Source organism: Schistocerca piceifrons, chromosome 1, assembly GCF_021461385.2.
Source record: "Schistocerca piceifrons isolate TAMUIC-IGC-003096 chromosome 1, iqSchPice1.1, whole genome shotgun sequence".
Taxonomy (NCBI): Eukaryota; Metazoa; Arthropoda; class Insecta; order Orthoptera; family Acrididae; genus Schistocerca; species Schistocerca piceifrons.
Window position 1 is genome coordinate 949,965,094 of NC_060138.1, and position 72,089 is coordinate 950,037,182.

Genomic DNA, 72,089 nt, shown 5'->3' on the forward strand with positions numbered 1-72,089 from the left:
GGTTGAAGTTAGATATAGTGGGAATTAGTGAAGTTCGGTGGCAGGAGGAACAAGACTTCTGGTCAGGTGACTACAGGGTTATAAACACAAAATCAAATAGGGGTAATGCAGGAGTAGGTTTAATAATGAATAGGAAAATAGGAATGCGGGTAAGCTACTACAAACAGCATAGTGAACGCATTATTGTGGCCAAGATAGATACGAAGCCCACACCTACTACAGTAGTACAAGTTTATATGCCAACTAGCTCTGCAGATGACGAAGAAATTGAAGAAATGTATGATGAAATAAAAGAAATTATTCAGATTGTGAAGGGAGACGAAAATTTAATAGTCATGGGTGACTGGAATTCGAGTGTAGGAAAAGGGAGAGAAGGAAACATAGTAGGTGAATATGGATTGGGGGACAGAAATGAAAGAGGAAGCCGCCTGGTAGAATTTTGCACAGAGCACAACATAATCATAACTAACACTTGGTTTAAGGATCATGAAAGAAGGTTGTATACATGGAAGAACCCTGGAGATACTAAAAGGTATCAGATAGATTATATAATGGTAAGACAGAGATTTAGGAACCAGGTTTTAAATTGTAAGACATTTCCAGGGGCAGATGTGGACTCTGACCACAATCTATTGGTTATGACCTGTAGATTAAAACTGAAGAAACTGCAAAAAGGTGGGAATTTAAGGAGATGGGACCTGGATAAACTAAAAGAACCAGAGGTTGTACAGAGATTCAGGGAGAGCATAAGGGAGCAATTGACAGGAATGGGGGAAATAAATACAGTAGAAGAAGAATGGGTAGCTTTGAGGGATGAAGTAGTGAAGGCAGCAGAGGATCAGGTAGGTAAAAAGACGAGGGCTAGTAGAAATCCTTGGGTAACAGAAGAAATATTGAATTTAATTGATGAAAGGAGAAAATATAAAAATGCAGTAAGTGAAACAGGCAAAAAGGAATACAAACGTCTCAAAAATGAGATCGACAGGAAGTGCAAAATGGCTAAGCAGGGATGGCTAGAGGACAGATGTAAGGATGTAGAGGCCTATCTCACTAGGGGTAAGATAGATACCGCCTACAGGAAAATTAAAGAGACCTTTGGAGATAAGAGAACGACTTGTATGAATATCAAGAGCTCAGATGGAAACCCAGTTCTAAGCAAAGAAGGGAAAGCAGAAAGGTGGAAGGAGTATATAGAGGGTCTATACAAGGGCGATGTACTTGAGGACAATATTATGGAAATGGAAGAGGATGTAGATGAAGATGAAATGGGAGATATGATACTGCGTGAAGAGTTTGACAGAGCACTGAAAGACCTGAGTCGAAACAAGGCCCCCGGAGTAGACAATATTCCATTGGAACTACTGACGGCCTTGGGAGAGCCAGTTCTGACAAAACTCTACCATCTGGTGAGCAAGGTGTATGAAACAGGTGAAATACCCTCCGACTTCAAGAAGAATATAATAATTCCAATCCCAAAGAAAGCAGGTGTTGACAGATGTGAAAATTACCGAACTATCAGCTTAATAAGTCACAGCTGCAAAATACTAACACGAATTCTTTACAGACGAATGGAAAAACTAGTAGAAGCCAACCTCGGGGAAGATCAGTTTGGATTCCGTAGAAACACTGGAACACGTGAGGCAATACTGACCTTACGACTTATCTTAGAAGAAAGATTAAGGAAAGGCAAATCTACGTTTCTAGCATTTGTAGACTTAGAGAAAGCTTTTGACAATGTTGACTGGAATACTCTCTTTCAAATTCTAAAGGTGGCCGGGGTAAAATACAGGGAGCGAAAGGCTATTTACAATTTGTACAGAAACCAGATGGCAGTTATAAGAGTCGAGGGACATGAAAGGGAAGCAGTGGTTGGGAAGGGAGTAAGACAGGGTTGTAGCCTGTCCCCGATGTTGTTCAATCTGTATATTGAGCAAGCAGTAAAGGAAACAAAAGAAAAATTCGGAGTAGGTATTAAAATTCATGGAGAAGAAATAAAAGCTTTGAGGTTTGCCGATGACATTGTAATTCTGTCAGAGACAGGAAAGGACTTGGAAGAGCAGTTGAATGGAATGGACAGTGTCTTGAAAGGAGGATATAAGATGAACATCAACAAAAGCAAAACAAGGATAATGGAATGTAGTCTAATTAAGTCGGGTGATGCTGAGGGAATTAGATTAGGAAATGAGGCACTTAAAGTAGTAAAGGAGTTTTGCTATTTGGGGAGCAAAATAACTGATGATGGTCGAAGTAGAGAGGATATAAAATGTAGGCTGGCAATGGCAAGGAAAGCGTTTCTGAAGAAGAGAAATTTGTTAACATCCAGTATTGATTTAAGTGTCAGGAAGTCATTTCTGAAAGTATTCGTATGGAGTGTAGCCATGTATGGAAGTGAAACATGGACGATAAATAGTTTGGACAAGAAGAGAATAGAAGCTTTCGAAATGTGGTGCTACAGAAGAATGCTGAAGATTAGATGGGTAGATCACATAACTAATGAGGGAGTATTGAATAGGATTGGGGAGAAGAGAAGTTTGTGGCACAACTTGACCAGAAGAAGGGATCGGTTGGTAGGACATGTTCTGAGGCATCAAGGGATCACCAATTTAGTATTGGAGGGCAGCGTGGAGGGTAAAAATCGTAGGGGGAGACCAAGAGATGAATACACTAAGCAGATTCAGAAGGATGTAGGTTGCAGTAGGTACTGGGAGATGAAAAAGCTTGCACAGGATAGAGTAGCATGGAGAGCTGCATCAAACCAGTCTCAGGACCGAAGACCACAACAACAACAACATGGCTCCTATATAAAGCCATGGCTTGGGATAATTCTTGTTTCTGTCAATTCTGTATATGAGAAGAGCCGCTCGGCTTCAGCTAATCTAATGTGCCATCATGTGAAATAATAAGGCCCATTCCTTCTTAAGAAGGTATTTTTAGAAATATCGAAACCTAGGTTAAGTGTTAATAAACCTTTGTTTAGTACCTGATTGGCTGATTTTTTCAACCTTCTCAGATTCACACAGTTGCTGATTCGCAGCCATGTGTAAGACATTTTACATCAGTGGAGAAACAGTTCAAAGACGATAATTTTTATCAGCATAAAAGCGCACCCTGTCATAAAGCAACATACGTCAAAAACTTTTGTATGAAAAATAACATTTCTGAAGCGAACTAACCTGGCCAGAATCCCGACTAGAACTCAGTGGGACATCTTTGGCTTGATTTACAACGTCGACTTCGCTACAAGACCCCTGGTTCTAACGTCACTACCGTCTCTGCTTTCGGCTCTTTAGGAATATTGGGTTTCCATTCCTATACTGACATTCTGAAACCTTATTGAAAGTATGACTTGCGGATGTCAAGTGATCATAACGGTGAAAGGTGGACGCACGTCGTATTAATGACCGCTAATAGACGTCCGAATACTTTTGATGAGGTAATGTACACTACCACAGGAAGTGAATATGTCAATCTGATGCCAGATTAGCATAAGACTCTGACTAATCAGCAGCTGAATGCTGCGTTATTATTTAGTACTACAAAAAAATCGCACTTCCCAAGTTTTATCTAGCGTTCATATATCGTACTATGTGAGGTTTAGTTTCTCTGTTTTTTATTTCTGATCTAATTCAGAAGAACCACATTTTCCTCTTTTCTAGTTTGGATAATTTTCCTAGATTCAACTGGAATGAACAAATGTTGATGTTGTTGTAAGGTTACTTGACGTTCCAAGGAATTAAGCAGATGTAGAGGATGAGTGATAAAGATATGTTTCAGCTAGTTGTCTGTCTTAAAGTAAATGTTTTCATTTACACACGCTATTGCATAATCAAATACAGAATAAAATTAAGCATTTCATCGTACAAGTATATTTAGTCAAACAACGTTATTGGCAGCTGGAGAGGAGGGAAAGGGGATGGTTTGTACGATATTAAAAATAAGATTTTTATCGTGAAATACACCATACTTTCGTGGGTGGCCAAGTGAAGTACTTGGCATTCACAAGTTCTCACTGTGGAACAGTCTGGTAGAGTACGACAGTAAGTTAACCACAGGAAAAAAATCATGATTAACTATATAAATGGTTTTTTTATAGCTTCATTGCGAATCAGTGAAGTTACTTTGTTTCAATGGTCTGCTAGTTCATCACTTCTGACTGCAGCTGTTACATGGATAACAGCAATGATTCCACGCAGATGCTATCGCCGTCGTTCACATAGTTTTAGGTTCCCACACTGTGTGTCACAAGTTTCAATTTTCGCATGCACTGGAATAAAATTAGGTGGCACAATGATGTAAGTGCTGCACCTTTGAGAGGAATGGAGCACATTCCTGCCACTTGTCATCCCGATTTAAGTTCTCTTTCTTCGTGGCTTTCCTAAATTACTTAAAGCGTGTATTTATGTGGTACCCTTGAAGAGGACAAGCCTTATATTATCCAAGTTCGTGTTCTGTCGGTGATTACCCTGTCGTGAACGCTTCATCATTCCTGCAGTTTGCATCACTCTCTTATATCTTGGTGACAGAGGGTTACTTAAGAAATGTATTTCATTATAATTCTAGCAGTGACACAGAAAATCCTTTCCTTATCATGAAGAGATGGGCGTACGCCTGGATCCCATCACTGTGCCTCTGGCGTCCTCGTCGCTCACTTCCTTTACCAGCTGTTCCTCCTCTCTAGAACGGTGCCATCCAACGGTCGACAAATATGTACGTCGGATCACATTCCCAACAGCTTCCTCGAGCTATGTCTGATATCCCGGGACGTTCTCACCGCAGGTTGTTGCTGTCTTGATGAAGTTACATTCGTTAAATTCTCTGACGACCATTTACAACGACGATCAAACCCACACTGACATTTTCGGTGTCGTTTGTTCTTCACTGACACGATAGATGCCATCCCCAGAAAGCACCGTGCCTTGCTGTCACATTCACTACAAGTTATTACTTTTATCCACGTAGACGCGCTATCGCTATTTTGTAGGTAATCTTATTGGCAAGTGACTTCGGTGCAGTAGCTCAACAAATTCTGTTAGTAAGCTAATCAAAATAACAAGACTAATTATCTTCCCCAATTCTACAATAGTTCTTTTCTCTTGCTTATTTTAGTGTGGAACTAAGCAAGCTAAACCCTGGAGTAATTACGATGACTTCTTGATTAAGTATCATTCGTCCACTTACATAATGCCAGCACACCCGTTGACAGCAGTTGACACCAACTGAGTACTTTCATCACGGTGTTATTACGTTGTCGTTTCAAATTCGCCGTCAGTATAAAGTCCTTTCACTGAAGAGAGTGAGATCTGAAAGATGTCTGATGTCTCATGTCAGGATATTCGCCTTTAGGAGAAATTAATTATTAGTTGAAGTTGCTTGTGTCATTCTTGCTTGATGTTTTCGATTTTGAAAAAAAATGTGAGTCCCACCAGACTTTAGAAACGTTATTGTAGTGCTACTAAAATCGATCTCAGTACGAAACAAATATTCCTAACGCTTCTGGGCAGTTTCCACATGCAACGTATACCTTACCACGCTTATCACAGCTGCTAATGTTCCAGTGACAGAACGAATGTATTACCCATCTTCAGAGAAGTGCAGCTCCCCTTGACATTTGATTCTCGACACTCAGCTACCAGTCTTGTGACTAATGTTAATGTGCGTACTTAATTACTGGAACATGTTTTCCAACCGCGAACGATGCCAAAGAAGCCAGGTTTTGTCACATCTATGACGACCTGAAAGCCAGAAGCTTGAAAGCGAGAGACATATTCGTATTATTTTCATGTCCTTCTTGCTTAGCAGTTCAACGAAATAAACGGTGTTTTTCAGGTGGATTAACTCACTAACACAAATGGGTGCCTCATAACATTCATTATTGACACCTGTGTAATACTGAAAAGATAATTTATAATCTTAAGCCTTCATATCGACAGCGTAGAAGATTATGAAATGTCTTTAATCATTTATTTATTAAAATGTAGTGGGAATAGCTGTGATACTGCATGTTCCACTAGCAAAGTATTTCAACAATATGTACATATGTTAATGTGGAGACATAGATTATCTCTTGTCTTGTGTTTATTAAAGTTTTCGTAAGTCTGATGTCCAGCCTGTCCTAGGCAAGGAAACTAGTGGCGTCTTTGAAAGAAAAATCGTGAAATTACTCTTTTTTCTTTAACAATTATTTTCCCTTTATTATGTAGTTCACTTATTAAACCATTCGTTTATAGATGAGATGATGACTACTTTCATAGATATTCCTCTCTGTCTATCTTGATTAGAGTTTGCGATGGGATTCAAGATAAAGAGGAATACTTGAGATCAAACTGTTGCGTCGTTCGTGCCTTCTGCTGATAAGTACAGAACAAAAATGTTGTAAAACGCAGAACCGCTCGCTTGTCGAAATGGCTATTTCATGCAGTTCTCAGTAATTCTTCCTCAAGAAACTTTGTTGGCCACGCCCCAGGCGCAGACTGTTGATTATTTGTACCGGAAAATTTTTATGATATTTCCCCAACGACACTAGTCAAGATTTCAATTGTAATTCTTATTGCAGTAGTTTACTAACGTAAACGTGATGCGAAGTGCGAAGTGTGAAGCAGAAGCATTGAAGATTATATCTGTTTTTAAAAGAAGACCTTGTACTGACTTTTGCGACATAGTCTCAATCAACTAAGAATCAATGATACCTTATCTGTAACGTTTATTAGTTTATTAGCTAATAAAAAGCTAAGATTGGCCTTTCCACACGCTATGGTTTCCTTGCAAATGGCGAAGGAACGAAGGAAGATTACGGTTTGACGTCCCATGGAGACGGAGAACAAACTCGGATTGACGCAAGTATGGGAAAGGAAATCGACCGTACCCTTTCAAAGGAACCATCCCGGCATTTCCTCCGATCTATTTAGGAAAATCATGGAAAAGCTAAATCAGGATGTTCGGACCCAGATTTGAACCGAACGGTGAACTGCTCTGTGCCGTGGCTACAATTGACTTTTCATGCTGCAAGACTACGTTTCGTTTCAGGAAGCTAGAAACGTACTGATCCTATTTAATTGCTCTGAAGATATTTTTATTTAAATGAATGTATGCTAAATTCTTTTACTGCGGATAACTTCCCAACAGTGTCTCTTTTTCATCTAGCTTGATTTTTTGCACCGCAACGTTTTTCATACTTCTTTAAGCAAGTGAGCAGAGAATGTTAATATTATGCAGCTACGATATTGCAGTGCCTGTGTCGCTAAGAAGAGCGATGCAATAAGGAACACGCTCTACACGAGTACAGCCATTATGAAATACATGAAATGTATTCACAGTTACGAATACGAACAATCATCAGCTGTGGAAGAGAATGCGGACAATGAAAATATGTGATGGATCGAAACTCGAACCCAGATTTCCTGCTTTATGCGAGCGGTCCCCATAACCTCTTTGGCTATCCGTGCAAGACGTATGGCCAGACGCAAACTTCAGTACTTATATCGCTGTTCCTACGCGAATTAGATGTAGACTGGATGTCACGAATTGATATATATGTGACGACTTTTGAACACTATTAAGGTAAATACGTTGTTTGTTTTCTATCAAAATCTTTCATTTGCGAACTATGACTATCTGTAGTTAGTGCCTTCAGTAGTTAGAATCTTTTATTTAGGTGGAAGTATTGGCGCTCGCTGTATTGCAGTAGTTCAAGTAACGAAGATTTTTGTGAGGTAAGTGATTAATGAAAGGTATAGGTTATTGTTAGATAGGGCCATTCTTTTGTGGGGATTATTGAAAGTCATACTGCGTTGCGCTGAAAATAATGTGTGCCAGTTTAGTGATGATCAGAATAAGTAAAGAGAGAAATGTCTGAGTACGTTCAGTTTTGCTCAGCCGTTAGAAAATCTAATAACGTAAGAGGTTTTTCCAGCACTGTCATTCATTATTTTTCTAAGGGGACGTTTCAACAGGTTGTGACGCAGAAACGGTGACATATGGAAGTCGTACACGGATAGCCAACTCGGTTAAGGCGACCACTCGCGTAAAGCGGGAAATTCGTGTCTGGAAAAAATTTACATCTTCATCATTCCCTTGTACATCTGATGACTGTTCGTATTCGCAATTGTGTATACTTTTCAAATTTGCAACTACTCACGACGCGTATTTTTCCTTGTCTACGGGATTTTAAATTCTGTACATAATTCTCTCTAGGCATTCGTTGTGACATTGTGATTTTTGTATATGTCTAAAGCCTTGCCCCAAACCAGAAGCCTTCACTATACCAATGTAATTAATTCCACAGTTTCGATTTCTACGTCATGTTTCCCACAAAGTCAGCAGCTTATGGGCTAATGGTAGTGGAAGGGGAGCTACTGCTGTATGGTGGGGTCTCTGGTTCTATTCCTGGCCTGGTCGGAGATATTCTCCGCTAAATATTGGGTGCATGTTGTCATCATCATTCATCTTCATCAGATGCGCGAGACGCCGAACTGGCGTCTAGTAGAAAGCTCGCACCTCTCGGACGCACCCTGCATTGGGTGTCCCAACCAACAAAGCCACACGATCATTTCATTTTTCATCTCCTCGCGTAAGTGCCGTACACACAGTAAGGCAGGGAGTTATTAGCACTGTGTGTTACTCGGCAGCTGTTCGCCATCTGGCTATCGCTGCATTGCTTGAGGATAGCCAGAACCTCATAAGTGACGAAATTAAAATTCCGATCCGAGCTGCAATCGGACAATGAAATAAATTCAATGGCGACAAGTGAAAATATGTGCCTGGCTGGACCTCGAACCCCGATTTCCCACTGTATGTGAGTGCTTATCTTAACCACCTCGGCAATCCGAATATACTTGCCTTTCATCCCACATTCCCAATTTGTCTCACACTATAGACATAGTCTCCTCTGTCCATGACTTGTAAATGACCTTTAATTTCCGTCAAGGCACGTATATTACATGTGTGGTGTCGGTTCTTTCAGGCATGTCCAATAGAATAGACACCACAAATATCAGTACACACATATACGGAACCTGATGTGAACAGACAAGGCAGCTCTGGTGTATGGCGATCAGTCGCCGTAGTGGGGGAACGCCAACAAACAGTCGCCGGTCGGCAGGTGCCGTATTCCTATCGCTTGCCGCAGCATGTGACAGCTCCACGTCAGCGATTTTCAGCAGGCCTTAATGCTGAAACATCCTTGCAAATTAACACTTCGTGCCGGATCGGGACTCGAACCTGGAACGTTGTCGTTCGCGGACAGTGTTCTTACGGATTCAGGTGTCCAGAAGTGGACAGGTCAGTCCTTTAAGAGCACTACCCGCAAAGCACTGAAGTACTGAGAAATTAGTCCTAGCATGATCAATGAGGCTTTGGCGGTAGCGAAAAGTGTGGTGAAGATGAACTACGGACAACTGTAAATGCAAGCCGGCTGCATGCCGAGACAGCTGGCAGTGAGCTTGGGTTGTCTTTAATATAAAGAGGATTCGGAAATTCCCCCTACGACGCGTATAGGTAAATTAGTAGACGATATTCTGAATTGGAGCCTTTGTCTGGAAACGTACCATTATGTGCTACAGCCGTTTGAAAACATGTTTGGTAGATAGGTTCGCAACAAGGTGATCATAGTGTGAGGTGATTATGTCGGATTCGCTGATGTCATTTGACTTCAGTCCAACCTCTCTGACCTACTCACTTGTCTCTGAGTGTTAGAGCAGCAAGGTTGAGTACACATATGCAGAACTCCGATATGATCCTTCTGTATGGCGAAGCTCGCGGCAATTGAAGTGCTCCTCGTCGCCTTCACCAAGATCGTTATGCACAACGTATGACTCCATTGAATACCCTCTTCGCCACAATTACGCAACGGCTTCGAGGAAAGGTACCTTCATCATCAGCAGGCGTGACTGTGGTGCCTCAACGGGACGTCACACACCCTATTTGGAAGAAGCTGCACCGCATCGCGTTGACGAAAACCCGTCAGCGAGTACACGAACTATTTCTTTGATTAATAATGAGTGGAACTGTAAAACAAGTAATTTACTACGTCATACCTAACATATAACTTTAAAAAGTGGTCGTGGTGCCAACAAGTTTTCAAATGGCTGCAGTGCGGAAACGGTACGTCAAGCGTTCCTGTCCAAAATATCACGTGCTCACTTCCCTCTACAAGTCCTAGAAGTTTTAATGGGAATTTCCGAACACACTTTAAATGTTCGTCTTCTTCTTTCGTTTAAGCTAACCAGGGACCACGTTTAAGCTTCTAAATTGGCTTTACGCTTTCTCCAACACTCTTTTATCCGTTATTTTTTTTGCCTTCCTCGCTTCTACTGTCCCTTTTCTTAACCGTCTGGACGAAATTGCTTCGTTTCGAAATCTTTCCACTTCTTAATTCTGCTTCTATATTTTAATGTATCTTCAATTTCCTGCTTAATTACGCCGAATTGTTTTTCGTCTTCAAGCACTTTTCTTAGCTAGATACGTTTGCTTTTCCATTTTTCAAAATGCTGTGAAAAGCCTCTTGTCAGGCTGCTAGTACTCATTCTTTTAATTACCCTGTAGAATCTTTGTCTTCTTTTTCTAACTTCGTCTCTAATTCTCATCATATATCATTATACTGTGTATGACAAACGTGACAACGGCCTCCAGAGATATAGAACACATAATGTGGCATTCACATTTGCTGAATTTTTTATCCTTAATGATGATTCCGTCGGTTTACACAGCCGACTTGATGGATAAAATTCTAGTGGTTATCGCAGGTTCGATTCGGCAATTAATACCAACATTTAGTGATATCAGTCGCCATTGCTTTTATGGTTAACAACTAGTATTGCAAAGACACGTACAAAATAACGACAAAGTGTCTTTACGATTAACGTTTATTGCTTGAGGGGTGGAAATAAAGAAATCCACCCGTTATTACCCCAGATATCCACCGCTATGTTCTTTGTTGCGAAAGGTCTTTGTACGTCCACTGAAAGCCGTAAACTAAAGTGCACTTTGATAGCACCAAGCAGCCGTGAATTTTCCATACGACAGTGCTTGACAACAGGAAGGACGTAAACAGTGGTCACGAAAACACACTTTGACAAACATACAAACATACTCCAGTGTAGTGATACTGAAAGTGCGCTTCACAGAGCCCTGGAACTTCGCAACGCCTCTGTGAGAGCTCCACTAAAATAATGTCAACCTAAAGAACAAAGCACATAAAGTCTTCTCACACACCAAGAAAAAAGGCCGGCCGGGGTGGCCGGGCGGTTGTAGGCACTACAGTCTGGAACCGCGCGTCGCTACGGTCACAGGTTCGAATGCTGCCTCGGGCATGGATGTGTATAATGTCCTTAGGTTAGTTAGGTTTAAGTAGTTCTAAGTTCTAGGGGGCTGATGACCTCAGACGTTAGGTCCCATAGTGCTCAGAGCCATCTGAACCATTTTTTTAAACAAGGAAAAAAAATCATAAATCTCATTTCGACGTTGGTTTTATAACGTTTATTTTTCTCCCAGTGTTTAATAGCCAAAAATGAGGCAACAAGCAGTATAATAGTGTCTTATCATATTAATGTGACCACCTGTCGAAAACCTGAGTAACCACCTTTTGCAGCGCGGACTGCTGCGAGATTTTCAGGAAGGGAGTCAATGAGGGTCCGAAAGGCACCGACAAGGATGTGGGACCATGCCGACTGCAACGTCTGTATAACTGCGATTGTTCTCTGTTGAGGATCCATGGTGCGAACAGCCCGATCAAGGTAGTCCCACAGATTCTCGACTGAGTTTGAATACTAAGAGTTTGGTGGCCAGAGGGCATCGGATACACTGTTTTTCACTTTCGTCCGACACGCTTTGTATACCCTCCAGTGCAATCGCTGCCACATGTCGACTGTGAGTCGTTTTTGCACGTTGATGTCAAACATAGGCGGTGATCACGTTAATCGACAATAATGCTACGATCAAAAGCTATAAACAATAGAATTTAGCTTCTACGAATAGGTATGTGGTGACTCGATCCTTGTCGCAGGGCCGTGATGACACTTCCCCTCTCTCTTTCTTTTTCCTAGCGTGCTGTCTCATCTACACAGTCCACGAACACCCATCTATGGTCTCTCCATCTCCCTCTCATCCACGAATTCCTGCAACCACCTCGAAGTGTTTTGTCGCTTTGCTATCTGCACTACACTGCCCAACGCTGTACAAACCCGCGCCACACACCATAGACTAAGTGCCTACTCGAGTTTGCGATTGTACCGCAGTACGCTCGATTTGTGTTTGTTATTGAGTACAGCTGTAAAATTCGATATCTTGCTGCGATTTTATTCCATGTTTGTCATAATGTAAAATTTACTATTGACTCTAAAAAAACAGAATGGTGTGTTGGCTTAAAGGTGTTGGAACAAAATGTTGCATCGAAGTTCCAAGGGCAATATCCACCGAAGATGAGGCTCTAACCTCAAAAATTTCCGATTAAGACTATGGGATTTAAGAGGGTAATGTAACGATATCAGGCTCCATGGTTTCGAGCAGTAAGGTATCTAACGCGTCACTGAAAAAAGAAGGTATGATGGATCTTGCAGCAAACTTGCATTTGTTGATTCTAACGGCTCACCTCTCTGCAATTTATTTAGGAAGCTGCTTCCAAGTAGTTTCGTGGTACAGGGGGAGGAGGAGATTAGTGTTTAATGTCCCGTCGACAATGAGGTCATTAGTGACGGGGCACAAGCTCGAATTGGGGAAGGATGGAGAAGGAAAGCGGCAGTGCAGTCCTGAAGGAACCGTTCCGACATTTGCCTTAGAGAAATCACAGAAAAGTCAGGATGGCCAGACACTGATTTGAACCGGGATACTACCAAATGCGAAGCCAGTGTGCCAGCCATTACGCTACAGCGCTCGGTTCCAACGTATATGCTAAGATATTTAGAAAGTGTACAACTCAACTGCAAAGAGAAAGCTGAAGTATTTATTATGTGTGAGAAAGAACAACTAGTGAGAAACCAAAAATCTATGAAGCATGAGGCCCAAACAGTAAATGGTAAGCCACGGAGGCATTGTATGTTCTCAACTATCACACTGAAGAAGCACACGAATCGCACACGATCGCTGAGAATTTGATGGAACCATGTGTAGCAGACATAACACAATATATGCTCGATGAAATACCTGCGAAGCACCTTTCCACTACCAACCTTTCCAGCTCATAGTAGCTCTTGCAAGATATGTCTTCAATTACTCGCTGGATATATTGCAATCTCTGTCATCCGCAACAGTTTTCTTTCCCTCTACAGTTCCCTGTAGTACCATAGAGATTGTGCTCTGATGTCTTAACGTATGTTCCCATTCTTCTTATCAGTGTTTTCTATACATTCCTTTCCTCGCCGGTTCTACGGAAAACCTCATTTCTTATCGGTCCATCTATCTTTCACCGTTAATCTGTGGCGCTGCATCTCAAATGCTTCGATTCTCATTTGTTCCGGTTTGCCCACAATCCACGCTTCACTGCCATAGAATGCTGTGTTCCAAATATACATTCTCAGAAATTTTTTCCTCAAATTAAGGCCTATACTAGGAGAATTCTCTTGGCCTGGAATGTCCTTTTTTTGCAGTACTAGTCCGCTTTTTATGTCATCCTTGCTCCGTCCATCATGTGTTATTTTGCAGCCATTCTTTTAATTAAAAAGTATTTGAGCGATGTGACTTGATTGCTTAGACTACGTATCTTGGCTTGTATATTTGGGAAAAATAGTGAATTTTTCAAGAATTACAAGGAAAACGGACAGCACTTTTCAATACTAATAACCAAATACCCGCCTTAAAGGAATAGAATTTTTTTATTGCTTGTGTTAACAACAGAGAGATAGGGAGCTTTTTAAATTTGAATGTGTTCGTTGGTGAGAAAGCAACGTTAACAAAATAATGGAATGTTTGAAGAATGTCTCCACTATATGCGTGCATCATTTGAGACTATTTCCCTATAGATCAGAACACAAACTGAAAATAAACTCATGGGTTCAGAATCCTTTGGTATCAAATTTGAAGAAGCCAGGAAATATGTCAGTCAAAACCTATGAATTCTTTTTAGAAATGACATCAGATTAAAGCATGGAATCATTGTTCACAACAATGTCACTTGATAATTTTTGGTGCAGGATTCATGAAGAGTGTCCAGAACTTGCCACACAGTCTCTGACTGCTCTTCTCCCTTTCACAGCAACATGCTCGTACTTGTGTGAAACGGGTTTCTCAGCTGCAAAGACAAAATACCGCAACTGACTGGATGCTGAAGATGAAATGATTCTTCAAGTTTCTTCTATCAAGCCTGACATCAAACAGTTGCTCAATTAAAAAAAAATCATTTCAAACTTCTCAATAAATGGTTAAGTTTTATCAATTTACAGTAGAAATAATACGGTAGTTCATTATGTATTGTATGAGTGTGTGTTTTCCTGTTCAAGGGAAGTTCAAAAAGTAATGCACCACTTTTTTCCCTCGGCGAATTTCGTATGAAAGAAATGCTAATTTGTTGTGGAGCACCGTGGAATATTACCGCTTCAGCCACTATAGTTTCATGGAGTTCTGATAGATGGCGGCGCTACAGTGGCCTTCAAAATGGCGTCTGAAGGTGTGCGTCAAGCGGAGTGCTGTTATTGAGTGTCTTTTGACGGAAAACCAGAGCACTGCAGATATTCATGAGCACCTAAGTATGTTTACGGAAATCTACCAATGAATAAAAGCACGGTGAGTCGTTGGGCAAGGCGTCTGTCATCGTCGCAACATAGTCGCGCAAACCTGTCCGATCTCCCGCGTGCCGGCCGGTCGCATACAGATATGACTCCTGCAGTGTGGAACGTGCAGACACTCTCACTTGAGGTGATCGATGGATCACAATCAAACATCTCGCTGCTTAGCTGGACGTCCCCATTGGTAGTGGTCACCCACCCTACAGCCCGTATCTCGCTACTTCCGTCTTCCATCCGTCTGACCCTACAAAGGATGCACTTTGCGGGAAGTAGTACACGGATGACGGAAAGGTCACTGATGCAGCAAGACGTCGGCTTCGACGTCGACAGGCAGGCTACAGTCTTTTCCAATAATGTGGCGTAAGGCGGTCGCATTCAACGAAGATTATGTTCAAAAATAGGGTTTTGTAGCAAAAAGAATGGGGAATAATGTGTTGTATCGTAATCCTGAATAAAACCAATCTGCTTTCGGAGAAACATATGTTACATTACTTACTGAACGTCCCTTGCATATCGTTGTAGAAGTCAGTAGTGTATAAGGTACCAATATTTGTGTGATGTACATAAATGATTATATTTAAAGAATGAACATAAAACCACGTTTTGCTTATTTTAGGTCTCCGTAAGTATTTAATATTTCAGAATGGTTCCATTGCCAAAAATGTTTGAGAACCGCTGCTCTTGTGGATTGAGAAATATGTAATAAAATGCACTGACGTTTCTTTTCTTCAGTTGCATGGTAAACAAAATAAAATCTGTCATGCTGTATGTTTTGTACTGTACGTTTTACGGTACTTCGAACCATAGTGTTCTTTTAGATAAAGTTCTCTGCACAGCGGTATCGAAGCTGGGCGAGCAAAGAGAGCACGAAGACTATGATTTGGGCTTGGAGTCCGCTCTTGAAATTTTGGCGATAAAATTTAACTCCCCTCGGGGCTGCGCTACTATGCACTTACCGCTGGAGATGGCGCACCGGCTCCAGATCGCCCAGTCCATCCGGACCCGCCTCGCCAACCGCGCGGGGGAACCCGTAAACCAGACTTAGGAACGCCTGGTATTTAAGAGCTGTGTAAGAGTCGAGAGCTCGGGAAGGAAATTCCATCTGCACGGCGCGCGGCTCGCCCGCCTGTTGCCAAATTACACGCGACGGACATAATCCCAGCCCCTTCCTTCCCTCGCACCCTTCGTCCGACATCACGGGGCAATTCTCCGGGCGTAGTGAGGGCTCTATTTTTTTATGAGACTTTAAAAAACCCACGTCTGTACACAGCTGCAGAGTAGATATTTTCCATTCTTTGTAAGCGTAAAAACTCCAGCAGTAGAACGGTGAGCTATAAAATATTATTATTTGGAGAGATTCCCAGGAAAGGATTTCTGAAGGACAAAGTATTTTTTAAATGTTTCTTTTCTGCCAACGTTTAAGACTGCACCTTCCTAATCTGAGTAGTTGTGCGTCATTAACAAAGTAAACATCAGTTATAGTGATACGGAACCAGTTACGTAGATCCATGTGAGGAAAATTTTGGAAATTTTTGGTAAGATCGTATGGGACGAAACTGCTGAGGTCATCGGTCACTAAGCTTACACACTACTTAATCTAACTTAAACTAACTTAAGCTAAGGACAACACACACACTTATGCGCCAGGGAGGACTCGAACCTCCGGCGGGGGCAGCCACGCTAACTGTGGCAAGGCGCCTAAGACCGCGCGGCTACTCCGCGCGTCATATGAGGAAAGGGTATAGGATAGAGATATAAAAAGTTTATGACGGTTGCATAGACAAATTACTAGTTTTCCACTGCAGGATAATGCTTATTAAGGCTTAGGAGAACATGACTCTATAAGTCACGGAATATATTGTATTGACAGTACTTCTCAGAACAATATTTCTCAGAGGATTTCGTGGCCAAAATAATTATCTCTTTCTTACTTCTAAAATTTTGGTGAAACGATCTGAAATCATCAAACTAACAGAGATACTGAGAGGATTTTGCCGCTGATAAACTTCTTGTCATAATGAGGAGGAAGTCCATGCGAGGCACGTCCTTATTCAGACAATCGCAGAATCCTCAGCGCTGAAAATTTACTGTAGATATTACTATTCTTTTAATACCCAAAATCGTCCGCCGCTCGTGGTCTCGCGGTAGCGTTCTCGCTTCCCGAGCACGGGGTCCCGGGTTCGATTCCCGGCGGGGTCAAGGATTTTCACCTGCCTCGAGATGACTGGGTGTTTGTGTTGTCCTCATCATTTCATCATCATCCAGGAAAGTGGCGAAATTGGACTGAGCAAAGATTGGATAATTGTACGGGCGCTGATAACCACGCAGTTGAGCGCCCCACAAACCAAACATCATCATCATCATCACAATACCCAAAATTGTCTTACTAAAACTGATTCACACTGGATCCAACTGCAAGGAATAATCTTAACTAGGTGATGCAGCATCATTAAGTAATTGTAGTCGCAAAACAGAATTATTCAGATTGATGCAAAACAATTTCACAATGACTGAGACAATTGGATTACGTGGTAGTTCTTCAGTCAGAATATCTGATTATAAGTAAGAAAATCCGAAGTGGAATACACTGATTGTAGAAGGATTTATTTTGGAGAGAGTTGCAACTTCGATTATCTACGGCATCTTTTTAGTAAAAACTACAAAACAAATGTAGAAACAGCTGCCTGTATAGTAGTAGCTAATAGCTATATTACACGGTTCTCCCAGCCGTTGTTAGTTTTCCAGAACTTGGAGTCGCTAATGATCAATCAAGTAGGTCCTCATTTGCCAGTTAGACACACTTATTGCTCAACTATGTAGGTGTACCTCAAAATGTATTATTGATGATAATAAAGGTAATAATAATAATATTGCCGAAGTGTCACTGAATTCTCAGTAGCTCGTAATTTTCGGTACTGTCTACTCTTTTTAGTTTTTATAATACTGTGTTTGATTGAGCACAAAAAGGTTCATGATCATATTTTTCCATTCTGATTTTAAGTCTATTTTCTTCTTACCTCATCAGAGTAGGGGTACACAAACTCGTATCTTCGGCTTGCTCATAGATCGTCATAGCCACACAGCCACTCATAAACTTGACAGTTCTGTGCAAAAGTAGAAAAAGGAATGGTCGACAGTAATCTAACCAATGTTTGGCAGTGGACAGTCTGAAGTTCCACTGCACAGATTCCCTCTTTTGCAGTTGAATTTATTTGTGTTCCACTGTACATACTTTGCTTATTCGTAATAGGCATCTTCAATGGTCTGTAACACAAACAATATTATTTAATTGCCCTCTTACGTATTTTGATATGACACTTGTAGCGATTCTTTGGCAGCTCATTTTAAATCTCGCTGTCTCTATTTACAACTATACGGATGTATTTTTTTATTTTCATTCATTTCATGTCGTGTTCATGCATCCATTTTTTGTCCTACATCTGCTAAAAGCGCGTAGTACAGGTTGAAACATCCCCTTAGAAAAATTAGTGAATTACTGTGCTGATAAACCTCTTACGTTATTTGATTTTCAAACAGCCGAGCAGAACTGAACGTACTCAGACGTTTCTCTCTTTACTTATTCTGATCAACACTAAATTGACACAATATTTTAGCGCAACGTAATCTGACTTTCAATAATGGTTCAAATGGCTCTGAGCACTATGGGACTTAACATCTGAGGTCATCAGTCCCCTAGAACTTAGAACTACTTAAATCTAACTAACCTAAGGACATCACACACAGCCATGCCCGAGGCAGGATTCGAACCTGCGACCGTAGCAGCAGCGCGGTTCCGGACTGAAGCGCCTAGAACCGCTCGGCCACACCGGCCGGCTAACTTTCAATAATCCCTACAAAAGAATGGCCCTGACTAACAATAACCTATACCTTTCATGAATCACTTACCTCACAAAAATCTTTGTTAATCAAACTACTGCAATACAGCAAGCGCCAATACTGCCAGATAAATAAAATATTCTAACTACTGAAGGCACTAACTACTGATAGGCATAGTTAGCATATGAAAGATTTTGATAGAGAACAAACAATGTATTTACCTTAATAATATTGGAAAGTCATCACATATATATCAGTTCATGATATACAGTATTACAGATTTACTCTTTCTGATGGACACACGTCCAGATCGTCCGCTCTCAAAATTCTGCCATCTCTCTCCCCACATCCACCACTGCTGGCGGCTCACCTCCAATTCCGCAACGCTACGCATGTTCACATCCAACTGCCCAACACTACAATAGCGAATATTCCAGCAATGCCAACCAGCCACAGACTGCACACAGCACAGCCAGTGATTTTCATACAGAGCGCTACGTGACGTTACCAACATAAAAACCTAAACAGCCTAGTTACAAGGTGTCTTCCAATAAACATTTCCTTGCACATAACGTATACTGTAGCACACTGTGCACGGCACACTCCTCATCACTAAAATGGTTCAAATGGCTCTGAGCACTATGGGACTTAACATCTGTGATCATCAGCCCCTAGAACTTAGAACTACTTAAACCTAACTAACCTAAGGACATCACACACATCCATGCCCTAGGCAGGATTCGAACCTGCGACCGTAGCAGTCGCGCGGTTCCGGACTGAGCGCCTAGAAGCGCTAGACCACCGCGGCTGGCACTCCTCACCACTCACATGCTTTACAACAGACTGGGGGACCATGGGAGTTGTACAAGGGGAGAGTGGTGTTGGAGAAAGATAGGGTGTCGGCACTGTATGTGTGTGTGTGTGTGTGTGTGTGTGTGTGTGTGTGTGTGTGTTTGTGTGTGTGTGTGTCAGTGTAATTTTATTATTTTTATGATACACCGTGAATTTTTTCAATGTTGGTCTCATGTTATTGCCCTTTTGGTCACTGAGAATATTTTCTGATATTTCTTTGCACTGCAAAGCATCATATCTGAGAGGATGGAGACGGGAGACTTTTTCTCTAGATTTTTTATTAAGAAAGCTCTTGGTTTGTACTCATTTGACTATCGAAGTTTTGAAGCTGTACATTTTAACAGGCAAAAAAATTCTTCGCATTCAGCATTTGCTATGTTCTTCTTAATAAGGCTCTCTCTACGGCAGCTACTGCATGTTCTGTACAGGGCTAGACATCTAAAATAATGCAAAATAAAACGCCCTTCTTTACTAAACATGTCACAAATGTCCCCAATTTCAGTAATGAGGCTTGTTTTGTATAATTTCAGCTGTTACACTTGTTTCCAAAGGTATGTATGCTGTCACATAGTTACCTCTATAATCTATGGAAATAACGTTTTTCTGTTTCGAATGGTTGAAGAAACTTTTTCTAAAATTTAACTGTTATACAGAATGGTGTGTACTTACGAGCATTTAGTCAGCTCTGAAAACTTATCAACGGTAGCAGGAAGTTTCCAAGAAATCTGCAAACAAGTTTTTCCGCCGGCAAATAAAATGGCTTTGTGATCAGCTGAAGTGTAGTGCACGTATTTGTAGCTTCGTCCGCTCATGGTAGCACTATGGAAGAACGCACAGCAGCATAGCTATGTTTTGCATGATGATCCAGTTTACGGTATTTAAGAAAAAAAGCTGGAGCTTGCTGCTGTCACCAAGTAGTACGTCGGGCAGTTTTACGGTAACTTCTGCAGCCACAAAATGGAATCTTTAAGCGCGGTGTCTGTAGCGAGAACCGACTATTTGCGTATAGAAACGCTAAGCGAGTGTACCGCACGCCGCATGCCGAACCATAGCCGTTCGCCAAAGGTTCCCAGCCTCTTTGGCAGCCGGAAACATTCCTTACCGCATGTGCACGCGGCATTCCACAGAGTGCGTGCATCGAATTTGCAGCTGCAAGTCGGTGTAGAAACCTTTGCGAATTTGAATGACAGAGAACAGCGTTACTCTACAGTCAGATTTTGTAATACGATCGAAAGTTCTTTCTGAAGCTGTCACATACTAACATGTTTCAACGTGACTAATTTTAACGGTTTTGTTGTGTTTTTTTTTCTAACTAGTTGATCGTACAGTCATTTCATTTTAGGGCTCGCTTCGGCCACTATTTTCTCTTCCATGACGTTAACAGTCTGGACATATTACTCAATAAGTAATAGATATATCACTGTTATCGATAGATTTGGTGTAGTGATTAAATAAGAGAGGGGAGAATCTGAAACCTGTCTATTTCCTCTTAATTTAGTATTCTATGGCTTTTATCAAATCGTCAAAGTCGGATACCAGAACGGTTTCGTAATTAGTCACGACTTCGGCGGAAGATGCATGTATATTTCAGTGTGTAGACAACAGAGTAAAGTAATCGAACATCTTATAGTCGTACACTTTTAAAACCTAGAACAGAAGTGCCCTCTGACTTCAATGAGTCACAACTGGAATCAGTCAGCTCATACAAATGCAGATTGGTTATAAATAAATTTTCACTACTTGAGTCATTGTAGATGGAAAATTATTTGCCGTACAGGCAGTCAACTTAAGAGGAGTAATGTTCAGACTGCGCTGTAGGATATGCATTGTTAGTAGTGTTAGTGTCATGACTTGCCGTTAAGCGACTGTACCGTTGCGACTACGTAGGGTTGCAACAGAAGCATCAGTGTGCTTTAAAGTTACAGATAGTCAACCTGAGTGTGGACAAGGTGAGCAGGGCTTCATTCGTAATGCTGTTTTATCAAAACAACAGCAATAGTGCTGCTTCTCCTCGCGAGAATCGTCTCATTAAAGGAATACGGAGCGGGTCTCTTCCCACACCGGAGGTGAGGAACATGATTCGTAAGTTCGAATTAGCTGGCGACTGAGGAATTATTCCTGGGAGTGGCCGGCAGCCAGCAGCACCACAGATTGTTGAAGAAGCTACAGGTTGCAATGGCTGAGGACGCTGGACGCCATGTGCGGGCTTCAAGCAGCGCAAGAGCCGGGTCGCGACAGGTGAACATTCCGTGATACACTGTTCGAAAAGTGCTGAGAACAACTGTAAAATCGTAGCTCTTGTGCGGTTCCAGGCTGTCGCGGACGCAGATAGTTGTCACACCGAGCAACGTTTGTAGCATGGAACGTAAACATGGTACGCCATTAACAAATGTTACACTGTAATGTGGAAATTAAAACCTGTTTTTTCCGTGGTTTATTCTTTATTTCTCTTGCGCATGACCTAACAGATCTTTCTGCAGAGTTTCATTGTCCTACGATCACCCGGTCATCGTGGGGACCTTCTCAAATAGTGAAAGTTTAATTACGAGTGTTGTAAAACAATACGGCGAATAATTTTACTAGCAAGACCGTAATGCGCTTACATGGAATATGATTTAATCTGCTTCAGAGTAATTTCCTTGGCTAGTACAGCACTTATACCACCATTGAAACTATTTCTGGAAGATTTCTTTTGCTAGGGTGTTCAGCTGTTCTGTCGCGGCTCTCTCAGAGTCAGGAAAGAAGTCTAAACATTTTCCTTTAAGTACGGTTTTAATTTCTGGGAAGGTCCAAACGACGCGTAGTGCTGAATTTGCTGAGTAAGGCGGATGTGGACAGACAGAAAAACTTTCTTCCAGACAAAAACTAGCGAATCAAAAGCGAGATGTTACACGGTGCGTTGTCGTTACGAAGAAGGAAGCCATTGGCCCATTCTTCTGGTTTCTTTCTGCGCGCATAGTTTAACAAACGTTGCAGTACGCCGTTACAAAACGGCGTCTATAATTATTCCTCTTGCAATGAATTCTGAATATAGTATACCCTCAATATCGAAAAAAAGACGAGCATGATTTTAACATTCGAGTTTGATCGATGTGCCTCCTTAGGGCGACGATGTTCAGTTTTGGTCCCAAGGTCATACACATAGACCCAAGTTCTATCTCCAGTTATGAGTTTGGACAAGACGTCCGGATCTGAATGAGGACGATCCATTAACTACGTGCAAACTGTGACGCAGTTTTTCTTGTTTTCATCACTCTGATGTCTGGGAACAAATTCTATAATCACTCGTCTCATTTGCAAATTATTGGTTGAAATGCTTTGCACAAGACGCTGAGTCCCTCGGAAACCTCTCGAATAATTATATTTTGACTAAAGTTCAGTCTTGATCACACCACTTATATTTTAATGATATAGGTAACCGGTTTCGGTTCTTTTTACAAACCATCATCAGTCAACTGATGCGTAGCAGCGAGGAGAGCTCCGCCTACCATCCTAAGGGAGCCATGGGTCTGATGATGGTTTTGTAAAAAAAACCGAAACCGGTTACCTATATCATTAAAATATAAATGGTGTGATCAAGACTGAACTTTAGTCAAAATATAATAATTAATTGATCACTGTTTTCCAAAAATGTTTACCAAGACTTTCGAATAATTATTCGGCGGTTTGAAAGAACAGTTTTTGCCACTTTTCCTCTATTTCTGTTTTAATGGACGTCCCGACGTCGCTCGTCTTCTACCAACTCAGCTTCGCTTTTAAATCGCTCATAAGACTTTTAAACAGTCGTTTGAGTTACATAATTGTCGGCATACTTGGCACTGCCTGTCTCAGAGGACCAGACTATCGGACAAATTACATCAAATGACTTTAGCGACAGCTGTTGCTGCTTTGACCACATTTCGTATAACCACCTTGGTGTAATAATTTGCTTGGGTGAGAAACGGAATGTTCACACAGGCTCAGCGGATGTGAAGTAAGCAGCAGACTTCACTTCACTGGGAAAAAGCAGGCAGTCTACAAAGGAGACTGCTTTCAAGACACTTGTCGCTCCATCTTAGAATATTGCTCAAGTACGTGGAATCCATACCAAATAGGGCTAACAGGTGATATTTAACGATTTGAAAGGAGGGCAGCACGTTATGTTTACAGGTTTTTCCGACTAACAGGAGGCGGTCACGGCAATGCTGAAAAACCTAGCAGAAGGATAGACGCCATTATCGCACAAAAGCCTACTGACAAAACTTCAACAACCAATTTTAAGTGATGAAGCTTCCTACGTATCGCTCTCATGAAGACAACAAGGTTCAGATTAGATTGATTACGGTGACCACAGAGGCACTGAAGTAATCAGTCTTCCCGTTCTCCATATCAGATTCGAATGGAAAGAAAGCAATGTATGTAGATACGATTATTCCAATGTATTCACATTAGTACATTTACTCACCACTGGCATTTTTTGTGTAGTAACAAAAGTCATTTTCAGTTGAACTGTAATTTACGGCCCGCATCTCGTGGTCGTGCGGTAGCGTTCTCGCTTCCCACGCCCGGGTTCCCGGGTTCGATTCCCGGCGGGGTCAGGGATTTTCTCTGCCTCGTGATGGCTGGGTGTTCTGTGCTGTCCTTAGGTTAGTTAGGTTTAAGTAGTTCTAAGTTCTAGGGGACTTATGACCACAGCAGTTGAGTCCCATAGTGCTCAGAGCCATTTGAACCATTTTTTTGTAATTTACGCCAAAGATAATTCGTCAGATGAATATCCGCAATTGAGGAAAACATTTATCATATTTATAGAATAAAAATGCGCTTCATTTGCCTGCGATGTCTCAATTGCTAGTCACTTTCGTGTCGTGCTGCTCAGGCGGGCGTTGTGGTTCTGGCCCTACGCTATCATGCGGTTATTTGACGTGTGTGTGACCCAGTATGATCGACTACCCAGACAGACTAATATTTATGTTCCCATAATTATTTGGTGGCATCTGAAGAAGAAGCTTGATGCTTCGAAACTGATTGTGTAATAAATTAAGAAATCACTGGGAGCTGAAGCGGATTTTTATTCTATAAATATTATGGAAAAGAATTACAACAATAGAAAACAATTAATGTGTAACAGACCATGCTCCTTGACTAGTGCTCATTATGTTTTTCTGTGTTCTGGTTTACGATCTTTCTTTAAGTTCCAGCAGGACATAAACAAAGCATTTGAGCATATAAACTGAAAAAAACTTTGAGAAATAATCATCTACAAACATCAAAAAAAGATTTGCATCACCACGGTTCCGAGAGTTGCGGAACCTGTACAGAAAATTGGAATAGAGATTAATATAAATATCATTTCCGCCCTTTTTATTGGTCATGAAAATCACACATTGCATGTTGTACCACCATACAGCGAGACTTTCAGAGGCGGTGGTCGAGATTACTGTACACACCGGTGCCTCTAATGCCCAGTAGCACGTCTTCTTGCACTGATGCATCCCTGTATTCGTCGCAGCATACTATCCACGAGTTCATCAAGGCACTGTTGGTCCAGATTGTCCCACTGCTCAACGGTGATTCGGCGTAGATCCCTTGGAGTGGTTGGTGGTCACGTCGTCCGTAAGCAGCCCTTTTCCATCTATCCCAGGCAGGTGCGATAGGGTTCATGTCTGGAGAACATGCTGGCCACTCTAGTCGAGCGACGTCGTTATCCTGAAGGAAGTCATTCGCAAGGTTTCCACGATGGGGGCACGAATTGTCGTCTATGAAGACGAATGTCTCGCCAATATTCTGCCGATATGGTTGCACTATAGGTCGGAGGAAGGCATTCACGTATCATACAGCAGTTACGGCGCCTTCCGTGACCACCAGCGCCGTACATTGGCCTCACATTATGCCACCCCAAAACAGCAGGGAACCTTCACCTCGCTGCACTCACTGGACAGGGTATCTAAGGCGTTCAGCTTAAACGAGTTGCCTCCAAACGCGTCTCCGACGATTGTCTGGTTGGAGGCATACGCGACACTCATCGGTGAAGAGAACGTGATGCCAATCCTGAGCGGTTCATTCGGGACGTTATTGGGCATATCTGTACCACGGTGCATGGTGTCGTGCTTGCAAAGATAGACCTCGCCATAGACGTCGAGAATGAAGTTTCGCATAATGCAGCCTATTGCGCACAGTTTGAGTCATAACACGACGTCATGTGGCTGCACGAAAAGCGTTATTGAACATGGTGTCGTTGCTGTCAGGATTCCTCGGAGCCATAATCCGTAGGTGGCGTTTATTCACTGCAGTAGTAGCCCTTGGGCGGCCTGAGCGAGGCATGTCACCTACAGTTCCTGTCTCCCTGTCTCTCCTCCATGTCCGAACAACATTGCTTTGGTTCACTCCAAGACGCCTGGAAACCTGTTGAGAGCTCTTCCTGACACAAAGTAACAATGCGGTCGCGATCGAACCTCGGTATAGTTAGCAAATGAAAGATTTTGATAGAGAACAAACAATGTATTTACCATAATAGTGTTCAAAAGTCATCATGTATATATATCTATCAATCCATGACATCCATCTTTACAAATTTCCTTTTTATGGCGGAAACACGTCCAGATCGTCCACTTATAGCAACCTCTCAAAACTCTGGCATCTCTCTCTCCACATCCACCACTGCTGGCGGCTCACCTCCAACTGCCCAATGCTAAGTGCTGTTCACATCCAACTGCCCAACACTACACAAGCGAATATTCAAACCATCCACAGACTGCACACAGCACAGTCAGCGAATTTCATACAGAGCGCTACGTAGCGTTACCAACATAGAAACCTAAATAGCCTACGTACAACGTGCACGCGGCGAACGGTCTACCCGTCGGGAGGCCCAAATCACATGACATTTATTTTACAGCCTCATCGAGTGCGCCGATTACATGCGAAATGGAATGGTGGAGGCACTGAGAAACAAAAATATTGCTCAAGGAATCTGAGACAATGATCAACGTGATACAGTATGTTAACTTGACGACAATATTTCTGCTACATGCCGAAAGTCTGCATACATAATTGTATTCGGAGGCCAAGAATAATAAACGACGAGCGTGGAAGCACAGGGTGGCGCAGGTAAAAGTAGACCTTGTAAGTATAAAGGAAATGCGGTGAAATTACAGAAACGAAGAAGTGAAACGGACTTACCATTTGTTTACAATGAAAAATACAGTGAAAAAATACGTTTCTAGAAGATGCAGAAAGTGACCCACCGCAACATCAACACACAAGTGTGCACATCAAAGCATTTTCACATACACCCGGCGTAAAGTTCGGAAATAAATGGCGGCAACTTTATACGTCTGGTGTTGTGTCTCAGTGTCTGTATTCGTGTGGATTTGTTTCATAGACCTTTCTCTTCAAGTTGTAACCTCCCCACAAAATTTAAAAGAAAATGAAAAAGACAATACTTAATAGAAATGGGAGCCGAACGTAACCTCCCTAGCAATTAAATTTAATGACAATAAAAGTGAGAATCGCAATCTGACTCAAGTATAAGTTTTTCATAAAAAAATTAAAGTCCATTCAGTGACAAGAAAATTCAATTAAACCGAAATATCGGTCTTTCGCCCTGTGCAAAACAATCAGAATTAAAGTCTTACCTCAGAATAAATGGATGTCACATTTCTGCTCTTTTTTGTGCGCACGGCTTGGAGGAACTGCATTGCAAATAATAATATTTCTTTTTTTTTTTGGTGATTTTACTGAAATTTTTCTTAAAAAAAATGGAGTGAAATGGGAAGTGCAACGAAATCTTTAGTTCAATAAAAAATAAAATTTTTTGAAAAAAATGCTTTTGAAATCAAAATTATTATTGGGGCATTTGTTGGAAATTAATTACAATAAACAAATTTTTACATTATCTAATGATTATATTAATTAACAGTATACCTCATTCAGTAGCTTGACCAGTGTTGTCGCCAGACCACATCATGCAATCCCACTGGACTGCTACCACTGACCGACCGCTCTGCATGACGACTACTAGCGTACTGCACGCGACGACTACTGACAGAGTACTGCCCTCAACTAGACAGAGCTACAGACTCGCAACGACTGACTGACAGACTCGCAACGACTAACTGACAGACTGAGAACCGCTCGCAACACTCGCGCGGTCAAGCGCAAACTCTCTGGTCACAGATGCTACAATGCATCGCCATCGCTGCTATGTTACATACGTGTTTCATAACCCTCCACTGGGGGGGGCAAAAATTTGGCAGCGATGGTGAGTCATTTGGACTTGCCAATCGCGGCAAAATTTTTAATTAACTAATTAACTTCTACAATTTACAGAATAATTAGATGTAGTACATAAAGTAAATGTTGTGCACACGCACTAAGTACAAGATATATCAGACAAAGACAAAATGTGAGTACAAAACATAGTAACAAATCAGAAAAATGTATATACAAATTATTTGACAGATAACAAAGTGCACAGGCACTGAAAAAATTCTTTAGCATATTCAGAACAAATAAACAGACTGGCAAAAAATATTATGTTGACAAGTGACATGAGTGCACATGCATTGCAGTTGAGAACATATCAGTAAATGATGAAATGTATATAAGTGCATACGCATTGAAGTATTGAATATACAGAATAGTACAAATCATATTGAAAAATGAGAAAAGTGCATAGGCACTGAAGTTCAGTAGAAAACATATTAACACCTAACATAAGTGCACATGCACTGCAGTTCAGAACATATCATTAAAATAAAAATGTATGTACAATATAAAAGACAAGAGTGTACATATACTGTACTTCAGAACAAATCGAAAAATGTCTTTAGCAATTTCGCAATAAATGACAAAAAATCATTTCCAAAGTGCACACGCACTGAAAAAATGTCTTTAGCATTTTCACAACAAATAAACATAATGGCAAAAAAAAATCATGTCGACCAGTGCCACAAGTGTACTCGCACTGGAATTCAACAAATCGAAAAATGTATAACCTATGAACATAAATGATGTTACCAAAAAATTTTTTCTTTATGTGACAAGAATCAGGATAGGAAAGGGAAGGATTGCATCATGGTTGTAGCACTTTAGATTGCACACAGCTGTTCTGAAAGTCCATATCTTTCCACAGTAGTACAACACCAAGTGACACAACTTGAAGTTCTTTTCCCATCAGAATTTATCAGTGTAGCCAAGACACTGAACTGTCGTAGTAATGTTCCATGTTTTCATTTTGGCAGTACATTAGGTACGCCAAACAGAGGGACCATAATAACGTCTTCATCGCTCACGGTGGTGGACAGCATGTCGTGTCAACACCACGCTCTTACAAGGCACACCAACGTAGAATTAGTGCAAAACCAAAGATAGTGCTCCATGATCACTAGGATAAACAGGACAAATGGACATTGCAATAATTCAGGGTAGTTAGCTCATGAGGTGAAGGACATCAAGTCACATAATATTGACAATTACAGTCTTCATGAGTAGTTTGTGGCATTCATAGCCTAGTTATTGAACATTTCTGTACCAAGTATGTAGTATTACAGAAAAATGTTCATTAATTGTTTTACATAGAATCAGTAGCCTTCTTTTCCTGGTTACAAAGCATTATGAAATAATCGCATTCTTTTCAGTTACAGAGTGTAATTAAGAATCATTAACCTTCTCCTAATTACAGTTAATTAATCATTTGTCATTCCAATAATAATCATTAGCCTTTTCCTAATTACAGTTAATTAATCATTTGTCGTTAATTAATCATTTGTCTAATTACAGTTAATTAATCATTTGTCGTCCAATAGTAAGAATCATTAGTCTTCTCCTAATTACAAAGCATTATTAAACAGTCACATTCCTTTCTGGTTACAAAGTATCAACATTGGAAACAAGAGCTAATCAATGGCATAATTAATAACAATTCGTGGAGTGACATTAATTATTGGCACTCAGTGGCCAGCAAGTATTGAATAGAATAAAACATAGTTCATCATTCAGTATTATTCAGATCATTACGAAGTCATTATTAGAAATCAGTTAATTACAGTCATAGCATTAATAATCGTGGGCATTATAAGTAGTCTCATTACAATAAACAGTGTTCCTCATTCAGTAGTATTCAGATCATTACAAAGTCATTATTAAAATCAGTTAATTACAGTCATAGCATTAATAATCATGGGCATTATAAGTAGTCTCATTAGAATAAACAGTGTTTCTCCTTCAGTAGTATTCAGATCATTACAAAGTCATTATTAAAATCAGTTAATTACAGTCAAATCATTAATAATCACAGGCATTATAAGTAGTATCATTACAATAAACAGTGTTTCTCCTTCAGTAGTATTTAGATCATTACAAAGTCATTATTAAAAATCAGTTAATTACAGTCATAGCATTAATAATCATGCGCATTATAAGTAGTCTCATTACAATAAACAGTGGCAGTTATTAGCTAGTGACAAAGCATTATTTTATATATATGTGTATTTTTGTTGTCTCATTAATAAGTCAGTACTCAAGTGACATACTATTCAGAGCTAATCAGTATTATTCACAATTTTCTCAAACTGGTATCACTATTTGGGACTGTTAATACATTTTTTTTTTTGGTAGCAATGCATTGCGTTGGGATCGATAATTAATTGCTGAGGCATAACACTTTTTGCTTTTGACCTGTTGCTGCAAATGAGGATAAGTAACGTCATTCGTCATGAGTCAGCTGTAGCAAGGTCATGCAACAAGGCAGTATATGTGATCACATTTATAAATGATAAACACAAATGGGTAAAAAAATAAAATGCAAGTACTAGAACAGGTATAATAAGTAACAGGTTTAGTAAGTATCATGAAAAGCTTCTCCTGGAAAAAATACAAAATGTATTATTGACCTGAAAGAAGAAACGCACACTATGCTGAAAAGTAGTGAACTTCGAATTAACAGGTAGTGAAATGTGTATAAAAATGTGTTCCATAGCTGTCCTTTCCAAAACTTTCCGTCATCCTACTATGCAATATAACACCTGCTGTCAAAACAAACTGCAACAAATACTTAAATAACTACGTAGCATAAATACATAACTTCAACACTATCCTCATCTGTAAAGAAAAAACTTCATTATCAATACCATCATAACTTCACTATTATCATCACCTGTACAGAAAAACTTCATTATTCATAATACCATTTCCTTCGTCATTATTCATCAGTATTCATTATCATCTGCAAAAAATCACTTCATTACTATTCCTTATCACTAGCATATTTCATCACTAAAACTAAGATGTGTAGTTCTCTCTGACAGCCTGCATCAATCACCTTGTATTCTGAAAGAAAAAATTAGTTAAGACTGCTATTCTACGATGAGTATAATATATTCTTGTTAATGCTTGTCAATCCTGATCCATTTACTCTTCCTCATAAAGTTATTGCATCTCCTTTCGTTTATTCCGTAGGTGAAATTCCCATTTCTGTTGACTTTATTTCTTACATGCATCATTTCTTTCTGAAATTGATGAACAAAGATTAATGTCTTGCATTTAAATCCTATACCCACTAAATAATGACTGGTTTATGGTGACATAATTAACCATACAGCATAACATGACAGAAAACGTAATATGTCAAAGACATTGACAGTGTTCAGATGCAAAAATGTACACAGAATAATACAATACAGCAGCAAAAAAATGTAGAACAGTCACGATGTTGAGATGTCATAAGGCAAAATGTCAAAGTCGACTGGTGTGTTATATCTTAACTATTTCACAGTGCATACTAACAAAACTGGAATACAATCGTACATAAAAAAGACAAAATGTGACGTTCGTTGTGTTCAGCTTGTATGTAGTGTAGTTAATCGAGGCGAGAATTAAAGCCTTTAATGGAAAAAAATGTAATGAAATTAACATGTCATTAGCTAACATTGCATAATTAGTCATAAAATACGTAAGTGTGTCTGAAAAAGTATGCACGGTCTGATGTGTAACGACAAGAAAAGCGACCTGCTAACCTTACCTTGTCGGGCACTTGCCAAAAAAAAATACGATAATCATCAGTAATTAGTCAGGTGAAATAATTGCGTTAGTAAATGGCATCATAGTGTGTTGAATCATACAGTGGTTTCACTCAATAAACGGTTTAATGTTTGAGATATGGTGATTGCCTTTCGATTTTCTGGTTCTCAAAGTTTCGACGTGTACAACATTGGGGTGAGGAATGCTGCGAATCCGATATGGACCTTCGTATAGAAGTTCAAATTTACTGCACTTACCTTTTAATTTGCTGGATAAATAGTGTGTACATATTAGTATCTTCTGTCCAACGTGAAAGTCGCGGCGTGTACAAACCTGTTTTTGCTGTCTTCTCCGGCGCTCTGCGGCACGTTTGATGTTGTTCAGCGCAATGTCAATTATTTCGTGGTGTCGTAATCGACGAGATGTAGGAAATGTTATTAATTCTTTAATTTTGTTAGGTGGTTCAGCATTTTTCAGTATAACAGACGGAGATAGCATAGTGGATTCATTTGGAATGGAATTAATTACATCTTGGAATGAGAATATGTGTGTGTCCCAATCAATATGTCTTTTGTGGCAGTATATTCGGCACAGTTTACCAATTTCTTTCATTAATCGTTCACAAGGGTTCGAAGAAGCGTGGTACTTGGATATATAGATCGGAGAAATGTTTCTGGCTCGTAACATGCGTGTCCATACGCTACTACGAAATTGAGATCCATTGTCAGAAATTACTTTCATTACATGCCCTACATGAGACAGAAAATGTTTTACAAATGCTTTCGAAACAGTTTTAGCAGTAGCTTTGCGTAATGGAGTGAAAGTAACAAATTTTGAAGTGAGCTCAACCGCGACAAAAATGTAGCAAAAACCTCTGTTAGTTCTCGGAATCGGACCAAAAATGTCTACAGCGGCCATGTGTCTTAATTTAACAGGTATAATGGGATATAAAGGAGGAATATGTGAAGTGGTGTCTGATTTAGCTTTCTGGCAAATTTTACAAGACGCTAAAACTCGTCGTATACGTTTCTCCATGTTAGAAAAATAACAGTTCTGTCTCAGTATAAGAAAACATTTTCGTGCTCCGTAATGTGCGTAACTTAAATGAGTGTACCAGATTAATTTGTTGACCAGTTCGTCAGGAATGCATAATAACCAATTGTTGCTGTCTGGATGAGAGCGGCGAAACAGAATGTCATTGCGTACAGTGTCGTGGTTTCTAATCGTAACATTTTTCCTATCTTGCCAAAGGTTTTTAATTTCTTTCCACACATTGTCTTTATTTTGCTCTTGTGCTATGTCCTGTAATGACGATGAAATAAAATTTTCAAATGCTACTTGCTGAATGTACATGACACTGAAATTTGTTTTGCAGAAGTTGGTTGCTACGTCTTGCTGATTGTTGCCGAGAGAACGCGATAGTGCGTCTGCTATAACATTTTGTGTGCCGGGAATGTGAACAATCGTAAAATTAAATTCTTGTAAATATAGTTTCCATCTACTTAACCTGTCGTGTGTGAATTTAGCCGAAAGTAAAAATTGTATCGCTCTGTGGTCTGTGTAAACTGTGGTATGTCTGCCATAAAGAAAATGCCGAAATCTCGTAAAAGCCCATACAACACATAATGTTTCAAGTTCTGTAACGGAATAATTTCGCTCAGCAGGTGACAGAATGCGACTTGCAAATGCGATGTTTTTAATTACTGTAGAGCCATCTTCTTCAATTTCCTGGAAAATATGTACGCCTAAAGCGGTGTTGGAACTGTCGGTAGCAATGGAAAAATTTCTGGTAAGATCTGGGTGCGATAAAAGTGGAGCATTCAACAGAGCATTTTTCAGGTTCATGAATTCAGAATGTGCTTGCTTATCCCAAGACCAAATAGTGTTTTTACCTGTTAATTGGCATAGTCTAGGCGTGTCTAAAGCGGAGTGATGAATAAATTTACGAAAAAAGTTAATTAAGCCCAAAAAACTGCGTAATTGTTTCTTCGTCGTAGGAACGGTAATGTCACGTAGAGCTTGAAGTTTTTCCGGATCAGGTGCAATGCCTTCTGCTGAAATTACGTGTCCAAGAAATTTTATAGAAGTTTTGCCAAAGTGCGATTTACTAAGATTAACTGTAAGTCCTTGTGCATGAAAAGTTTGTAACAGTTGTTCAAGAATCAGATTGTGTTCAGACCAGTTAGCTTCTGCGATAAGAATATCGTCTACGTACGTCGTAATTCTGTCCTTAATGCAAACGTGTGTCGGATAGCGTCAAAATTAATAACATTTTCGTGAAGAAGATTCTGCGTGTCAAAATTATTGCTTATGTTACTAGAATACGAAACCTGTAGTGTGTCTGGTCAAATTCTGTCGTACGTACTATTATTTACGGGAGAATGTTGTGGCATATCCACTATATGAACTGTTCTGTTATTTCTTACTGACGTGTTACGCTATCGATGACACCTATTGTCTGTTTCATTCATGATTATTTGTTGTTGCTGATGTTGTTGCTGCTCATAAGATCGACTGTTATTAAATGTATGCTGAAAATTGTGCTCGTTATTTTTACGTCTGTCATGATAGTAATTTCTATACGGCGCATTGCAATGCGAGTTGAAATAGTGTGTTGTCTGTACGTAGTTGTTTCTTTGCTGCCATGCGTTACTATTTGTTGGAGCTGGGACTATACGTGCACGTGGCGAAACATTAAAGCCTGGTTGACCTTGTGTATTCCATTGTTGGTTAGGTATGCTAAGCGGTTGACTTTCATGCTGTTGTGGTGAAAAACATCTATTGTTACAAAAATATGGTTCCTATTGCTGATAATTTTACACATACTGACGATTACGATTTTATCTGTTATTAAAGTTACGGCGGTAGTTGTCATTACGGGAGTGCCTACTGAAAATTGTCACATTCGGTAAAAGTTTGTCACATCGGATATTCATTACATGTTTCTTAATACTACAAAGAGCAATAGTTAAAGAGCAGTTTTGATAGATATAAAGGATAGTAGAAGAAAAAGCAGCAGTGCAGAAAACTAAAGATGAAACAGCACTACTACAGCTCGGGGCCCTATGCTCGCTACGGCACATATTCATTAAAGCGTAATGAATCCCCTGAGGTCATTTACGCACTGCAAATAAATTTTAGCTTTTGCGTTGCAAGCAATATCGGTAAAATTCCGAAAGTAAATCGCTGTATTCTTGCTAATTCCAGTTTCTGCATAATACGTAATGCTGATGAAAATACAATAGCAAATTGTCGCCTCTGGTTCAAAGCTAGTTTCTGCATTACAGGTAATAGCGGTGAATGTACAAAGATAAACTGTCGTATACAGTGCAAAGCGTGTACCTGTGTTCTGTCATTATTAAATTCTTTACATTTTCTGGCTGATAAAAATTGCTCGTAATCTACGTTCTCGTCATTGAATTTGAAAACACGTTCGGGTTGGTGTGTGAATCTGTTTGTCTGTGTCGTTTCGTACTTCAAGTTGCGTAGCTTTTCATATTTTAAGTCGCGTAGCTTTTCGGATTTTAATTCGCGTAGTCGCTGTAAATTGCTCACATTATACACGCTGCGTAAGTCTGACGAATGTTGGCAAAGTGGCGTCTGCTGTGGTATGTTATTAATTGAAATATTTTTCATCTCTGTTACTTCTTGTTGTAAATTTGATAACTTCCTACGTAACGTGTTGTTAGATGAATCGATCTCATTAATTGTCTGCTGTAAATTTTGAAATTCAGGTGTTTGGATAAATGAAACCGGTGCAGTATCGTCTGATTTATTGTCATTAGTATTTTCGATAACATCAATACGACTGGCCAATTCATCACATTTTTCAGTCAGTATCTTAACCTGATCATCGGTTTCAGAATCAGACGCATTAATCTGTTTTTGCAACTTACGCGTAGTTTCGCTCAGTTTTTTAACATCAGCTTTGATGACATCGCAATCCTGTGTTAGATCTAATTGTTCGAATCTGTCTGTCACTGTTTGAATATTTACTGTGTGTGTATCTGTTTTTGATTTAAGATCAGAAATTTCATCCCGTAATTCCGCGTTCAACTGTTCTATGGTATTAATTTTGTCGGACACTGTAGTAATATTATTGTCTACATAAGTCTTCGCTTTCGCGAACATTTTACGTTTGTCCTCTTGTCTTTGTGCAGTGATTGTTTCCATGACTTGTCGTTTTACTTTGTTTTGATCCTGAATAAATCTGCGGAAACGCGTATCACTGTTCTGTATGTGCTGATTAAAGCGCTCGTTAATCTGAGTGTTCTGCTGTTCGAATTTCGCGTCTATCTTTGCGTCCATAGTGCGCTAAAGTTCTACCGTCATTGCTTTAAACTCGTCCCGTAATTGTGTAGCCTTTTCAGAGCATTGTTTAGCGACAGTACTAATTTCCACTCTAAGTGTTTCTGTTGCGGCTGTTTGCATTTCTTTTAATTCTTGCGCAACATACTTAATTTCTTCGCTATTTTTTTGTGAACAAGCTTCAATTTCCACGCGCAACTGTTCCTTAGTGTCGTGGCACTGTGCGGCAACGGCTCTAATTTGTTCACCAAGCTGTCTGGAATTGTCGTCTAATTTTTCATTTAAGTATTGTTTGAGTTTTTCGTTATTATTGTCAAGTTTTTCATTTAAGTGTTTGTTATCTTCCCTAAATTGTCTAAAATCTTCACTTTGTTGTTTGACCTGTGCACTAAGTTGTTTGAGATTTTCGTTCTGTTGCTTGGAATTGTTATCTAGTTGTTTGATATCTGCACTAAGTTGTTGTTTAAGATCCTTACTACTGCTGTCTATTTTCTCACTTTGCTGTTGAAGCAAACTTCTCATAATTCGTACCAAGTCAAAACTAGCGTTTATATTCTCTGTGCTGTTTAGTTGTGGATCTGGAATTTTCTCGTTTTGCGTGACCATTTGGTCATTCTGAGATTTAGAAAAAGGTTTGTCAGTCGGATGTACACTGTCAGACATTATTTCGGAATTAAATGGATCCGTCGTACTTTCAGTATGCTGTTCATTTTCATTAGACAAATTTGTCTGTACGTTATCTGAATTTTCCAAATCGGGTGTGTTAAGCTCGGCAGCGCTCATTACAATAGAGCGTTCTGCGTCATCAATTGTCGTCCAATTAACAGACGAGACAATTGAGTTCGTTTGTTCATTATCAGGGTAAAAGTCATCACTAGTGGTTGGAATGCACTGATTGTTAGTGAACGCAGGATTGTCATCATTACACTGCGTGTCACATGTCCTATCAGTAAAGTTGTTTGAGTCGGTAATTTCATTCATAATACCTCGCGATACACTATTCACAGTCTTTCGCGGCATTTTTACAATAGTCAAAATTTTTCACAAAACAAATAAACAATGCAAAAGCAACACACAAATACAACAAAGCAACAAATTGCCGTTGACCTGTAGAAGGAAAGTCACAAGATTAGTAAAAGCGTTGCGCCAAATCCTAATTATATCTAAGCAAATAAGAGCAGATATCTGACTGTTTTTCAAAAGATTCTCAACGAAATACGATCCTGGACTGGGTGTCGCCAAGTGTACCCTCCCCACAAAATTTAAAAGAAAATGAAAAAGACAATACTTAATAGAAATGGGAGCCGAACGTAACCTCCCTAGCAATTAAATTTAATGACAATAAAAGTGAGAATCGCAATCTGACTCAAGTATAAGTTTTTCATAAAAAAATTAAAGTCCATTCAGTGACAAGAAAATTCAATTAAACCGAAATATCGGTCTTTCGCCCTGTGCAAAACAATCAGAATTAAAGTCTTACCTCAGAATAAATGGATGTCACATTTCTGCTCTTTTTTGTGCGCACGGCTTGGAGGAACTGCATTGCAAATAATAATATTTCTTTTTTTTTTGGTGATTTTACTGAAATTTTTCTTAAAAAAAATGGAGTGAAATGGGAAGTGCAACGAAATCTTTAGTTCAATAAAAAATAAAATTTTTTGAAAAAAATGCTTTTGAAATCAAAATTATTATTGGGGCATTTGTTGGAAATTAATTACAATAAACAAATTTTTACATTATCTAATGATTATATTAATTAACAGTATACCTCATTCAGTAGCTTGACCAGTGTTGTCGCCAGACCACATCACGCAATCCCACTGGACTGCTACCACTGACCGACCGCTCTGCATGACGACTACTAGCGTACTGCACGCGACGACTACTGACAGAGTACTGCCCTCAACTAGACAGAGCTACATACTCGCAACAACTGACTGACAGACTCGCAACGACTAACTGACAGACTGAGAACCGCTCGCAACACTCGCGCGGTCAAGCGCAAACTCTCTGGTCACAGATGCTACAATGCCTCGCCATCGCTGCTATGTTACATACGTGTTTCAAAGTGCCCCACAAGAAAAAATTCACATGTTGTTGGATCCGGCGAACGTGGTGGTCATAAATGTCAGGTGAGAGTTCGTTCCTGAGTAAAGACATCATGGACTCGTTTCAGGGATAACTTAGACGCGTGGCATGTTGCCCGTCTTGATGAAAGAAGACGTATTGTCCTTCATATTCAGTGAGTTGAACACAAAATGTATCTCACGTATCTCAAACTTCGATTTATGCAACAGTGTTGAGGGTAGTGTCAAGAAGTATCGGTCCAATGATGAGCGTTCCTGTTACACCGTACCAAACACCGATGTTTTCATCATGGTGTGGTGTAGGGTACTACAAGAACTGAAAAAATGTCCGCAATATGAACAAACGAAATTCGTCAACGAAGCCCAGCAAGTTCTATAATAGGATCCTGGAATATCTAGAATAATCGTTTGACTTGGTGAAGATTCAGTTTTCAACCTCACCTCTCAGTTCAAGCTTGAAGAGCCCCTTAAAATGGAGAACATAATGAAACGTATAGATTATTTCATCATAAGTATAAACGTCGACGAACCATTTTCTGAAACATGCGCACTGAATGACGTCGCGCCAGTCGTTAAGGACTTAGCAGACTCAAACATTTCAAAGAAATGGGTGACATTTTTAAGAGACGCAAAGCACATAATTTGCTGCAAGATGTTCAACACGTGCTAGCAGTGCCACAGTCCAATGCGTTTGTAGAGAGGATTTTCAATGTGAAGCTAAATATCTGCGACAATGAAAGAAAGATGTATAACTTCAAAATAAAACTAGCAAAGATACTAGAGGCTCGCAGAAAAGGCTGGATTCGCAGTATTAACAGTGAATATCGTATTAAATAAATGCATGCTACCTGTTGTAGTCGCTATACTGTGTGTATTGTGTAATGCGTTGTGAACAATAATAATAATACACTTCAGGGTTGTCCAATTTTGGCTCCAGTTAAAGGTGGCAACGCTAGCTTCATAATATCGGTGAGGGCCCTGAATTCTGAGTGCTGTCGGGTGATGGACAGGACACTTTCAAAATTTACAGCTATGATCGGTTGCTTTTCAAGTAATAGACGCTGGCCTTCACGCTTAAGAGACTGGGGTTAGCCTAGTGAGTGGTCACTGTGATACAGCGAAAGTTTTTACAATTGTTGTAAATACAGAACTGTGAAGCACTGTAAGTGAAAAATGCTTTAGCTGCGCCTAGAAGTTTCACAGACAACTTAAAGTTCAAGGACTTGAAGAAAAATACCGACAGCCGCAATTTAATTTATTACTAAATGCTACCCGCGGCTGCGCTGACTTATCAGTAGTTTTGTTACGATGAGCGATGCTGATTCAAAATGGTTCAAATTGCTCTGAGCACGATGGGACTTAACATCTGAGGTCATCAGTCTCCGAGAACTTAGAACTACTTAAACCTAACTAACCTAAGGACATCACACACATCCATACCCGAGGCAGGATTCGAACCTGCAACCGTAGCGGTCGCGCGGTTCCAGACTGAAGCGCCTAGAACCGCTCGGCCACTCCGGCGGGCCGAATCTCAGTTAATATGTATTAAAAATGCATATATTTTTCTTTCTTAGCAATTATTTATTGCCTGATCTTTACGCAGTTACATAAACAAAGTTTTTGGTCTTGAGTTCCTTTGCCAAGGACGTACAGATTTTGTGGATTGGATGCATGTGAGCATGCCATATAGAGCTGTCCAACATATTTTTTTCTAAAAGCATCCCGGTGACTGAGAGTTAATCTTGGACATTATTTAAGGTTATTCCAAAAGCAATTTTTCGAGAATTACAATATTTTAAATTGAAAAATCCAGTCAGTCGGTATAACTGATATTCGTGGAATCAAAACACTTTCTCCTTCTGCCGACGAGCTAATTATAGTATCCCTAACAATATTTTGGCCCAGATGCGTAATCCTGGTCGCATCAAGATTTCTCTTTAAGAGTACAGGAACACCAGCCTTTAACCTCAGTTTGAGGCAGCTCTCCTGACAATCCCAGGGAGTTAAGAAACTCTGCAGGGTAAGAGGTGTCTTGTTCACTGCGTGTAATATTGTCAACAGAGAGCTACTCTACAATTTCTTCTAATTGTGACATAATTTTGTCATTGGCGCCTTTAAACATGCATTTCCTTCATCCGGGGGTATGCCTTTAGTTGTCACGCGCAGAGTCTGTCTGAAACCGCCAGCCAGTAATACAAGCATCATTCCTACTGTAGTTTGGTGGCTTTTAATATCCCCTTACATGATACGATTTAGTGTTTCAGAAGTTCTCTTGTGGGGCTTTGTACATTCGTCTCAAACCAGCAGCTTACATTGCTGTTAATATCCATCTGCGATCGCTGTTTTTATTCATGTTAAAATTAGGTATTTCTTCGTGGGATAAATTCCACAGCAGCTTAATGCGCCGTTCGGCCACCACTGAGTAACGTGGCGGCTACGCCAGAGGAGGCAACTGCAACAGCGATTCTTTTATTTTTCTGAATTCAGGCTAATTGGAAATTAAGAAAAAACGCTTCGCAGTTCCTTCTGGAGCATCTAAAATGAACATAAAACTTCATGTTTCTCAATTTGTTGCGTAACATTGTTGAAAAATTTGTCTTTGCTGGATTCATTTGCGGAACATACCCACTGAGTAGCTGTAGCAATGAAACAGTGTCATAGACCTTTTATCATAGTGAATCACTACTAACTTCCTCAGTTCTAATTGTCTCTCAACTCGAAGTCTGATAGGCGCTGATTACCTAGCTGTTTAACGCCCTCCACCATAAATCATCATCATAATCGAAGTCTGATAAATCTTTTTCAGTTATCGTTATTACGTTATCGTCCACCTTCGCGAGAGCTTCGTTGTAGATAAAACCATTGTATGTAGCAGTAAGGGATTTAAATCTGTGCAGTATACCTTTTGCCATGCCACTTTTGAACTTTTCCCACACTTCTTGTGGAATTGAAATCTCACAGGTTGCTATTAATATTGCGAAAAGCTCTCATTTTAGTCGCTGATCAGCACTGTACAGCCTCCTCTAGCGTTAGATCCCAATGATTACCTTTCTCTAATAACCTTTTTGCCTCACACGCTTGTCTGAATGTTAATAATTCCCGACCATTGTGTATTCAACACCAGGCCATTTGTGAATAGGGATCCCTTGAACTTGACGTTTACACTCTTCTATTGCTATAATTCAGGTATAACATCTCAGCACTTCAACGTAAAGAAGTGTTTTTGTCAAATAATCTCCTACTCAAAGATCAAAAAATGCAATCAGTGTTGTTTCTGGCTTAATATCCGCTTAAGAAAATTATTTACGCATCCTTTCATCATTCTCAAAGCGAACGCTAAGGTGTGTTACGCTGGAATTTCTTTGGTGTGGCGGAAAACCTAAAGACCACTACACAGCTTCGTTGCTGCTGGCATGAGAAGCGCACGGATATGCGTGCTGACATGTGTCTACGTCATCCATGGGATTAGTCAGGTATTTGTTTCCGAAGATGAAAATAGTGTGATCACTGCCCCCGTGGACGTACTTACAGATATGATGATATATTTACAGACATACTTTATAGCACGAAACTGCAAGACTCTAGACTGATATGCGCATTGAACAATATAGACAAAATTGGAGAATAGCGGACCTCCCAGCTATTATCGATATTTGCAGTAACTGCCGTTTCGAAGCGTTATTACTGCCGTCTGACCTCCGTCTTCTGGTGCTCTTCGTCGCTAGAGACGGTGTCTGTTCTAGTTGTGTATGGTCCCCATGAGAAGCCTGCTTCGGAACTTTTCCGTGTATTGTCCATCTTTCATGCTAGGAGACTGACGATTTTTAGAGCCACACGCCCTGTGGATCACATTTTTTATAATAATTTCGTGTAGTGTCCTGTTAATGACTGAATAATGTGTTTCTGAATGATAATATCAGTTTGATTAGGTCTCAGTTTGTCTTTTAACCAAAGTAAAATATCTACCTGTGGCAAGCCGCAGTTCTGCTATTCAGTAGCATACATAAATCTTACGATTTCTCCATGTATTTTTCCGTTAGTTGTACATACTATTGGCATCTTTACCCTTAGCCTAAAAATTCACGCAACTGTGTCATGTCTGTCAATATCAGCCTTTCAATTCATCGACTATTTCCTGCCATACTGGGATACATGTGAAGATTATGAATAAATCACGATTACCAAACGTGTACGCGTAGCCGAATACGTCTTGAATATACTCATGTAGATACCGTAAGCTATTCACAACTGAAGAGGGCAGAATTAGTATCTTGCCCGCACTATTAGAACTTATATTAGCTTTATTTTCAACGGCATCTTCAAAATGACTGTTATTCTCTGCTCTCAACATAGCTTGATTTATTTATATGTATTGCAGATGTTCGCTTTCCACCTTAACATACATATGGGCTCAAATTATTGGGCTGTTGCTTGCATCGTGATAACATATTAAAGTCATTTTCTCGTTTTGTTGTGTGATACACATGAAAGTCCTTTCGTGACACTTTTGCTTGACAAGGATAAGCACGTTATAAGATTGAATTGCGGTAATTGAAGATGATAACTTTTCTGTCCCTTACTAAAAATTAGCGGATACTGCAATGCATCGTGAGATTTCTGTGTATCAGACACCCTGGTTAATGTCATCATGGGCATACAAAACAATGTCGCGACTTGTGAACTATTCACCGGTAACCACGGCTGCTAATCATTGTTCAGTGTTGCATTCCATCCTCTCTCATGTTTCATACTTGGTATGCTGTCCGGGTGTATCACTAATTTGTAATCTTCTCCTGCCATTTTCTCCAAAACATTTTTAAAAAGTGGTTATTAGATGGTTAAATTCTTATAACGTTCCCTGCGTATTCAAAACTGTCTCTTTTTCCATGCTTTGAGTATTATTACAGCTTGCGTGGGTGCTTCAACTCAGTTTGGTCTGGGCTGTCATCTTATACGGATCAACCAAGGTTCCATTTGTTAAAACTACCCGAAGTAAAACGTTTCCGCCTAAGTAACTTACTTCAAGATAATATTCTCTGATATGTTTCAGTTTAAAGTTTAACTTACCAAAATTCATTGGCGGATGCCTGCTTGCAGGCTCTAGAATGTTGAATAACTTCATCACCGGAAGCTGAAGAAGCATAACAGCTCGCATGTCAAAGTTTGTAAGTGACGCATGGTGCTGAGAGACTAAAATGTGACGATCTTGTGACATATTAGTATTGAAGTGTAGGTTAAGTCCATAACGATTTTTTTTCAATCATCAGTCTTCTGACTGGTTTGATGAAGCCTGCAGGTGAGTAGAACTTGCAACCAACGTCCTCAATTATTTGCTGGATGTATTCCAATCTCTATCTTCCTCTACAGTTTTTGCCCTCTACAGCTCCCTCTGGTATCATGGAAGTCAATCCCTCAAGTCTTAACAGATTTCCTATCATACTGTCCCTTCTCCTTGTCAGTGTTTTCCACATATTCCTTTCCGACTTTGCTCAGAACCTACTCATACCTCACCATATCTGTCCACCTAACTTTCAGCATTCGTCTGTAGCACCACATCTCAAAGGCCCCGATTCTCTTCTGTTCCGGTTTTCACACAGTCCATATTTCATTTCCATACACTGCTGTGCCTCAGACGTACATTCTCAGAAATTTCTTCCTCAAATTAAGACCTATGTTTGACAGTAGTAGACTTCTCTTGGCCAGAAATGCCCTTTTTGCCAGGGATAGTCTGCTTTTGATGTCCTCCTTGCTCCGTGCGTCATGAGTTATATCGCTGTCAAGGTACGAGAACTCCTTAACTTCATCTACTTTGTGACCCTCAGTCTCGATGTTAGCTTTCTCGCTGTTCTCATTTCTGCTATTCCTCATTACTTTCGTCTTTCTTCGATTTACTCTCAATTCATATTCTGTACTCATTGGACTGTTCATTCCATTCACCAGTTCATATAATTCTTCTTCACTTTCACTCAGGATAGCTATGTCATCAGCGAATCGTATCTTTCATATCCTTTCACCTTGACTTTTAACTCCACTCCTGAACTTTTCTGTTATTTACATCATTGCTTCTTCGATGTAGAGGATGAACAGTAAGGGGGGAAAACTATACATAGAGCAGAAAACTATATACCTGCCTTACACCCTATTTCATCAGAGCATTTCGTTCTTGGTCTTTCACTCTTATCATTTTCTCTTGGTTCTTGTACATATTGTATGTTACCCGTCTCTCCCTGTAGCTCACTCCACAGAATTAGACATTGCATTCTTGCGTCCAGAAATATATTTAAAATAACCTTTCATAGTACTAATAAATATTTTCAACTCCACAAATTAGAATAAGTGAGAACAATAGCGCTCGTATCTAACGGCAATAGCTATTAGCTCTTTAATATTAAATCAAGAACAACAATTACTGGAAAACCTGATACAAATGTAATACAGCTAGGTTGAAACAGGCAAGAAACGGTATTGATCACGGAAGCCTAACGAGTAGAACTAAGCAAAAGTTACTGTACCAACTAGTACACATTATAATACTTATAGAATAAGAATCTTAAATCCAGACACACTCAATGAGCAAGAGGATACCAGCTGTACCACTCAAATCTATTCTCCCCGTACACCCCGGCAATCAAACGAATAAATGACGAATTTAAGCCGAGGGCAAATTCCGACCTGCGATAACAAGAAAAAATTACTGGGTGGAAGAAGTTTAATACCAAAAAATGAGTAATCAACCCTTTTCAAGTCTGTCGGCACCAATAACAAATACCAAGTAAGAAACCGGCAGCAGACCAACAGGGAGTAAATAGCATTCCACAGACTGGACTGTATAATAAGGGCGACTTCGTGGCATAAACGCACAGCAACAGGAAATGTTCTGAAACGTTCTTACCAAGTTCAGTTCTTTCAGGTTGAACAGCGGCTATTCCTAGTGGCAACTGGGGCACCAATCTTCCTTCGGTCGCTCCTTACGACCCAAGGATTTCTTCACTCGATATACAGTCATTCACCTCGCATCCTGTCCTCACGCTTCCGGCGTCGCGCACTCAGCCACTCGCTGCTTTGGACGCGCCCACTCAGCTTCTCTGCTCGGAATGGACTCCGTGCTCCTGTTGCCAGCTGGAGAGTTCCCTCTTGTTGACCGCCAGATACAGACTCCTCACGCTGGGAGCCCGCTACGCCCGTAAACGTTTCGGAAGTCTCTGCGCACGCCCTCCGTCGTTCGTGCTTTCTCGGGCCTCCCGAGCCAAGTATTGCTAGTAAGCAACCACAGAGCGCAATCACGTGCAATATCTAATAAGAGCCGGCACAGCTCACCTTAACATTAATTTGTCAGCTGAACAAGAATTCTAATATGTCTTTTTCGTAACGCTTTGTTCAACAAAGCCAAAATAACATTCTTACTCATAAAGAATAATGCAGATGATTGGTCTCGGTGACCCGGATGTCAGAGTTACAACAGAAAACTTCACTTGTCACAGTAAAAATTAGCATTTGTCGGCAACATAACGTGCAGATTCCTCGTGAAATTGTGTGTTCTCTTCACTGGTAGGGACATCAGAGTCGCCGAAGTGGTGACATCCAAGTCGCCGACGTGGCAAAATCCAAGTTGCCGAAGTGGCGACATCCAAGTCGCCGAAGTGGTGTCCCTTCGAAATATTACCATCACGTCGTTGAACGACACGAAATTATTGCCATGAACGTTAATTATGATGCAACATCCTCCATCCTGGAGTGTCGAAACACAGAGATCCTAATTTCCCTTCACTTAAACTGGCAGTGGAACTACTGACTATCTTTTCTTCAGGTGATGTCATCTTACCTTCCTTTAACTGCCACCGGATTCCCTCAGGTAAATTGCTGGTCGAGTGCCACCACGCCTATTTTTTCCACTAATGCATCTGCTAGTAAGTCAATAACGAATATGCCGTCGATTTGCAATGCTGAATGCCAATTCGTCGCTTTTGTTTTCGGTATTGCCGAGGAACTTTAATCATGCTAATATACTGATATAAAAAAACACGTGGTGTTTCGTAATACTACATGTAATATTTTAGTGTTTACAAGCACAAGAAAAATAAGGTTCAGCAATTAACACATTGCTCTCGCTACCGGTTATCTTCGTAGTAAATTCGTAAAATTAAATCGTAGCAAACACGCGAGAAACACAGAGTAGTGGATGAAAGACGCATGGATGTAGGTATTCCTGGTTCAAATAAGACAACATGTTATCAACAGCGAATCCAAGCGCAGTACTTCATTTTTTTCCTTAGCTATATCGTCAAGGAGTAACTTTCTATATATATAAAATGTAGAGCGCTGATTTCCAAACCACTAGATATCCGTGGTGGCGCGACTTTACAGCGAAGGTCGCTAAACTTATGGGAGGGATTCGTGTACAGAATTACACGGGTCAGTGGTAGGAAAGCAATCCTAGTTCGAAATCATGATATGTGATACAGCAATCAAATTTTACATTTCTGTTGGCTTTAACTAACAACTATTCAAATGCATGTCTTTAAAACTACAGGATTTTCTGAGCAGAAGATGCTGTTTCTCTCGAATGAAGCAAAATGTGGGTCTTAGTCCAATTTGTGCTCTAGCAATCATTTACAGCAAATGAATTTGATCTTCCACAGGGGTGGACTGGTTCGCATTGGTCTCTCTCTTCATACATTTTACACGTTTTGAAAAAGAATTTAGTACACGCTGTTGTTTTATGCGATCATGAACGTGTATTTTTGTGAAATCGTAACAGTGTATAAGCAAATAGATAACAAAAGTAGCATTTTGAAAAAGAGTTACACTGTACGCCAAAGACGAAAACTTTATATTGTACAGGTAGCAATGTTTGTCAGCAGTGAAGAAGACAGGATGGAGTTAGAAACGTAATCGATTTGTAGAGATGAGTGCAACAGTTAATTGCCTTCTTCTCTTTATCATTCATTGTTTTGTAATGGTAGATAGTACGAATGCATTCTTGAACATACTAAACGCACTAATTGTTCGTGCTAGCAGAGAAGGTCGTGGGTTCGTTGTCAGAACACAGCATCACGGCGTTGAAATCGCTTGCCGCTAAGGGCTGCTCAAAAATTCCGGAGATAGCAAACATGATCCTGACGTCAACAATCGCCGTTCAGTGCCCACGGGAAACAATCTTGTGACAGTACGTTAGTCACCTTGGTAAATTCTCTGTTTCACAGTGCTTTGTAATGCGGCATATAGAGCTCTGTTAAGTGCTCTGTGTTATTATTATGTCTCTGCAGAAGCTTATGCAACTACCTATGCAACTTAGAAGCTAGTTTTGTGGTGTTTACTCGATTTTTTATGTCGTTGTTCTTAAATGCTTATTTTCGTTCTGTAGTGTATAAAAATATCAACTGTGAAAGAGATGCATACGTTCTGTAATCTCACTTTTTGCAGCTGGCCGGCCGGGGTGGCCGAGCGGTTCTAGGCGCTACAGTCTAGAACCGCGCGACCGCTACGGTCGCAGGTTCGAATCCTGCCTCGGGCATGGATGTGTGTGATGTCCTTAGGTTAGTTAGGTTTAAGTAGCTCTAAGTTCTAGGGGACTGATGACCTCAGATGTTAAGTCCCATAGTGCTCAGAGCCATTTTTTTGCAGCTGTTTTCTAGCTGTAGTGCATATACTGCAATAAAATGTTGAGCTTTACTACTCTGCTGTGATGGTTACTTGAAAGTAATGTGTTAATATTGTGTTTATTGTATTTTGCAGGTTTCGTGAAACCTCGAAATGCCACACTGGTGTAGTGTTCTTGAATGTCGTTCAAATTACGATTCAGAAACTGAATGAAAAACAGTATTTTCGTAGACAGATGATATCAGTTGACTTTTCCAAAATAAAACAACCTGGTGCGTGTATAAAACATTTTGATGAGTCACGTATCATCAGAATTGAGAGAGTTATATATAAAAGAGAACTGAAAGAATTTCCTAAAATAAGACCGAAACTGACAAAAAATCCTGTATTTACCTTAATAGTGTTCAAAAGTCATAATATATATAGCAGTTCATGACATCCATTCTTACAAATGTACTGTTTCTGATGGACACACGTCCAGATCATCCGCTCTCAAAAATCCGCCATCTCACTACCCACATCCACCACTGCTGGCGGCTCACCTCCAACTGCGCGACGCTACGCGCTGTTAACATCCAGCTGCCCAACACTACAATAGCCAACAACAATGATTTTCATACAGAGCGCTACGTGGCATTACCAATAAAAAAGACCTAAACAGCCCACTTACAAAGTTAAGTAAATCTTCTGGTTCTGTCTTAACTCAAGTGTTTCTTCTTATGTGACAATGAATGAGCTTTAATGAGAACTTACTGACCAATATATAATTTCTTTGCATTTGCTTTACCGTGTAGTTTTCTCCTTTTGTCTGCTGCTGATTTTATATTTTTAATAGCCAAATCAGTTACGTCTTTGTGTCGAAGTTTACGTGTATTCGGGAAAGGTACAAGCTCTCTGATTCTGTTCGGTGGTTCTTAATTCTTCAGTACAAGAATAGGTGGTAAAGCAGTGGAGTCATGAGACATTTCATTCAGCACGTTTTGAAATAAGTGTAAATATCTGAAACTTCCTGGCAGATTAAAACTGTGAGTGAAAATCTCATTCTGGAAACATTCCCCAGGCTGTGGCTAAGCCATATCTCCGCAATATCCTTTCTTTCAGGAGTGCCAGTTCTGCAAGGTTCGCAGGAGAGCTTCTGTAAAGTTTGGAAGGTAGGAGACCAGGTACTGGCAGAAGTAAAGCTGTGAGTACCGGCCGTGAGTCGTGCTTCGGTAGCTCAGTTGGTAGAGCACTTGCCCACGAAAGGCAAAGGTCCCGAGTTCGAGTCTCGGTCGGGCACACAGTTTTACTCTGCCAGGATGTTTCATATCAGCGCACACTCCGCTGCAGAGTGAAAATCTCATTCTGGAAGTGTAAATATCTGTCCCAATGCTGATGCTTTCTGTGACAATAAAGTCTGCAAAGCTTATTGATTTCTTTCATAATCCGTTCAGATGGGTTACAAAGTGGTGAGTACAATGAAATAAAAACAGGTTTGATTTTATGGTTCCGAAGCATGCGTGACCAAACAGCAGATCTGAATTGCGGTCCGTTATCTGAAATGACTTTACTAACGTGTCCAACTTCACGTAAGAAATTTTTAATAAAGGCGTTGGATACCGACCGTCCAGTGGCTTTACGTAACGGAGTGAAAGAAACAAATTTTGAAGTAAGTTCAACAGCGACTAGAACGTACGAAAATCCATTCGCTGTTCTGACAAGGAGTCCCAAGAGATCAACAGCAGCAAATTCTTTTAATTTGGAAGGAATGGTAGGAAACAACGGAGCACGATGAGAGATAGTAGATGGTTTCGCCTTTTGACAAAGTTTACAAATAGACAAGAGACTTCGAATTCTCTTTTCCATATTGTTAAAATAACAAGTCGTTCGAAGAATATGATAACATTTTCGTGGACCAAAATGTGCGTAGCTGAAATGAATGTACCAAATGAGCTTATTAACAAAATCGTCTGGAATGCAAAGTACCTATAGCTTGTCATCAACAGTGCAGCGTTTGAAGAGTATGTTGTTTCTAACCAGATAATAATGCCGAATCTGAGTGTGCGTCTTTTCATGCCATTTACTGTTGATGTCTTTCCAAATCGGATCTTTATCTTGTTCATGAGCAATGCCCTTTAAAGATGTGGTGATGAAGTTCTCAAAGGCGACTTTCTGAATGTAAAGAATACTGAAGTTTTTCTCGAGGTTGCCTTCTGTGTTACTTTTCTCAAGTACAGCAGGTGCGCGTGACAGCGCGTCGGCAACAATGTTCTCCTTGCCGGGAATGTAGACTATTGTGAAGTCGAATTCTTGCAGAAACAATGCCCAACGTTTTAACCTGTCATGATTTAATTTTGAAGACATAAGAAATTGTAGTGCACGATGATCACTGTATACTTTTACGTGCTTGCCAGAAAGAAAGAAACGAAATTTGTTAAATGCCCAAACGATAGCTAAAGCTTTTCTGTGGCTTCTTGAAATAAATGGGCACCAAGACCGACTTTGAAGAATGCGTGCTAAGGCAGAAATCTTGTGACAGATCTGGATGAGCTAGTATTGGCGCGTTAAGTAGCGATTCTTTCAAAGAATTTAATTCCAACTGTGCTTGTTCGTCCCAGTTCCAAATAGTATTTTTTCCAGTGAGAGAACAAAGTTTTGGTGTAACTAGAATTTGCATATTCAGAAAACGACAGTAAAAATTTACGAGACCTAGAAAACTGCGGACTTGTTTTTTTGTGGATGGAACTGGAATGGCTCTGACTGCTTCTGACTTTTCAGGATCCGGCTGAATGTCTTCAGAAGAAATAATATGCCCCAAAAACCTCACCTTTTACCTACCGAATTCAGACTTTTCCAAGTTAACTGTAATTCCAGAGTCTGCAAAAATACGTAACAAACTGTTGAGGATGCGATTATGTTGTTCCCATGAGGTTTCTGCTATTAGAATATCATCCAAAAATAAGGTGATGTGACGGTTTAAGAAATCAGGTAATATGGAATTTAGTCCGCGAATGAACGCTGCCGAAGAAATGTTCAAACCAAAAGGAAGTTTCCGAAATTGATAACAAACGCCGAAACAAAGAAAAGCTGTGTATTTTCTACATTCTGGATGAAGCTCGATCTGATTAAAGCTGGATCTGAGATCAATAGAAGACAACACTTTTACACCACTAAAATTTTGAAGAAGTTCTTCCATCCTTTGCGGCCTGTTTGTTTCAGGAATAATGATAGTATTGATTTGTCTCGAATCTAAGACAAGTCAGATCGATCCATTTTTCTTCTCAACAACATGTAATGGATTGTTGTATGAGCTTACTGCAGGCTCAATAATGCCATCGTCTGTATTTCTGTTCTAACACTGTCCCTATAATGTGCTGGAATTACGTATGGTCTAACACAAAATTTAGTATGATCACGGACACGAAATTGGTATTCAAATCCCTTGATTGTTCCGGCTTTGTGAGTAAAACCTATGGAATGTGCTTGTAAAATCTCAAAAAGGTCCTGCCTATCAGTGTCATTACATTTTCAATTGTTTGGATTTTATTCTGAATTAGCTCATTAGTTTCAAATATGTCGTCGATATCATCCCTGTCAGTACTTGCAGAGTGATTGTTAGTGTCTAGTCCCGTAGAAAATTCCGAACTGTTGTCTAACGGAAGGTAAAGCCGATTAACTTCCTCGTCATGGTTTGAGAGCCAATCTTCAAATTTCAAAGCTATTGACTTACCTTCTTTCTCTAAACTTATTTCAGCATCGTGAAAGTTTAAGATTACTTTGTATTCATTCAAAAAGTCTACTACCAATATAATTTCCGTCGACAATAATGGAACAATAAGAAAGTTCATAGAGAAGCTGTGGCTTTGACAAAAGAATTCTAAGTTGGCTTGTTGGCGTACATCTACACTTTTTCCAACGATTGCACCTTGTAATTTAATCTTACGTAACGGAAGTATGGGACAATCGTTCGATTTGTTGCATTTGCTAAAGGCTGTTTCACTAATTACTGAAATTGGATTGCCAGAGTCAAGTACTGCCGTAAATTTTACGTCATTTACTGTAACGTGAATCACAGGATATGCAATGTTGCTACGTTTTACGTCGTGTTCCTGGAGTAAGATGTCCCTAATGTCTTCCATTTTTGCGTAATTACTAGCTACGGCAGCTGCGTCGTCAGTTTCATAAGTACGTTTTGTGGCTGCCAGCGGTATGAGTCATTGCCTATTGTCTCTTTGTTGGCGCGTGTCGTTATTGGGATTTGGAGACGTAACTCCCACAAATTCACCTTGTCGACAGGGCCCTGCCCTGTTTGAATCCCGCCAGTTCTGATGCAATTCAGGTCTGTCGTTACGATCATATCGTCTGTCGTCATGTCGGTAGATTCCATAGTTTCTTTCTTGTCGGTCCGTGGTGGAGAATTTCTCCCTGAATTGTAACTGCGCGCTGGACCGTTGCATCTGAAGTTATTCTGTCTCCCTTGATAATAATTATTTTGGTTCCCATATTCTCTGTTTCTCTGATTGTCTCTGTGATAGTCATTACCACGGAGAGGTGATCTTTCCCTGTAATTATTACTACTCTGCCAACCGTTGCAATACGGGTGGTGTCTGTTTTGGTCACGATTTACGTTGTAAGAATAGCATTGTCGTGTCCATTTATTATTTCTGTCATCGCGGAATTGTGACGGATGTGACCTGTAGTTGTTGTGCTCCTGTTTTCGAGTTCCGCGATTGTCAGTGTCAATTTCCAATTCATGTAACAGTCCCTGAAAAGCTTCAATGTCGTCTTTGCAACGTCCTGCCAAAATAATGTGTCGTAAATGTTCAGGGAATTCGATTAAGCAAATGCGGATGAGGTCTGAGGGGCTGTATGGGTTTGACAGGTACTGATTCTTGTGTAACATGTCTTCAAAATATTTCGCAAGACTGGAAAATTCAGATTGTTCGAAATGTTTCATCATTATGATGCTATGTTTTACTCGGTCCTGTGTAGCTTGAGACCAATATGCTGAGAGGAAGGCATGATAAAATTCTCCTTCACTGTGGCAATCGTGAATAACCGATCGCATTCTTACAGCTGGTTCATTCTCTAAATAGCCACACATAAATTCTAGTCTGTGCTGCAATGACCAGTTGGGAGGAAAACAATGAGAGAATTGATGGAGCCACGCTTGTGGATGAATGTCGTTGCCGGAATTCTTAAATGTTTTAAATTTACGTGTAGTAATGAACTGCTTATAGTCAAAATCATCGTGTCGGCGAGTCGCATGTCGGTCATTGTTACGTCGTTTCGGCAGTTCCATTTAAAAATTCGGTGCACCTTGCCAGTTTCTTTCATAATTTCCGAAATGCGCTGTGTTATTATTTTGTGGCTGTTCCGTATTTCTATGTCCCTCTTCCCATATTGGAGTGTGAGTGTCCTCTGAAATATGTAATTCTTGTATTACTTGTGCCAACTGATCTTGTACTTCCCGGATTTCTCTTTTGTGTTGCGTATTAATTTGATTCTGACTTTGTTTGAATTTCTTAATTTGTTCATACACTTCTGTGTCAGTGAAGGCTACAAGTATTGTGTCACTCAGATCATCATCCACCTTTGTAGATAAGTTAGTGAACTGATCCGAAAGTTCGGCTACTTTCTCCGATAGTGAACTTATTTCCTCAGTGTGTTTTTCTGAACCAAGTTTCAGAGTGTCCAATTGTGTTGAAATCGTATCTACTCTATCCTTTAAGTTGTCCTGAGTTTTTGCAAGTTGCGTAACCGAATCGGTAGATGCAACTGAGTCAATTTTAGCTTGCAAGGTGTCATGATTTTCATGAACAATAGTTTGCAGTTCTTTTATGGCTGCTTCGTGATTCTGTAATGTATTTTCATGCCGCGAAACAATAAGTTGGAAATGCTCACAAATTTGTGTTTTTACGTCATTACAGACTTTTTGACATTTCGATTCGATGTTATGTAACTCAGTAGTTAAATCTTCACGTGTTTGCTCAAGCGTGGTGTGAAGATTTTGCTCCATTGCGTCTAACTGTTGCTGTGTTTGTCTCTGTTGTTGTTCCATTGTGTCTAACTGTTGAAGATTTTGTTCCATTGTGTCTAACTGTTGCTGTGTTTGTCTCTGGTTTTGTTTCATTTGTTGCATTAATTGCAATAATAATGTATTAGTGTCTGGAATCTGTTCCTCTACGCTTTTCGGCAGTGCATTTGCACCGGCAAAATTCACATTTTGACGAGCAGAAAGTGTGTCTTGACTTATTTGAGAAAACGGTGAAGACGCAAAACCTGAATCTACAGTATTTGCAAGATTGTGTCCTGTCATTTCGGATTCCTGAGGCGAACTGTTGCCGACCGATCGATCGATAATGCTTCCCTGTTCACTAATTGTTTCACTGTCTACACCATTATTTGCAGCCCGCTACATTTCCCTATGCACAGTTACCAAATTACTAGTTTGAACATTAATTAATTCATTACACGGTGGCGCTAACACACTGCTTTCGTCTTCACTGTCATATCTCAGTTTGCTTTGGGGCCTAGTATTACGTTTTTCACACGCCATTATTGTCACAATATTTCACATGACAACACAGAAAAGCACAATTTGAAGAGCAAAATAAAAAAAAAAAAACACATTAACATAGCACTGCAAATAAAATCTCGTTAATTGCTAGTGCAGCTGCGCAATATGTGGTGCAAATCTACATGCATGCCACAACTGTTTTACTGTACAACAATGAAAAACTACAACTACAAAGGAAATTCTCTCTATAATTACGCGCTAGCAATAAACAATAGCTACACTAATTACACAAACCACAAAAAAAAAAAAATCAGAAGATTCCAGTGAGGTGTCCTCGGCTAAGGGTCGACATGTGAAACGTCCCCTTAGAAAAATTATAAATGACTGTGCTTAAACTGACACACAATATTTTTATTTAGCGCAACGCAATCTGACTTTCAGTAATCCCTACAAAAGAATGGCCCTGACTAACATTAACCTATACCTTTCATGAATCACTTACCTCACAAAAATCTTCATTACTCGAACTACTGCAATACAGCGAGCGCCACTACTGCCAGATAAATAAAAGATTCTAACTACTCAAGGCACTAACTACTGATAGCCATAGTTAGCAAATGAAAGATTCTGAGAGAGAACAAACAATGTATTTACCTTAATAGTGTTCAAAAGTCATAATATATATAGCAGTTCATGACATCCATTCTTACAAATGTACTGTTTCTGATGGACACACGTCCAGATCATCCGCTCTCAAAAATCCGCCATCTCACTACCCACATCCACCACTGCTGGCGGCTCTCCTCCAACTGCGCAACGCTACGCGCTGTTAACATCCAGCTGCCCAACACTACAATAGCCAACAACAATGCAAACCAGCCACAGACTGCACACAGCACAGCAAGTGATTTTCATACAGAGCGCTACGTGGCGTTACCAATAAGAAAACCTAAACAGCCCACTTACAAAGTTAAGTAAATCTTCTGTTTCTGTCTTAACTTGTCCACTAATTATTTCTGTTCCTACCCAGCTTTCGTGTGACTGTAGCAGCTGCACTACTCTGTAACCCACCTCTATTTACCACTGTGTACGAATTCATATACAACTATCACTCTCCAACAACAAAGAAAAATATTTACTAACAAGTGATGTGTGGTGAAGGATAGTGTTATACTGTATATTTGCCTTCTAGGAGTAGACAGGGTGACGTCTCTTGTCATTTCATAATCATTTTAAATGGTAATTTTTCATAGAGTGTTAGTATTAATTTTCCTAATAATGTTGTTAAAACCTTCACTGTAAACTCAAGGCAAACTGTGCAATACGGTGTCTGTAGCTAATTTTGATGACAATGAACATCTAAAACTTAATGTGTCAATTGAAAGTGTCTCAAGTAACAAATAATAATAGGCGATAGGCAACAATGCTATCATAGTAGCTACCTGTTTGTATATGTGCATGACTCTGCATTCAAGGCTCTCTGAGGAATCTGATGTTTTTACCACCCCCACTACTTCACAGAATGTTATTTGTACTTCCTGACAGGTGACATAGTCAGTAACTAGCAGTATCCCATACTTGAAAAACAGACCTCAAATTAGTAACCATATGAACTCCTTGTGTTTCTTCTCATGGATAAGATTTATATACAGCCAAAACTTTCACATTAGTAAGGTGAGATGTATGGCTGCAACATCTTTCATGCAGAGACCTTTACCAAAGCAGTCCATGTATTTATGACCTATTCACTTTCGTAAAAATGACGTAGTGGCTATCATTGATTTTGAAATCCTTTGCTGCGTGTATTTTGAAAGGAATACAGTTCAAAGTGGTGACTCCTATTGCAGACTAACAGCGTCAACAGCAAAGCATACAAACTTTTCAGTGTGTAAGGTGGCGTGGGCTCCTGACCTTCATTTCTTACATATTCCATCCTCACAATCGTATTGTGCACATCAAGACGCTTCATTCGAACCCAAAGTCGATAAGGTAGGGTCAATTTTGTATGAATTCATATAAGAGATATGCAAATCTAATAAGTAAATCGCAAGTGCACACCAAGGTTGAAAAGTCGAGGCTGGCGTACACAGCATGACAGCCACAGGAATTTTCGTTCTAGGGAGGTGGCCAGCCTCTTGGGAGGCCCGTCCCTTTAGAGGGGTGGGTTGGCGCACACCTACTTTGGCTGGAACGACCGGCCAGAGAGAGTACAGCTTTTGCCAGAGCGGAAGGATAACAACCCCCGTGTTTGACTTAAAAGCAAATTCTGGTACATTGTGAGCGAGCGCCCATAAGATGCATTTTTCCATGGACCAACTGCTTAGTTACGGAGTTCTCACAGGACAGTATACGCCTAACGGAGATGCTTCATCTTTCCAAATTGGTCCACTTAAACGAAACGTCATTCTCCTGTTTAAAAGAGCGAAGTTGATTGGCGGAATGTTTCTGACACAAAGAGCCAGAGGAGTGAGGGAAGACAGAAAATGATATACCCCTGCTACTTTTCCAGAAGAAGAGGTTGTTCCATTGTCACTTTTGTAGCGGGAACATATAACAAGAGTGAGTGCGCTCATACGTGTACGCAAAGAGCGAGGAACAAAGTCGCTCCTCAGTACTTCACTGGGAGAGCACCTCTGTTGTTAGCGAATTGGAGTGATATTGAGTCGCTTGCGATTAAGCATTGTTCACTGTGTTGGTTGCCTGACTTATTGCGTGGTGTGAACACGGATAGAGTACTAGTTAAACTGCTGCAAGCGAATATTGAGTGGCATCGTGGTGGGCAGGTTTTCTGACCAGTGTACCACGCGAATAGTTAGCCTAGGGGCGGATAGGAGACCTTGACTTCATCGAGGCATCAATCCAGATAGACAGAGATAGTTGTGTTATTTGTCAGCAGCGAGCGACATGGGCAGCTGTTGTCACAGCTCACGGTATTGTTTGTTACAGCATATGCGAGCCCCATCTGTCCTCCATAACAGTACACTCAATTACATTTCTCATGCGACAGCCATGACCATACCTAGAAAATTTATTCAAGTTGTGTAGGGCACCTGTCAGCCATTCTGCCAAGTAAATAACATTCTTAAAGAAAAGGGAGAAAAGAACCTTTCCATACTTCGTAAATTAATAGCATTCCTATCCATAAAAGGCAATCTGCTATTCTGAAGAGAACCTGGAAATTTCTTAATTTATAGGAAAAAGTTTCACTTTATGTCTCAGAATTTTTTTGCAATAAATAATATTTTTCTTTCATTTAATGTTTTTCTTACACTGACTAGCAATACTCCAGTACCCAAGTAATCCACTAGTTACGTGTCTGCTCTGAACTTTTTAAATGCCTCAGAAACAACTGGGAATAAACGAAATGTAAACAAAATATTTTATTTTATTTTATTTTATTTTTTTATTTATTTATTGTTCCATGGGACCAAATTAAGGAGAAGTCTCCATGGTCATGGAACGAGTCAATACATTAAATTATAACACGATAGTAGAAACAGATAAAATGAAATATAAAAAAAAAACATATTCAGGCGACAAGACGTAAGTTCAAATAAAGAAAATCAACAATGTAACACTGGAATTTGCTTAATTTTTTAGCTCTTCCAGGAGCTCCTTGACAGAATAGAAGGAGTGAGCCATGAGGAAACTCTTCAGTTTAGACTTAAAAACGCTTGGGCTACTGCTAAGATTTTTGAGTTCTTGAGGTAGCTTATTGAAAATGGCTGCAGCAGAATACTGCACTCCTTTCTGCACAAGAGTCAAGGAAGTGCAATCCACATACAGATTGGATTTCTGCCTAGTATTAACTGAGTGAAAGCTGCTAACTCTTGGGAATAGGCTAATATTCCTAACAACAAACGACATTAAAGAAAATATATACTGTAAGGGCAATGTCGGAATTCCCAGACTATTGAATAGGGGTCGACAAGAGGTTCTCGAACTTACACCACTTATAGCTCGAACAGTTCGTTTTTGAGCCAAAAGTACCCTTTTTGAATCAGAGGAATTACCCCAAAAAATAATACCATACTACATAAGCGTATGAAAATATGCGAAGTAGACTACCTTTCGTGTTGAAGTGTCACTTATTTCAGATACTGTTCTAATGGTAAATAAAGCAGCATTTAGATTCTAAACAAGATCCTGGACATGGGCTTTCCACAACAGCATACTATCTATCCGAACGCCTAGGAACTTGAACTGTTCCATCTCTTTTATAATATGCCCATTCTGTCTGATCAAAATATCGTTTCTTGGTGAATTGTGAGTTAGAAACTGTAAAAACTGAGACTTACTGTGATTTAGCGTCAAATTATTTTCCACAAGCCACAAACTTATTTCATGAACTACATTATTTGATACTGTTTCAATATTACACACAAGATCCTTCACTACCAAGCTGGTGTCATCAGCAAACCGAAATAATTTTGAATCACCTATAATACTAGAAGGCATATCATTTATATAAATAAGAAACAGCAGTGGCCCCAGCACCGACCCTTGGGGAACGCCCCATTTAACAGTGCCCCATTGGGACTGAACATCACTACCACTCTCAATATTGCGGAGAATCACCTTCTGCTTTCTGTTCTTAAAGTAAGAGGCGAACCAATTGTAAGCTACTCCCCTTACTCCATAATGGTCCAACTTCTGCAGTAATATTTTGTGGTCAACACAGTCAAAAGCCTTCGTTAAATTAAAGAAAACACCTAGCGTTCGCAACCTTTTATTTAATCCATCCAAAACCTCACAGATAAAAGAGAATATAGGATTTTCAGTTGTTAAACCATTTCTAAAACCAAACTGAACATTTGACAGCAAATTATGTGAATTTAAATGCTCCAGTAACCTTGTATATACAACCTTCTCGATAACTTTAGCAAACACCGATGGCATAGAAAGAGGTCTAAAATTGTCAACATTATCCCTGTCTCCATTTTTATAAAGTAGCTTTACTACCGAGTACTTCAATTGGTCAGGAAACCGACCACTCCTAAAGGAAAAGTTACAAATATGGTTAAGTACTGGGCTAACATACATAGAACAATACTTCAGTATTCTGGTAGATACCCCGTCATATCCATGAGAGTTCTTGGTCTTTAGTGATTTAATTATTAACTCAATCTCCCTCTTCTCAGTATCATGGAGGACCATTTCAGGTAACAGTCTCGGAATACTTTTTTCTAAGAGCGCTATATGATTCCCTGTTGGGACTAGGTTTCTATTTAGTTCACCTGCTATATTCAGAAAGTGATTATTAAATACTGTACATATATGCGACTTATCAGTAACACGGACATTCCCACTTTTTTGATATGAGGACCACCTCGATAATCCCATCAGTAAAGTAGACATATCAATCTTGTTTTCAAGAAAGGAAAAAACTCTTTGATGAATTATGGCCAAATCCTTTCACTAAAGATTTTCTACCCTTCATCATTTCAAAAGCACATTTTGACTCTGAATTTAACAATTATCTATAATAACGGCACTGTAGCATTGAAACGTGCTACAAAAGACTTGTCTGAATTTCCTGAGCAAATAAAAGTGTTGTTTTTCTCCAGATGTTTATAAATGGGAGGAAGATTGTTAATGTCAAAACTGTATTTGAAGGCCAGAGATTTAATGATTCTAGCAGAGAAGCAATCAAAGAAACATCTTGTAATCAGGCCGTTTTTATGGGTTATGGCTGAAAACTTAGAGACTATCAGACCCACGGAGCGTGGATTTGGCCTCACAGACATTTTATGTTTTTCATCTTAGGCTCATTTCACATCTACCAGGCACCCCGCAGCCGGCACCGGCTAGCCGGTTATGAGCTACTTACTGGACCTATTACATTTTTTGGATGCAAGATTAACTTTTCATGTACTACGACTGAACTTGTTCCTGGTAATTCATGGTTAACACTTGCTATAGTACGAGGTAGTGATAAGGCATTACAAGGATTGGAATCGTACTATGACAGAGACATTATTTGCTATCGTACCTTTTCTATTGGTGTACAAGGTGATAGGAATTATGGTACAGGTGTTGTGCACACTGATAAACCATTTGCATTATATACAAGAAACAGGAGACGTGTTAATGCTAATGAAAGAATTAATGTTTGGGCCAAGATCGATGGTGTGTTAGCAAATTATATTAAAGTGCAAGGTGACATTACTGTATATTATCATTCTTAATAAAGATCCTTATCCTAAAAAAATATCTTATCAGCTACTGAAGCATCTTTCTCTTGTGTGGGTTGCAGGGGTTACGACCCCTGGGGAGGTGGGTGGGTTTTATTTCATGGCTGTGTGAATTTGCCTTATGCTGCTGTGTAAGGCGTGTGACCTTGAAGGGGACTTAGTCGCTGAGCGACGCAGCCGCGCAACACGGTGCGGCTTTTCGCGGATGATGCTGTAGTATACAGAGAAGTTGCAGCATTAGAAAATTGTAGTGAAATGCAGGAAGATCTGCAGCGGATAGGCAGGGAGTGGCAACTGACCCTTAACATAGACAAATGTAATGTACTGCGAATACATAGAAAGAAGGATCCTTTATTGTATGATTATATGATAGCGGAACAAACACTGGTAGCAGTTACTTCTGTAAAATATCTGGGAGTATGCGTGCGGAACGATTTGAAGTGGAATGATCATATAAAATTAATTGTTGGTAAGGCGGGTACCAGTTTGAGATTCATTGGGAGAGTGCTTAGAAAATGTAGTCCATCAACAAAGGAGGTGGCTTACAAAACACTCGTTCGACCTATGCTTGAGTATTGCTCATCAGTGTGGGATCCGTACCAGATCGGTCTGACGGAGGAGATAGAGAAGATCCAAAGAAGAGCGGCGCGTTTCGTCACAGGGTTATTTGGTAACCGTGATAGCGTTACGGAGATGTTTAATAAACTCAAGTGGCAGACTCTGCAAGAGAGGCGCTCTGCATCGCGGTGTAGCTTGCTCGCCAGGTTTCGAGAGGGTGCGTTTCTGGATGAGGTATCGAATATATTGCTTCCCCTTACTTATACCTCCCGAGGAGATCACGAATGTAAAATTAGAGAGATTAGAGCGCGCACGGAGGCTTTCAGACAGTCGTCCTTCCCGCGAACCATACGCGACTGGAACAGGAAAGGGAGGTAATGACAGTGGCACGTAAAGTGCACTCCGCCACACACCGTTGGGTGGCTTGCGGAGTATAAATGTAGATGTAGATGTAGATGTAGATGAGGGTGAGGCGCTTTCGGGACGCTTCACACCTGGCACACAGGCGACGTGGACGGGTAAACGACAGCCGACAACCGGGCCGAAGCTGTGGGACGACGGCGGCCCCCACTGTGTCTGCCCTCTGCAGGTGTCGTGCGGAAAAACGGGTGCAGGTGGTGGGGAGTGCAAAACAGTAGAACGCTACACGTATACCCGACAACTATCGTGTGCCGGCCAGTTGTGTTTTGCTTTGTTAGTGGTTAAATCTGTTGTGGACATTACTAGTCTACTGTGTCATGGCAGAAATTGATATCGAAATCATTATAATATTAGTTCTTAAAGGACCAGATTTGTGGGACAATACTTTAGGTACTTTTAAGGACAGAATACAAAGAAGGAATGCATGAATCGACGTTATCAAAGAACTGAAAGAAGGCATTGAACGGATGTTTATTTCTTTTAGGTTAAATACAAAAACTTTTTTACATCAGTGACACATTAAATTTTAGATAACTGTCATTTCGCAAAACCCTCGGCTGTCGTAAAATAATCCGTTATCATTTTTCGTACATTATTGGCAGAAATTCCTCCTCGTACACATTCGCTTCTGGTTATACTTTCAAGTTCAGATATGGAAAGATTGTCCTCGGGGCTGTAGCCCTCTTTTTTAACATTGCTATTGTGCAAAACAACACGCGCCTTGACAATGTCAAGAGCAAAATCGGGTTTTAAATTTATGTGATTTGTTGTTGTTGTCTTCAGTCCTGAGACTGGTTTGATGCAGCTCTCCTTGCTACTCTATGCTGTGCTAGCTTCTTCATCTCCCAGTACTTACTGCAACCTACATCCTTCTGAATCTGCTTAGTATATTCATCTCTTGGTCTCCCTCTACAATTTTTACCTACCAACCGGTCCCTTCTTCTTGTCAAGTTGTGCGACAAACTCCTCTTCTCCCCAGTTCTATTCAATACTTCGTCATTAGTTCTGTGATCTACCCATCTAATCTTCAGCATTCTTCTGTAGCACAACATTTCTAAAGCTTCTATTCCCTTCTTGTCCAAACTATTTATCGTCCATGTTTCACTTCCATACATGGCTACACTCCATACAAATACTTTCAGAAACGACTTCCTGACACTTAAATCTACACTCGATGTTAACAAATTTCTCATCTTCACAAACGCTTACCTTCCCATTGCCAGTCTACATTTTATATCCTCTCTACTTCGACCATCATCAATTATTTTGCTCCCCAAATAGCAAAACTCCTTTACTACTACTACTAATCTAATTCCCTCAGCATCACCCGGCTTAATTCGACTACATTCCATTATCCTCGTTTTGTTTTTGTTGATGTTCATCTTATATCCTCCTTTCAAGACACTGTCCATTCCGTTCAACTGCTCTTCCAAGTCCTGTGCTGTCTCTGACAGAATTACAATGTCATCGGCGAACCTCAACGTTTTTATTTCTTCTCCGTGGTCTGTAGTACCTACTCCGAATTTTTCTTTAGTTTCCTTTACTGCTTGCTCAATATACAGATTGAATAACATCGGGGACAGGCTACAACCCTGTCTCACTCCCTTCCCAACCGCTGCTTCCCTTTCATGCCACTCGACTCTCATAACTGCCATCTGGTTTCTGCCCAAATTGTAAATAGCCGTTCGCTCCCTGTATTTTACCCCTGCCACCTTTAGAATTTGAAAGAGAGTATTCCAGTCAACACTGTTAAAAGCTTTCTTTAAGTCTACAAATGCTAGAAATGTTGCTTTGCCTTTCCTTAATCTATTTTCTAAGATAAGTCGTAGGGTCAGTATTGCCTCACGTGTTCCAACATTTCTGCGGAATCCAAACTGATCTTCGCCGAGGTCGGCTTCTACCAGTTTTTCCATTCGTCTGTAAAGAATTCGCGTTAGTATTTTGCAGCTGTGACTTATTAAACTGATAGTTCGGTAATTTTCACATCTGTCAACACCTGCTTTCTTTGGGATTGGAATTATTGTATCCTTCTTGAAGACTGAGGGTATTTCGCCTGTCTCATACATCTTGCTCACCAGATGGTAGAGTTTTGTCAGGACTGGCTCTCCCAAGGCTGTCAGTAGTTCTAATGCAATGTTGTCTACTCCCGGGGCCTTGTTTCGACTCAGGTCTTTCAACGCTCTGTCAAACTCTTCACGCAGTATCGTATCTCCCATTTCATCTTCATCAACATCCTCTTCCATTTCCATAATATAGTCCTCAAGTACATCGCCCTTGTATAGACCCTCTGTATACTCCTTCCACCTTTCTGCTTTCCCTTCTTTGCTTAGAACTGGGTTTCCATCTGAGCTCTTGATATTCATACAAGTAGCTCTCTTTTCTCCAAAGGTCTCTTTAATTTTCCTGTAGGCAGAATCTATCTTACCCCTAGTGAGATCCTATCTCCTTAAATTCCCACCTTTTTGCAGTTTCTTCAGTTTTAATCTATAGTTCATAACCAATAGATTGTGGTCAGAGCCCACATCTGCCCTTGGAAATGTCTTACAATTTAAAACCTGGTTCCTAAATCTCTGTCTTACCATTAATAATCTATTTGAAACCTTCTTATACCTTCTAGTATCTCCAGGATTCTTCCATGTATACAACCTTCTTTTATGATTCTTGAACCAGTTTTAGCTATGATTAAGATATGCTCTGTGCAAAATTCTACCAGACGGATTTCTCTTTCATTTCTCTCCCCCAGTACATATTCACCCACTGTGTTTCCTTCTCTCCCTATTCCTACTCTCGAATTCCAGTCGCCCATGACTATTAAATTTTCGTCTCCCTTCACTACCTGAATAATTTCAGTTATCTTATCATACATTTCATCAATTTCTTCATCATCTGCAGAGCTAGTTGGCATATAAACTTGTGCTACTGTAGTAGGCATGGGCTTCGTGTCTATCTTGGCCACAATAATGCGTTCCATATGTTGTTTGTAGTAGCTTGCCCGCACTTCTATTTTTTTAATCATTATTAAACCTACTCCTGCGTTACCCCTATTTGATTTTGTATTTATAACCCTGTATTCACCTGACCAAAAGTCTTGTTCCTCCTGCCACCGAACTTCACTAATTCCTGCTATATCTAACTTCAACCTATCCATTTCCATTATTAAATTTCCTAACCTACCTGCCCGATTAAGGGATCTGACATTCCACGCTCCGATCCGTAGAACGCCAGTTTTCTTTCTCCTGATAACGACGTCCTCTTGAGTAGTCCCCGCCCGGCGATCCGAATGGGAGACTATTTAACCTCCGGAGTATTTTACCCAAGAGGAGGCCATCATCATTTAAGCATACAGTAAAGCTGCATGCCCTCGGGAAAAATTACGGCTGTAGTTTCCCCTTGCTTTCAGCCGTTCGCAGTACCAGCACAGCAAGGCCGTTTTGGTTAGTGTTGAAAGGCCAGATCAGTCAATTATCCAGACTGTTGCCCCTGCAACTGCTGAAAAGGCTGCTGCCCCTCTTCAGGAACCACACGTTTGTCTGGCCTCTCAACAGATACCCATCCGTTGTGGTTGCACCTACGGTACGGCCATCTGTATCGCTGAGGCACGCAAGCCTCCCCAGCAAAGGCAAGGTCCATGGTTCATGGGGGTAGTTCAAATATATAGCTCTGTGGAAAATCCTCCATTTATTAGTCATTATCCCAAACGAACATTCTACGTACCACTGGGCTCTTGACAAACAATAATTGAACACTCTTTTTGCAACTGTTAATTGGTCACCAGAGTATGATCGTAGAAGATGTTGATGCAGTCCAAACGCATCATCGCCAATAAAAAAATAAGGTACCTTTGGACTTACTGTAATAAGAAGGCACCTGTATTCAGGAATTACCAGTTTTTTTTCATCAATGATTTCTTCAAAGAACATTCTTTAAATATACTAGAGCGACTCTCTTTGCCATAAAGACCGATATCTATGTAGATAAATCTATATCAGAGTCAGCCAGAACCATCAACACTATAGATGAATATTCTTTGTAATTGTAGTACATTGCGTTACATGGATCATGAATGGATCATACGAATGTACTTTCCATCTACAGCTCCAATTTTCCAGCAATGTTTTCAAAGTCGTCTTTGATGGGCAGAGGCATACATTCATAAATCAGAGGCAAAATAGCTTGGCATACACATCTCACTATTTTACTGATTGTGTAAATGTTTAACCAATGTTTTAATTTTGTAAGGTGTACAACAAAGATTTACATCATTTAGGATAGTACTTGTTTTAAGTTTTAACTATTGTTTTCTTTCCCACTCTCATGATTGCAATTCCCAACATTTACATAGGCAGGTTACATTCTCGGAAGGATGTATTAAGGCGTTGAATGGAACTCTTCCTTCGTGCATGTAGATCATCAAATGTTCGTAAACTCACCAGAAAATAATTAAAAAACTTATCTTCACCTCCCCTTAATTCCTCAAAAGGAACAGAGAATGCACCCACTTCGTATCTTTTCATTTTGAGTGAATGTACCCAATGCACTCTTCTCCTTCTGTTTTTCAAACGTCTGTACAAGGGATACAATGCTAATAGCTGATCGTGTTCTATCTGTAGTCGACGTCATCTGAATATGCACAAGACACGGACGGACGGCACGGCATGCCGCGCGGCTGTCGGCTACGTGTGAAGAGGCTGTAGGTTCCGTTTCGGCCCGGCAAAAATACCGGCTTGTCGGTTGCCGGGTTGATGTGAAATAAGCCTTAACAGCACGACGTAATTTAACTGTGACAACCTGGAGAGCCACTTTAAATGTGTTGACGACGAAATGGGGTCAACTATCAGAGAAATCATGTCCAAGTCAACAAAAGGAAATTAAGATTTAAGTGTGATGAGCTCTTTGCTGCTGAAAATACAAATTTACGCTTAAGAACTGTAATTCTTATTCGACAAATTTAAAATCATAACACTGGTTAGCAGTTGTTTACAGAAATATTGAATTTAAATTTTAAATCAGACAGCATTTCTAGTGACATTTTACCCATATTAACACATGTAGGTGACTACACACTAAGAAAAATTCAGCAAAATTTAAAATTTGATAAGAGTACTCTATGGTTACAGCTAAGTGGAGCACTTCAAGCACTCTCTTCATATGACTTAATTAAGATTCTCAAGAGAGCTGAAATTACTTTGCTCTCTGAAGAAGGAGTTCATAGCTGGGTAGGTGAAACGCGCAGTATTTGTAGCTCTAAAATATCTGCTTGAGCAGTTTGTGATACAAGACAAACATTTGTGTGTTTCCTGTAACTTGGCCATTGCAAGATTGATAAGAACAAAATGCAACTGTTTGCTCCACAACAGACCACTGGATAATCTTGAAGTTGGCTGTCTTCCTAAATGCAAGATATTTATCAGCCACTTTGAGGAAATGACCAGCGATGAGAACATCAGATCACTATAAAAAATTTAAAAAATTAGGACTTGCCTATAATTGGAAGACTGTCTATGTAATTGCTGACATTTTTATGAGAGGAACTTTAATTTGTATTGTTACTGTAAATAAATTTCTACTCTAAGAAAATTAACTTTGTGACTTACGTTGTAAATATTGGAGTATTTTCAGATCTATGTAGTTTCTTTCTCTCTCTCTCTCTCTTTCTTCCATGTTTGTGAATGTCCACATGTGTGTGTGTGTGTGTGTGTGTGTGTGTGTGTGTGTGTGTGTGTGCATTGTTGTGTATGGTTAAGGGGAAACAGTAGAGATATTGTATCTGATAAAGTTTTGATCTCCACAAAGCTGAAAGTTTTACTTGCCCACTTCGACGCTACTTTCAACATTACTGTGATTTACTGCTTTTTTTTTGTATAAGTGACTAGTGAATTCCCAGTAGGAAATTTATTAGTTCTGGAGGCTGGATTTTTGTAAATTTTGGAGACTGTAGTTTTCATCTTTTATGTGCTTAATTTTTCACTTTGTACTCAGTTTTGCTGCTATTCATGTGTTTAGAGGTGTAAAGGAGAGACGTTTGTACTTTCCTTTTATTAAATTTTTTATCTGTTGTCTATAAATTCCGTTTCAAAATAGAACAAAAATATAATGAACTGTAGAAATGATTTCTTAGGGAAGTGAGAGGTGTTAATGGGAAAACCCATATAAGAAATGAAGATATTAGGAACCAATTAGATATTTATAATATGAAAAGGCTGATGAAAATAAGATGTTGTGGGAACACCACCTACAAAAAAATGAGTGTAGAGAAACTCCTAGATCAGGTCATGCTTTACCAGTCACTATGAAGAAGGAACATAGGACAACTCAGTGAAAAGTGAAGACGCTACAGGAACAAGTGCCTAGACACTGAAATGCAGAAGAAGAAAAGAGTACAGTGTACAATAAATGTCTAGCAGCAGGACTGTATGCTATCTTGAAGAAGTCTGAAAGGTAAGTGTATACTTCTGCTCGTTTTAATTGCTTGCAGAAAATCTACAAGAGGAAGTACTGCAGTACAGTCTGCACATGAGAAGGCAAATCATTAGTAACCAGTAAAGGTCATAAGTTTAACATGTGTTGTCGAAAGCGTAGACGTATTTAAACGCACAGTTACGAATTATTAAACCGGTCAGTTATATTAGCGCAACTTACTCTCCAACGAAGACTGTCACTGGAACTCGTAAGACCTTTAATGTCACGTGTCGCTGTGACGCACGCCACAAGGTCCTTGTATCTCAGCGTCCCGTACCGGTTCTGACTTCGAAGGTTGCGCAGCGTCCCTTGGTTCAAGTTTTGATTGTTGTGGATAAAGATTAGTCTCTTATGTGGACTAATATTCGTAGTTTTATGATAATAATATCGTCTGATTTCCTGTAATACGTTCCAATTTCCAAATAGTGTGGCACAATATACATTTGTGTTGCAAAAGAAAGAAATTAGACTAACCATATTTAGCCGAATGAGTTCGCGGCCACAAGATGTACATGAAGATAAACACTATAATCTAGGAACAGCAAATATAAGGGGACAGTGCGACAGCATACTTGGTAGCTATGGGACGGCCATCGACTTGTGTCAACAACTTCAATGTAAGACGAGGACCCACAGTCCAAATATACTTTTAATTCTGTTGTACTCTATGGACTTCCCAACTATTTGTGATGGTATTTTGTCTTTTTAGTCCGTTTAATTTCATGACATAGACTTTACAACCTGATGATGAGAGCATTGTCTCTTGAAACGCGTTGTTAAAATATATGTGTAAGAATCGCGGTTGAATGCTAACAGTGATAACCAGTATAACGACAACTGCTACCTCGACTCCATAATGGATTATATTAAAATATAAGGGGAGATTTTAATCGTATTAGAAGAAGTCTTAGGAAGAATGGAATCGATTGCCTTAAAAATACCTGAATTTGTTTTCATTGCCGGCCGGAGTGGCCGTGCGGTTCTAGGCGCTACAGTCTGGAGCCGAGCAACCGCTACAGTCGCAGGTTCGAATCCTGCCCCGGGCATGGATGTGTGTGATGTCCTTAGGTTAGTTAGGTTTAATTAGTTCTAAGTTCTAGGCGACTGATGACCTCAGAAATTAAGTCGCATAGTGCTCAGAGCCTTTTGAACCATTTTTTGATTTCATTGTCAGTGGAGAATCGACTGGTATTGTTGAACTGTTGTTAATGTGTACACCAGAAAATTGTTGGAGTGTTGCAGCTATTACAAGCCCAGTAAACCATCCATTCCTTAAAGAATAGAACTCCCATGTGCACAGCGGCTTCATACTTCTGATTACTTTACAAATGAGTTAATGTGTTAAATATTTGACGTGAAGCATGTAAGCGAGAAGAGAAAAGATCTGAAGTAACATTTAAAGTTTCTTGCAACTCATTATGCACACTTAAGTTTGTTGCATGTCATTAAGTGCTCTCATTTCTAGTTACTGGATAAATATATTCTGGATATATGCACTTCGTGAGTTACACTCTCTGAAGACATCCACACAGTTTCTAACCCTAATGCTTGTCCTACTGTGTGAAACCTGTAACGTAAGTTTATACTCCTTAGGCAGTAAATTATGGCAGCATTTTAAATTCGGTCAGTAGTTATATGAAATACTGAAAAGCAAATTTTTGTTACTAAATAGACCACCTGTACCTAGGGATGTGCAACAAAACAATGAATCGGGTTAGCCGTTTAATAACATAGATAATTGAAGCATCAGAGATTATAAAACTCATAGCACATATTACCTTGAAAGAGTCGTAACAAGTTGAACGTACATTCGTAATCGATTTGTGTAACTTAGTCGAGAGAATGTTTTCCAGTTACCTAGTGAGTGATCGGGAAAGAAACGTCTTGATTCAAATATCTCTGATATTTGTAGCTTTACATCCCAGCGACTCACTATGTTTCCGAAAACCGGGTTTCGTCTTTCGGAAGATGTGTCGCATGTAAACGTAGCCACAGTCACCTCTTTCACATACATCCACTGGACCCTGTAAAAACGGAAACGACCCGGTGACTAACGGAAGTAGCTGTATCGGTAAATACCGCCGGTCGACGTGGCCGAGCGGTTCTAGACGCTTCAGTCTGGAACCGCGCGACCGTTGCGGTCGCAGGTTCGAATCCTCCCTCGGGCATGGATGTGTGTGATGTCCTTAGGTTAGTTAGGTTTAAGTACTTCTAAGTTCTAGGGGACTGATGACCTCAGATGTTAAGTGTCATAGTTCTCAGAGCCATTTGAACCATTTTGGTAAATGTCGGTACTGACAGAATTCTCGGCGCATTCAACCTGGTCAACCTTTAGTTACAGGACAGCAATGTGGTAAACAGAAGCAGACGTAAGCACCGCAGTTAAAATACGGGGTCCAGCGGAATAAATAGGATATAAACAAGACATAACTTCGAAACGAACTGACATATTTATCGAAACACACACTGAGAACAAGAAGAATATATGTCAGTACATACCACGTGCACCCTTTAGTTGCTTTCGAACATAACAGCATAGAGACGGCCGCCTTTACGTTTTGTGCATTCCTCCAGCCTGCGAACCAAAGGTTCCATAACCTGCAAGAGTTTCTCATGCAGCAGACTAGGATTACCTTAGTCACGAGTCGCCCTGTACCTGTAACTCTGTTTATTTACAACACCGTATAGATGAAAATGGCCATCATCCGATGTCGGTATGTCGTTTCGCATCTGCCGACCGGCTGTTAAAAGTTTCAAGGTGCTCAAGGCGAAATTTCAGCGCCCAACTTTATCTCGTTCGTTAACTTCTGTACGACGGTCGGGAACGATCTGTCAGTGTTAGCGCCAAGGCATGTCTGGCAGCTGAACGGAGAGCTCTTGGGACGAGTGCTTGACGCGCCCCTTCCACTCTCTCCGAGCGCAGTAGGTTCTTTGTCGCCCTGGGCTTTTCTCCCTTGCACAAGATGCGGAAGTCCTCATCTGCCGCACACATCGTCCGAGGATCCGGGACGTCCTTAGGTCGTTTCGAATCTAAATGCGGCGGAATACGATGGCAGACTCGTTATTTTTTAAATACGCCTCGAAGGAGAAAGCTCGGTGCTCTGAACTCGGCGAGATAATAATTACAAATTGCTGCAGTGTTGCCAACTCATTTTCGACCATATCCCTACAAGATATCTGAAGAGTTTCTATATTCACCTTGAAAGGCCCTACTACGGAAGCCAGAAATTCTATACTGATGAAAAAATTCATGTACTGGATAGCAACATTTCTCCTTTATTAACAATTTCGTACACTGAACGGTCACTGTTTTCAAACAAAATATTCAAAGTGTTTTATTTATTTATTTATTTTGAGATCTCATGGGACCCAACTACTGTGGTCATCAATCCCTAAGCTTACACATTACCTAATCAAACTTAAACGAACTTACTGTAAGGACAAGACACACACCCTTGCCCGACGGCGGACTCGAACCTCCGATGGGAATAGCCGCTAGAACCGTGTGAAGACGCCTTAGATCGGTCGGCTATCCCGGGCGGCTTTAGAATGTTATTTGGGAAGCTTGCTGCTGTTAGAGTCATGGGAAATTTTAGAATCGACGAAAATGTCTTTTATGAGTTCGCCTAGATGATCTATTGTTGGCAAGGATAGTGAATGCTCAGCAAATGCTGTTACCAAGCAGCTTTAGTATCCTGTTCGAGCTTAGAACTTTCGGTGCTAGTAATAGGGTGGTGAACCCAAGATGGAGGCGGATATTGTTTATTAAATTGTAACACTGGACTTCCGTGCGAAATGTGATTTCCGTGTTTCGGAAGTTCGCTTCTTCCACCACAGAAACTAATATCACACGCCCTGCAACAAGAACGATAACCATCCTTGGGATCTGTGGTTAACCACTCTTTAAACTGTTCTTCCTCTTGTCGCATTTGCCTAAATTTCTGTTTTCAGCTTTGACTGTCACTGTTTTGTGACTGTCTTTTCTTTTTCCGTGTTCAAGTTATAATAGAAAAGTACTGATACTAGAGTTTCACAAATCGAAAAGAAAACTTTAGAAGCTTGTGTTAAAGCTAAGGGAACTGAACTGATCTACATGAGCTGTTTATCCTTTTTTTTCAGCATGTGAACTTAGAAGAACAGTCGCCGCCGCGGAAGTTAACAACGTAACTGTGGAAGTGACTGGTGCTGCAATTACAGTAGAGACTATAAAAGTTACCAGATGGGTCCCTGATGTTGCTTTGCGTCGATTGTCTTCTGCTCACGATTGTTACTACACTCTGTACATCATAAGAATAAACCTGATGTAAACATTACACCATCCAATCTTCCGCGTTTGCTTGAATCGCACTGGATGTCGTTTCAGGTGGAGCGGAAGCCAAGCTATTTCCAACACAGTCACTTACGATCATAAGGACACGTTTTACGCTGTGTTACACGCACATAGACTGCGCAATAAAGCCGGACAACAGCTTTAACGGCGCATTTAACTTGGACAGCGCTGACCAGCCAGCAGGTCCTACTAACCTGCAATGGCGAGGGCAGTTGCAGCTCAGATGGAAAAAGAGAC